Genomic DNA, 72,089 nt, shown 5'->3' with positions numbered 1-72,089 from the left:
AACGCAGCTGCCCGCGGGGACCTCGGGGAGGTGCGGATGCTTCTGGAAGCGGGCGTGGATCCCAACGGGATCAACTCTTTTGGCAGGACCCCGCTCCAGGTACGGAGCACCGGGGAGCGGGGGAGGGGAGAAGGGGGGTGGTGTTGGTTGGGGGCGAGGGCTCTCCTGGAGAGGGAGTAGAGTGGATTTGGGGTTTTGAATGATTTTTTATTGTTATAATGGGAGGCGGAATCCCCGCTTTCCCGAGCCCTCGCCCCTTCTGCGAATGCCAGATAGGTTCCGAGGGGCGCTGCTGACAGTAAACGAATTATATTTAAGGGTATTCGGAGGGAGGAATGGGACTATAAAAGCCCCTTCCGGATGGGTTCAGGGAGTTAACTGAGCTCGGATCCACCTTTTTTGTTTGTTTGTTTGTTTTAATGAGTCTCGTTTGTTTCGCCTTAATGGGTCTTTTCTCCCAAAAAAAATATAAGTGGGATCCCCTTAGTACATTCACTTGAAAAAATGGCAGAAAATAGGGCGTCACTGAGTGGAAGTTATTTCTTGAAACTAGGTCTATATATTACTAGTCCTCGATATTCTTAGTATTGTTTTAAATATTCACTAATCATCGATAGCGGTGGCACTGATCAATAGATATTTGAAGCACCAATCTGTGGTGGAGCTGCTTTCCAGGCATTTTGAGAGCTTCAAGTGTGTTTTATCAATCAACAATCCTTAAAGTGGAAGTTTTAAAATGCTCATTGAACGATTCGTGTGCTGGTACTTAGATTGGAGTGGTGTATTTGATTAAAAAAAAAAAAAAAAAAAAAAAAAGATAAAAAAGTTTCTCGAGTTCTCCTTTGAAGCCTTTTGTATAATGATTCACCAGCTCAGCTGCACGGCCATTTTAGTCCTTGCACTTTTACCCAGGTTAAAGGAAATATTTTTCCAAAGTGAGTTACTGAGAAAGGCACCAAGAAAGTTACTCGTTTTGTTTCTGCTGTAGGTTCAAATACCAGATGAAAAGGGTCCTCACACTGTTGTAAGTTGTGAGGTTTTCTGTTTTCCCCTCTCAGAGCGAGCCTCAATTCTGTTTCCCTCACCAGCACTCTGCACTATTCTAAGTTTTCTGGTTTGCTCCTCTCAAAGTGAGCCTCAATTCTGTTGCAGAGCACTCTGCACTAAGTTTTCTGGTTTGCTCCTCTCAGAGTGAGCCTCAATTCTGTTTCCCTCACCAGCACTCTGCACTGTTCTAAGTTTTCTGGTTTGCTCCTCTCAGAGTGAGCCTCGATTCTGTTTCCCTCACCAGCACTCTGCACTGTTCTAAGTTTTCTGGTTTGCTCCTCTCAGAGTGAGCCTCGATTCTGTTTCCCTCACCAGCACTCTGCAAAATGGCTGCCACGAGTGGATCTTTGCCTTTCTGAAACACTTACCTTCTGCAGGAATTTAGATGTTATTAATTTATACACCAAGAATTTTTACATTAAGGTTTTATATATTGTGAATTTATAGATTATAAAATTTATAAACTTTTTTTTTTGCACTTCTGTTATAAACAACCCCAAATATCTATGGATTGCAACTAAATTCCATCCAGAAAGAAAACAGTGAGGAAACCTGTTGTCTCGAGGTCTTTTCTAGTGTTGAGACTCAATTTATGGGATTAAAATTCCGTTAAATATGGACTTTTATAATCAGGAGAATGTGGAAAGCAGAATTTCAATGTAATTTTAATTTGTTTGCCTGTTGCTTTTGTTCGTTCCTTTTTGGTTGTGGGTGCTGATTTTTTTTTCCTTTATTTTTTGTAATTTGTTTTGTTTGTGTGATTTTTGTTTTGTTTTATTTTATTTTTTGTACTTTTTTGGTTGTTGTTGTTGTTGTGGGGTTTTTTTGTTCAGTTGAGCATAATCAGGTCTTTCCAGAAGTTTCTGCTTTTTGTTCCACTGCAGAGTGGCATCATAATGTGTATAAATGGTATAGAATGTGCAACAGAACATAGGGATATGAAGTACACTGTATCAGAAAAATTATATAGTAAATGAAACAGAACATACAGATATGTGGTATGCCACAACATATACAAATGGTGTAAAATAAGGAATGTAATATATATACATATGTACCATAACACAGCATATATAAATGTGAAACAGAAAATACAGATAAGCTGTAAGCTGTAGCACATATAAATGGCATAAAATATGACATAGAATACAGAGATATCTAGCATAGCATGGCATATAAAAATAGTATTAAACGTGGAGGAGAAAATACAGATATGCAGTACACCATGATGCATATAAATGTTATAAAATCCGGAGCAGAATTTACAGATATGTGGTAGGCTGTATAATATCTAAACGACATAAAAAGTGGAACAGAACATTAAGATATTTAGTATAGCATGGCATATATATGTAGTATAAAATGTAGAACAGAATATATATATATATATGTAATATAGCATAGCATATATAAATTGTATAAAATGTGGAGCAGAACATACAGCTATTTAGTACAGCGTGGCATATATACATATATATGGCAAAAATGTAGAATATATATATAATGTATATACAATGTATAATATATATATTACAGCATAGCATATATAAATGGTATAAAAGCAGAACTTACATATATGTAGTACAGCATGACATATATAAATAGGGTAAAATATGGAAGAGAACTTAGAGATATATATCACAGCATATATGAATGTGTAAAATGTGGATCAAAATATGTAGTCAAGTAATATAGTGTGTGTGTATGTATATATATGCACATATATATAAATGTTATAAAATGTGGAACATTTATACATTTATATATATAATCAAATTCTATAACATATATATTAATAGAAAAATATATATGTGCAAAATGTAAACATTTTACATATATATTTTTTCTATCCCACATTTTATAACATATATATACACACTATGATATATATATATATATACACATTTATATATTTATATACACACTATTTTATATATATATATATACATATACATATAAATTATTTAAAAAGTGGAACAGAACATACAGATATCTAGTATATCGTGGCATGTATACATGGCATAAAATGTGGAATGGAAAATGTAGATATGTAGTACACTGTACCAAGCAGAAATGATATAAAAAGTGGAATGGAACATACGGATATCTAATGTACCGTGGTATACATAAATGGTATAAAATATGGAACAGAATATATAGATATGTAGTATGCCATGGTGTATAAAAATGGTTTAAAATGTGGAACAGAGCTTGTAGATATGTATTACCCCACGGCATATATAAATAGTATAAAATATGGAAGGGAAATACGGATGTGTAGTGTACCACAGTGTATACACACACACACACACATATATATATATATAATGGGGGAGAGAAAATACAGATATACAGTTTGCCGTGGCATACAAAATGGTATAAAACGTGGTCAGAACATGTAGATATGTAGGATATTATGGTTTTGTAAATGATATAAATTTCGGAACAGAGCACACAGATACGTAGCACGCCACGTCGCGTGCAAATGGCACAGAATATGCAGCAGGACCTGCGGACACGCTGTAGCTAGTTTGGAAATCAAACCCACGACAGGTGATACTTTATCACAGAACAACACCGGTGGGAAGGGACGCATGAAGATCATCGAATGCAGTCTCCTGCTTTTATGCGAGTCACAGCTTCCAAGAGCTGACTCAGGAATATTCTGCTCCAGAGACACTCGCAGCCCCACAGTTTCCTCGTCCCCCAGCCCTGCAGCTTTCCGCTCCCATCCCCGCGTCCCTCCGCGCCCGCGATGTCCTGCGGAGCTGCGCGGCGCTGACGCTCTCTCTCCCCGCAGGTGATGATGCTGGGCAAGCCACGGGTGGCTGAGCTGCTGCTGCAGCGCGGAGCCGACCCCAACCGCCCTGACCCAAGCACCGGCTGCTTCCCTGTCCACGACGCGGCCCGCTCCGGCTTCCTGGAGACGGTGGTGGTCCTGCACCGCGCCGGGGCCCGCCTTGATCTGCCCGACGGCCGCGGCCGCCTTCCCCTCGATGTGGCGGAGGGGGGTCCGCACGGACCGGTGGGCTGCTATCTACGGCACCCGCCTTTCTTCCCCGCCGCCGCCGCCGCCACACCGGGAGCCGGGCCGCCCGCCGAGGGGGCTGAGCGATGACCGACTTCCCCTCCCCGCTGCAGCTATCGCACGCTGAGAGCCTCTCCCCTTGTCGCCCTGCGGGTGTGCGCCCCAATTCCATCATCGCCACTCTCGGCTCTCCCGGGAGCCCGGCTGCTGGGGAAGGTCTTCCTCTGTCCCTTTCAGCCTGGAACTTGTCCCGCACACTCCGCCTCCTGCTTCTGCCATTGCTGCTGAATTTTCTAAGGAAAAAAATAAAAGGCGGAAAGAGCCAGAAAAAAAATTCCTCTACCTGTCCTTCCTATTCCCAGCCTCGACAGGCGCGGGGAGGACGAGCTGCAAAGGGATTTTCAGGGGAAAAATAAACCAAAAATCAAATTTGTAGGTTTTCCTCCCACTCACCCCTTCATTTATTGTTTAATTGATGCGGTTTAGAGAAGTGAGAACTCTCCGTTTCCCTCGGGGGCTTGTTCGCCTCCTTACAATGCTCACCTTCATCTACATGGAATACTGTTTTTATTCACGACAGTACTGGTTTTATTCACGACAGTACTGGTTTTATTCACGACAGTACTGGTTTTATTCACGACAGTAGTGGTTTTATTCACTGCCCTGAAAGGCGTTGCCTTTTAGCGGCGCCTTGAAATCCTTCCACACGTTGTTCTGTGAAAGACTGAACAATTCGGCAACATACCCACCACCCCCGTCTGCAAATTTAATTCATCTTCGAATCTTCTCACTTTATCAACCCCTCTCAGCTGAGACAGTCTTAAAACACTTGGTTAATCGGTTTAGGAAGTACTAAAATATTTAATACCGGTTACGATTTAGGAGCCACGGGGAATACTCTGTATCAATGGATTGAGAGAAAGCTCAGTATGTCGCAAATCCAGCTGGCAGCTGTTTGGTTGCTGCACAAGTTGAACGACTTGGAGACACCACGTTGAGTCAGAACAATTTGGCAAAGGAGCCAGGTTTTAGAACAGCTTTTCCACACCTCTAAATCAGATGTTTAGAAAAAAAAAACCAAAACAAACAAGCCCAACAAAACCCAAACCTAAACCCAAACCAAATCGCTGGTCCCAACATTTTCACATCTCTTGTCTCTGTTTTGTTTTCACGATTTTCGTCCACTGCTCGATGTTCATACGCTTGTGTTTGGTGAAATTCCCGTTACTGTTCAACGGCAAAATAAGAAAAAGTTTGGCTTAAAAAGCAAACCCAAACCCCCAGCAAATCCGTGTGTTTAGCTATTAAACGGTTCTGTTCGCAAAACTGCTCCGTGTCAGACGCTGTTATTTAATCTCGATGTTGTTCCCTGCTTGCATTCTTTGATCTGTGCTTGAATACTTGCAGACACACACCACGCACGCAGGGGACTTTTTTATGCAGACGCACACTGGTGGTGAAAAACATCCATGAAACGCATTCATTCCTCACATTTTTTAAATGCTGAGAGCAGTGAGGGACTGGCCCGGATTACCCAGAGAGGTGCTAGAAAACCTCCACCCCTAGAAACATTCCAGGTCAGGTTGTTTGGGGTTCTGAGCGACCTGCTCTAGTTGCAGATGTCCCTCCTCAGTTCTAATTAGAACTGTAAGACCTTTAAAGGTCTCTCCTCACCCAAACCATTCGACGATTCTATGATTCTTAAAACAACACTTGGAGAGCAGCAGGAACGCTCAGCTGCATTTCCTACCTTTCCATGACTTTATGATCTCAAGATTTATTATATATTTTTTTCCCCTTGCCTGCAAGCACATGCTGCAGAACAGGGAGGAGACCTCGGGCTACTTTATTTTCTCTCGTTTCTCGCAAAAGATGTTGTGAGTTTGGTGTTGCTTTTTTTTCCTCGTTGCCCAGTGCTCAGGAGTACACTTGGCTCAGGGCACAGATCACCACCCCTGAAGAGCTTCAAAGACTTGCTAGAGGCGAAACGTCTTTGTTTTTCTGCCTCAGCTTGAACACGGGCAGGAGCCCAGCTCAGCCTTGTAGAGCATCTCTGCTCATCTTCTCCCGGCTTCCCAGCGAAGAATCTGCCCCCTCCCCTTCCCCGTAGGAAGGAGGAGCAGAGCTCCAGGAAATATCCTTACAAACAGCCCATCCACACCGGGATGCCCACAGGGTTTCCACATAGCCTCTCCACACCCAGGAAAGCCCTGCTGAAAGAACTTTGCAGATGCCCAAGCCCAAAATTTCCTCGAAAGGTCATCTGAAGAAAAGAGGATGAAGAGTTTTAGGAATAAGGGTTACACATGGAGCTATCAGAGCTGGTGTACATGGGGTAAGTGCCTGAACCTGGAGGAGAGCAGACTGAGAGAAGATTTATTCTGATCAATATCTTAAGGGTGGGGTCAAGAGGATGGGACCTGACTCTTTTCAGTGGTGCCCAGTGACAGGACAAGGGACAATGGGCACAACCAGGAACCCAGGAGGTTCCATCTGAACAGGAGAGAAAGTTTGCTGTGAGGGTGCTGAAGCCCCAGAGCAGGCTGCCCAGAGAGCTTGTGAGTCTCCTTCTCTGGAGAGATTCCAAACCTGCCTGGACATTGTGACCCTGGGCAACCTGTCGTGGGTGCCCCTGCTTGAGCAGGGACTGGATGATTTCCAGAGGTTGTGTCTAGACCCCAGCATGCTGGGATTCTGTGAACAGTTGTATTTGCTGGACCAAGCAACTCCATTTTAGTGCTGCCACCATGACTAGGGAGGGACAGGGAGAATGTGCACTGCTTATGAAAGCATAGTGAAAAGGTTTTCCCTTCACATATTCAGCCCAACTTCTGTGAAACAATATTCATAACATTTTTGTCTCTGCAAAGTCTTTTTTTTAAAATAGGTTCATCACATGACAGAGGCAACTTTATGCTGGTTTTATTTCTGTTGTAGATCCTCACTCTTTGGCCAAAGAGCCAGCAGCGCTGTGTGTTACAAAGTACCCTTCAATTGTGTGTGAATGTCATCATCTATAAAACTATTATAAATAACTTTGACTAGATATTTTCCATTCTAGTGTCCTTAGTCAGGCTTTTATATTTAATAGAATTGCTTTCAGGTGTAACTCATAGAATTATAGAATCATAGAATGGTTTGGGTTGGGAGGGACCTTAAAGATCATTTAATTCCAACCCCTCTGCCATGGGCTTCCACTAGCTCAGGTTGCTCAAGGCCCTGTCTAGCCTGGGCTTGAACACCTCCAGGGAGGAAGTAAACACAACCTTCCTGGGCAACCTCGTCCAGTGTCTCCCTACCCTCACTGTAAAGAATTTCCTCAGAATATCCCATTCAAATCTCTCTTCTTCCACCTCACAGCCATTCCCCCTCATCCTGTTACTACAAGCCCTAGTAAAAAGTCCCTCCCCAGCTTTCTTGTAGGTCCCTTCAGGTACTGGAAAGCTGCTCTAAGGTCTCCCATTCTCCAGGCTGAATAGCCATAACTCCGTCATCCTGTTTCCATAGGGGAGGTGCTCCACCTCTCTGGTCATTTGTGGCCTCCTCTGGACCCACTCCAACAGTTCCACGTTCTTCTCACACTGGGGGAACCAAAGCTGGATGCTGTACTCCAGGAGGGGTCTCACCAAAGCAGAGTAGAGGGGGAGAATCACTTTACTTAATGTTTTCTCTTATGCATTCTGGAAATTTTCTTGTTTAGAGCATGACTGTCAAGCTTTACAACAGGCATCATCCCCTCTAAATTCACCTACTTTTATTATGTCTGGGGGTCCATGGGCTTTACATGTCACATTCAGTCATTGAAAGCTTCATGGAAGTGAGAAACAGAGAGAGTTTTTGGAAAGAAAGTCATCACCTGACCTTTCCTGAATGAACAGTGTGGAAATACTTTGACCTCATTGCCAGCTTACCTAGAAAATAAGCCTCCAGCACTGTGAGCCCCAGCAGGAAAATGGAAAGACTCAGAACCCTCACAGAAGAAACTGAGAAGCTTGAATATGTTACAGGTAAGCTACAGGAGCTGGCACTGGAGAGAGAACTTCTGAGGACATTCATATCTTACTGTGAGCTGTGATGGGGCACTCACCAGTAGAGATGAGGTGTGACATAGCTAGTGGTTCTAGGTTATTATTTTTTTAACCAGGCCTCAATTAATCCTAATCTGTCACTCACTGAAGTAGTTCACCATTTCTTCCTCTTATTTATTTATTTATTTAATTAATTTTTACTTTCTCAAACTTAACAGAAAAAAAGAGGTCGTAATACTTTAAGATACTGTATGCACAGAAGTTAAAGCAGAACAGTCTTTTTCTCTGTGGAAAAAAAGAACAGGGGACACATTTCTCCATGCTTCTCTCCCTTTATTACCACGTGCTCATATGTATCTGCATGCTTCTGATAGAAACACTTGCTAAGAAAAAAGTTCTGTACTGGAGAAAGCCCAGGAAGGGGAAGTGAAAGGAGAAGAGGTCCTTAGGAACTGAAAACCAAGAACCTTGCGAGTAGAGGCTTCAGGTTGCCTGACAGAAAAGGACATGTGTTTGCCACTAGATCCAGCACTGCTTTTGGTAGTGAAGTAAACTCAGGAATGAGGGTAGGCTGTGAGAAGCCCCTGCTCTGGCCAGGGTCTGTGCAAGCAGGGAGAAGGTTAGGCAAAGGATGAAGGGAACAAGGCACTTACTCAGAGTTCAGTTCACACCATCAGCAGAGGTCATGGTGTTAGAAATACCCTGCTTTCTGCCATCAAACTTGGTGGTACCTCGTGCTGCCATTGACATAGTCACTCTTCTCAGGAAGCAGCCTCCTACATCTGATTTCAGAACAAGGACATTGCCACTTGAGGAGGTGAGAGCAGTAATCCAGAGCATAAGATTTTCATCTCCCAGGTGGGGAAAGTCCCTAGATAAGCATTTTTTTTCCTGTGTGGTGGTGGTTGTTGACAGCATGGACTGAGTAAAAACATAAGAAAACAGGCATGCTGAGAGCTGGGAGGGTGGGGCAGAGGCACAGGGTGTCCAAAACAGGGGAAAAAAGAGGCAGGTTCAGCACGGGGAAGAGGTGCCTGGAGAAAGGGGATACAAACACAGCAGAGCCTAACTAAGCCTGAAAGGATACACAATGGATGTTTACCTCTACCCAACCCCATGCCAACCTGGGTCAATCGTTTTGTTTGGCTTCTGAAACCAAGACCATGCCTGCAGACATCCAAGGCACATGACTGATGAGCAGTGGCTCCTCCAATTAGACAGTGGGCCCTGTTTGGTAGGAACTGTGGGAGAGAGGGCATTCTTTGGTTCTGAAGGTCAAGCATTTGACCATTGCTAGCTTTGAGGGACATAGTTTAGTGGTGACCTGGCAGTGGTAGGTCGACATGGTTGGCCTCTATGATCTTGGAGATCTTTTCCAACTTTAATTATTCTGATTCTGTTTCTAAGTCAACTCTTTATGTACATCTGTTTTCATCTTAGGCTCCAAGCAGCCTAAGGGCCAGAGAAGGAACTGAAAGTAAAGACAAGGTTCTTGGCTTGGAGAATTTGTATGAAATATGGTTGAGGTCCAAGGACAGAGCAGATTTCACTGTCTTCCTAACACATACTTTAAGGGGAAAGCAACTCCTACCACCAAACTCCTCCTACTAAAGGCATATCTTTGTTGGTTTATCTTCAGGCAGATGCAAAAAAGTGATTTTCAATGTTTGACTGTGGCATGGAAATAAATACATTTCAGAACCTTCTTACATGGTGGAGGTTGTAGAAGAGGTGTTCCCTGTAAAGCACTAATTAGTAAGCCACAGCCTGGATGATTTATGAATGTACTTCATTTGCACATGTGGTGGTTTTCAGTGTGTGTCCCTGCAGTTCCCTTCACCGGTAGCAAGGCAAACTGTTTCACCAAATATCAAGCTGAATAATTTCATGCTATAGAGTGTGCAGAAGAATCCCATTCCATGAGTGCCTGCCCTAAGATGGGACACTGGTGAGATATGGAAATAGGTTCCCCCTTCTATGATCAGGTGTACTGATGGGGCTGCTGTTCCCCAGCTTTCCTACCCTTCCTTGCAGCTTATTTTCATTCTGGCTCCAATGCACATTAAACTCCTCTTTCAGTTTCGTCAGTTCACAGAACTAGCGAAAAACCAAACATTCAGTTCCTTCCTCAAAATGGAAGAGCTTCCATCATGTTAACAAGCTAAAGCACATCATGAAAGGGTGCAATGTGGCATCAGCACAGTGGGGCAGCACGGACAAGTGGTGGGAGGAAAGGGCTTTTCCTTACAGCAACTGTGGAAAAGTAAGTCTGCCAGCTGCTCTGGAACTGCACTCCAAAATAAGTTTTCAGCAGTCTTGAACTAATTCCAGAAATGGCCCTATTTCTACAGGAAAAAAACTTGGTGCCAAAAACTTCCCCCAAGCTTTGGATTGTCTGTTTTCTGGTAATTCTTGTAAATGAACAATAAATTAACTCACTGTTCTTAGCATACAACTGACCCCCTGGATCTCTTGACCTTAGTTAAACTGTATAGGAGAAAACACAAGTTTGGCGTTTTCACTGAGAAAGAGAATAAAAACACTCTGTGTAAGTAAGAATGCCCACATTTGACTCTGTATCTGCATTTTATATGGATTTTCAGTTTTATTCTTATGAAACTAAGCAGTAAGAAATAACATCTTGGCTCTTGTGATCACCACTAAACACATAACCTGCTTCCAGAGACCCCAGGCAGGCACGAAGGACACAATGAATCTTCTGACTCAGTCTTATTCTCATAGCAGGGCAAGACCATGGAATCACAGAATGCTTTGGGCTGAAAGGGACCTTAAAGTTCATCCAGTTCCAACTCCCCTGCCATGGGCAGGGTCACTTCCTTACAGACCAGGTTGCTCAAGTCCCTGTCCAACCTGCCTTTGAATTCTCCCAGGATTGCAGCCTCCACAGCTTCTCTGGGCAATTGTTCCAATGCCTCATGGAGAAGAATTTTCTCCTAATGTCTAATCTAAATGGAGCTTCTTCCACTTTGAAGCCACCCCTCATCCTGTCACTCCATGCCTTTGTAAAAAGTCCTCTCCAGCTATCCTGTAGGCCCCCTACAAATACTGGAAATCTGATAGAAGCTCTCCCTGGAGCCTTCTCTTCTGCAGGCTGCCCAAGCCCAACTCTCTCAGCCTGGAGCCTCCCAGCAGAGCCCTTCCAGCCCTGCCAGCATTGCTGTGGCCTCCTCTGGCCCTGCTCCAGCAGGTCCCTGTCTGTGCTGTGCTGAGCACTCCAGAGCTGCCCCAGCACTGCAGGGGGGGTCTCAGCAGAGCAGAGCAGAGGGGCACAATCCCCTCCCTGCTTCTGCTGCCCACACTCCTGGGCTGGCCCTGGGCTGGCAGCACTCAGTGCTGACTTGTGGCCAGCTTATCACCAACCAGCAGCCCCATGTCCTTCTCCTTGGACTGCTCTCTATCCATTCTCCACCCAACGTGTATTTGTACTTGAGATAATATACCTTATTATCTCAGCAGCAATACCAGAAAAGGGAATGTTTTCAATTCATGTGGTATAAATCTCGGTGGAATCCAAAAGTTTCTCCACTTTTTTTTTTTTAATTAATATAATTGATTTTTTTCATGGCTGTGTAGGCTGGGATTCTCTAGAGATTGTTGCTGAATTACATAAAATGCAAAAGTAACTTCTGCAGGTAGTTTGGTGAACGAGCTCTCTGGACTAGTCTGTTTGCAGATGTTCTTCTTTTGGGTGCACACATCTCTCAGTATCTTACAGAAACACTGCACCATAGAATGGTTTGGTTTGGAAGGGACCTGAGAAATTGTCTATCTCCAAACCCACTGCCACAGGCAGGGACACCTTCCATTAGACCAGGTTGCTCAGGGCCTCATCCAGCCTGACCTTCAACACCTCCAGGGTGAGGGCATCTGTAACTTCCCTGGGCAACCTGTTCCAGTGTCTCACCACCCTCCCTTCCTAACAACCAGCCTAAATTAGCCCTCTTCCATCTTAAGTACATTGCCCCTTGTCCTATCACTACAAGTCCTTGTGAAACCCCTCCACCCCAGCTCTTTTTTGCCCCCCCTTCAGACCCTGGAAGTTTCCTATAAGACCTTGCTGGAATCTTCTCTTCTCCAGGCTGAGCTCTCAGCCTGTCCCCAGACCTCTGACCATCTTCATGTTCCTCCTCTGGACCTGTGCCAACAGTTCCATGTCTTGTGATCATCAGAATTGTTTCTGCTGGAAAAGGCTTCTAAGATCATCAAGTCAAACCATCCAACCTACTGTGGCAGTTTTAGGCTAATGCCTGGGAAATTTTCCACAGATTGAGCAGAAACTGGTAGAACGTAAATAAATGACCATTGGATGTAAAAGGGAAAATAATGGTAAGGTCTAAATAATCCATTGGTCTGATAACTAACATAAAGTTAGTTTACAAACTAACTTTCTCTCTTTCTTGGCTTCTTTGCTCTAGCAGGTACTAGCTGGTAGCTTTTGCTGACCTTGGCTGTGTTCTTCTTGGTGCTAAGTACTAAAAAGCTACTCTCTGCTCTTCTCTTTCTCTTTATCCTTGTACAGGTCAGGGGAGAGAGCCAAGAGGGGAAGCTGTTGGTAACCCTTGGTTTTGTCCAGCGGGGTTCTCGTGTAGTTTATAAATTGTAAAAACATGTAAATGTTGTCTATTTTGTACATATTCATTGCATTCCATATTTCCAGGTTGTAGTTGTGCTTGCAGATTCAGCTTCATTTGCTTCCCAACCGAGCTGGTCTGGCGATTTTATTTTGGGGTGTGTGTGTGTGTAGTTTCAACCCACCACACCTAAGATAAGCTGTAGGGAGTGGAAAAAAAAATCCCACTAAATACCTGTGAATTATTCCATGTGGGAATCTTCGCAGTGTCCTCAATTCATGCATCTGGGGGGACTTCCTCATGACCCCCCTGGAGGCTCAGACAGATCAGGTGTTCCCAAGCATGCTTGTCACACAATTATTACCTGAGCCAAACTCTCAGCAAAGATGTTGGAAACCTTGATAACTGCCTACCTAGGCAACGGCACACTTGTGCAAAAGACTGATTGAATGATAATTTCAATTCTATTGCACTGTCCTGCTCCAGCCAGTGCTGCAATGACAGTGGGGAGAGGAAGTAGCCGTTGAAACAGTTAAGCCAGAGTTTCCGGCTTTGAGGGACCATCCTGCCCAGCACCCAGCACCTCCTGAATTAATTTCTCTCCCTTTATTGATACTCAGCTGGTTTCAGTAAACAAAACCCTCTCTTACTGGTTGCAGTTCTGGGAAGCTCAACTGCTCTCAGATCTGTTTTGAGTAGTAATATGAAAACTAAATTCTGATGTCACCTGCCACCTGGGTTGATGCTGAGAGATGCTTCAGATGCTTTGAGCATGAAGCAGCACCAAGGATTAGCTCAGGGAAGGTGAGATATGAGTGGGTAATGTCATGCTAGCAAGTTAGATCAATGTGAGGCTGCACAGAATGGTTTAGAGGAAATAGAAAAGGGAGAAAAAGGGGAAATGTGATGGCCTGCCTCACCATCTACTCTGTGTCATGCCTGAACCTGCAATGCTGTGTTGGATTCAGTATGTTCCACTTGTTGGCACACACACAGGAGGATGCTTTGAACAGAATAAATGGAGATCTCCTCCAAGAGAAAAGGACTTTAAAGAGTCCTGGATGGTTAATGTAAGCAAAACACAATGTCCAAACAATCACTGAGAAGCTGGGTAGGAGACAACCACAACTCCACATCCAGAGAAAGCAAATGATTGTAAGTAAATGTGAGGTGCTGGCTTGGGTTTGAGTCTGAATGCTCCTGAGTTAAGATCTCTAAGTCTCTTCAGTCAAAGCAGAAGATCTGCTGGCTGTGATGTGAGCCAAGATGAAGCAGAACTCCTAACACATGCCATTGGAGGGACAATTGGACAAAAGCTCCTGTGAGTGGGTGTGTGTCTTCCTCTTGCATTTGTCATTTGCATGCTGAACTTACCCTGTGGTGACAAATCTCTTTCTGGTCTGCCTGGATCTGGACACTTCATGCAGCTTCAAGCTGTGACATTTCCTTTGAAGCCTAGTGGAAGGTTTCATCAGGAATCAGTTGGCTGCTGGTGATGTATTTACCAGTCCTTCTCTAACAGTGGAATGCCTCCTTTATACTTTGTGTATATGTGTGCAACTTACAGTCACACACTTCCATCCAGTATCTCCTCCACAAACATGGGTAAGAAAATCAGGCTTTCAGCATTTACTTCTAATATTGGTCACTGTGTTTTTCCATCCCCCCAAAGTCTTGCACAGGAACTTGAGAGACTGACCCATTTTTCAGCTGCTTCTGCTCCTCTTTAGGGGTGATCTCTTTTCTCCAAAAGCCTTGAAGGCATTCAGGCCACACAAATCAATGAGTTGTTAGTTTAGGACAGTTCCACTGAAGAATGAGAAGCAAACCAAGGTGTGGTTCTACAGAAACTTCAAGCTAGCATTTGTCATCACTGACTCTGATGTAATGAAACAGGAGCAGTGTCACCACAATGTGCCAGAAGAAGGCACTAAAAATCCATCACAGCAAATGCACAGCAAAATGGTTGTAGAACAATCCTAAAAATGGTCATGGAGAGTCAGTCAGATGGAAGAGAGGTAAATTCCATTAATGAAGTCCTCTGTGAGTTGCTGATTCACTCTTCTCAAACCAGAGACATTTTGAGACTAAGAATGGTCACTGCTCTCTGACAGAGAACTTGGATTTATTGATGCAGGACTTTAAATCTCTATCTGCTTGTTTTCTATCATACTTGCAGTACTTCCAGTATCTTTGAAGGTCATCTAGCCCTATCCCCTCAACAGAGTCAGGGACATCTTTAATTTGATCAGGTTGCTCAGAGCAGTGTCCAACCTGACTTAAAATGTTTCCAGGGATGTGGCATTTACCAACTTTTTGGGAAAACAGGGCCAGTGTTTCAGCACTCTCAGAGAAGAAAGTTTGCTCCTGTTACCTAGTCTAAATCAGAGAGTCATAGAATAGTTTGGGTTGGAAAGGACCTGAAAGATCATCCAGTTCCACCCCTCCCTGCCATGGGCAGGGATACCTCCCAGCAGCCCAGGTTGCTCAAGGCCTCATCAAACATGACCTTGAACACCTCCAGGGAGGGGCATCCACAACCTCCCTGGGCAACTGGGCAACCAATGTCTTCCCACTCTCACTGTGAAGAATTTCTTCCTCATCTCCAGCCTCAATCTCCCCTCGTCCAGCTCAAAGCCACTGCCCCTCAGCCTATCACTCCCAGCCCTTGTCAAACATCCTTCCCCTGCTCTCCTGTATCTCCCTTTAGGTACTGGAAGGCTGCTCTAAGGTCTCCTTGGATCCTTCTCCAGGCTGAACAACCTCAATTCTCAGCCTGTATCCATAGGGGAGGTGCCCCAGCCCTCTGATCATCTTTGTGGCCTCCTCTGGACCCACAGTTGAAAACTTGACCTGAGTTTTCCTTTCTATCACCCCATGAGGCCAGCAGAAAATTAATCACCCAGGAAATTGCAACTTGCTTTCTTTTATATGTACTATGTATTGTATTTGTATGTACTGTGTATAAGTATTACGGAGGAGTCCATCTGCACAATGAACATGGATGGAATCTCCTCTTTCAGTTTAAAACCATTGTCCCTTGCCCCTGTCACAACAGGACTTGTTGAAACGTCTCCATCATTTTCCTTAACCTTCCAAGGTGCAATAAAGTCTCCTGGGACTCTTCTCCTCTGCAAGCTGAACAATCTCAACTTACTTTACTTTCAAAGCAGTGGTTCTGCCCTCTGTGGCCTCCTCTGGACCTGCACCAGCAGGTTCATGTCTTTCATGTGTTGAGGATTCCAGAGCTGGACCCAGCACCCCAGGTGGAGCCTCAGCTGAGCACAGCAGATGGGCAGAATCTCCCCCCTGTCCCTCCTGCCCACACTGCTGGGGGTCAGCCCAGGACACGGTTGGCTCTGGGCTGGCAGTGCACACTGCCAGCTCATGCCCAGCTTTTTACCCTTTCTCAGCTGGCCAAAGGAGAAGTGAGATGGCAGCCTGCATGGTGTGAAAGCTGAAGGACGTGCTGCTGTTGGTAAAGGCTTGCGCAGGTGGAAATCCCTCTGTGCCTGGCAAACAGGGTGAGCCATGGCTTGCCTCTGCCCATTTGGGGTGCATCTTTGAGAGCCCTCCCAGCAGCAAGGTTCCCCTGGCTGATGTCCAACAGAAGAGAAAATCTGGAGCAGAGCAAAATTGGGAAGCTGGGCAGAGGGAGGGATTGGAGGTGGGCTGAAGGCATAGAGCCTGAGATAGGGCAGCTACCCTCCTGTCAGCTCTGCCCTTGGCCAGTGCTGCACTACTCCAGGGTGCATGGCTGCAGCAGGGCCTGCTGCAGGAGAAGCTCTGGGGCTGCAGGGGCCCTTGGCTGTGCCCCCAGCAGGCTAGTGCCTGCCAGGGTGGGGGGCAGAGAAAGGCATCAGGAGAAAGAGGAAAAAGTAGCACACACAGAGGTGTCACAGAAACAATTTATTTGCTTTATCTCCACAAAAGAGCTGCTGGAGCCCTCTAGTGCTGCCGGCAGGGTGGCCTCTTGCGGGGCTGGGGACAGTCCTGGGTGCCAGGGGATCTCCTCTTTGGGGGGCGTCTGGTCCCTGTGACTGAGCAGCCTCTGCCCTGGCCGGGGGTGGAGGGGTTGTGGCTGCAGTCCTGGGCAGAGGGACCTGCTCCTGGCACCTGCCCTGACTCCTCCTGGGGATGGTGCTGCTCTGCAGGGACAGGAGCAGCTGCGGCTGCTTCCTGCACCATGGAGCCTGCAGAGCTGCTGGAGGAGGCCAGCTGAGGGGCAGCAGTCCCTGTGTGGGAGGTGGTGGAGCTGTGGCTGGCTGCAAGGCTGATGTTCTCCTGGCTGGCAGCACAGGAGTTCAGAAGTGCCCAGGCCCCCTCCCTGCATCGATGGTGGATGAGACTGGTGAGGCCATGGACCACTGATGCTGAGTCTTCCTCCAGGCTAGGCCACATGTGACGGACCAAGGCCTCCCTGTTCAGCCCATATAGGCAGAGGCCTTGCAGCATGAACTTTTCTGCTGCCATTGCCACCCACCAGTGCCCCTCATAGATGGTCTGCAGGAGGCGGCGCAGCCAGGGCAGCACCGGGGAGAGCAGCTGCTGATTGTGGCGGAAAAGGACTGCCCAGACCTCGGGCAGGAGGCCACCCGTGGTAGCCATGGCCACCCCCTTGGCAGCCCCCTGCTCTCCCAAGTAGGGCGTGCCCTGTGGAGAGGTCGGAGGGGACACCGCAGGGCCATGGGGGCTGCCAATGCCCAGGTTGCCAGGAGCTGTGCCTGCCTGGCTGCTGGCACGGGGTGGCTGTGCCGGGGGGTTGATGACATGCTCCAGGTAGTCATCTTCTCCCTGCACAGAAAACCTGACTGTCACCATCTGCTCTCTGCAGATTGGGCAACTTGATGTCTTTTGTGCCCACCGCAGGATGCAGCCCAGGCAGAACCTGTGCTGGCACGGCTGTGCGATGCCAACACCCTTCAGAGCCCCACGGCAGATGGGGCAGGTGCCCTGTGTCTCCTCAGACATGTTGGCTTCTTGCAGCAGGCTGCAGAGAGCTGAGGACAAGCAAGGTGCTCCCCCTCCCTGGTGTCACACGCTGGAAAAGAGAGACCATGATCACTTTGGTGCCCTAGCGAAGCAGAAATGCTCAGGTCCCTCAAGAAGCACCCTCCCAGCTCCCCAGCACCCACCCCACAGCTGCCCCGGGGACATTTCCCCACCCAGCTCACCTCTGCTGCTGCAGGCACGTCCCCCAGTGCCTGGCTGCCTGAACCACGCAGGGCTGGGAAACGCAAGCTGTGGCTTTGGGACAGACACCCAGAGCTGCTGATGGCAGCCCCAAGCACCACCAAAAGCCTTGCCCTAAGCTCCAGACCTCACTGGTGAGCGTGACCAGAGTCCAGGCACGAGCCAGACTGGCCCAGGATCTGCTGATGCCTGGTGCTGCAGTGAGGGAGATGATGTCACAGTCCTGTGCTTGGTGATGTCAGCCTCCACCACCTGCTCATGTCTCTGCCAAACTTCTGCCTGCAGGTTCATGGCATCAGGAGAAATCAAAATAAGTATTTACTGTGAATCTGCCACATCTGTATTCTGCCATGTGAATGACAGGGAGAGTGCCATGGCAGTCTCCACGTCCATGATGAAGATACCAAACAGCACAGGTCCACCTGTGGAAGCCTGAGGGACACCACTGGTCACTGATCTCCACCTGGACATTGATGTGTCCAACACTACCTTCTAAAGGCAACCACTCAGCTGATTCCTCATCCACTGAACTTCCCATTCATCACATCCATCTTCCTCTAACCTGGAGGGCAGGATGTTACACACTCACAGAATGTGAAGGCCCCTAGGTTGGTCAGGCAAGTCTTGTCCCTGGCAAACCCACACTGGCTGCCCTCCATGTGCCTCACTGTAGCTTCTAGGAGGATCTGTTCCATGATCTTCCCAGGCACAAAGGTGAGGCTGGCAGGCTGGTAGTCACCTCTTGACCCTTTCTAAAAATGGGTGCAATGTTTCCCTTCTCCCAGTCACCAGGGACTTCACCTGTGTAAAATGAGACTTATATGAAGAGATCCAAGTTACCTAGGATTAGGAGTCAGGAGCTACCAGAACTAAGTATCTGCCCTTGTAAGAAGGGATCTGGGATGAGCACTTTTTTTTCTCTCTGTTGGCCTGTACAGAAGTGAGATGGCAGCCTGCATGAGGTGAAAGCTGAAGGATGTGCTGCTGTTCAAAAGGGCTTGGGTGGGTGAGATGATGTCACAGTCCAGTGCTTGCTGATGTCAGCCTCCACCACCTGGCTGTACCACAACTAGGCCTGCTGCCTGGAGGTTCATGGCATCAGGAGAAAAATAATTACATGTGTATGTGCTATGGATTTGCCATATCTGTACTCTGCCATGTTTGCCTTGGCTCTATCTATGTGATGCTATGCAGAAGACACTGTTTGATGACAGCACCCCTCCGGTGTGTGAACTGCACCACTCAGTGTCACCTGCAAACTCAAATAGTTGTCTTTTATCTTTGAAGACAATTCATAGCTCTCACCCCAGCAGAGACATTTACCACTTATTACTGGTTTCCTCTTAGTCACTGAGCTATTGACTGCAATTCTTTGGATATGGTCATCCAGCCAGCTTCTTTTATCCTTTCCTAGCATTATCATCTAGCCCTGCATATGAAGACAAAGAATTTGTAATAGATGTGTACAACAGATCCCACTAATTACAGACCTGCCTGTGCCATGCTCTCCTGTGACAACTGTAGTATAGAAGACAAGAAAAGTAATGTAAGAATTGTCTTCATATATTGCTACAGAATGGAGAAAAACAAAACACAAGGGGGATTGAAAATGGAAACCCAGAAAAAGCTTTCTCTTAGAGCACCTAAATATGAACTTTATGGTTTCACTAATACTGGCTGGGGGACAAAGGTGACAAAGTCATATTTAAGGCCAGACATCTGATTTAGCTAGGTATTACAGGTATGTTAGATCTACAGTCTTCCTCCTGTCGAGCTTCAAGCTCTGGCTCTTGCAATCTAAGCTATGGTGGTTTGGCCCTGGCTAGGGGCCAAACGTCCGCCAAAGCTGCTTTATCACTCCCCTTCTTAGATGGACAGGGGAGAGGGGAAAATACCACAAAAGCCAGTAATAAGATAGAAGCAATTTAATAATGATAAGCAAAACAGTAGCCAGCGTGGAAGCAAAAGCAGAGCTCTAGAGATGTTAGTCTCTACTGCCCATCAGCAGGACGGTGGCTGGTCATGGGAAGCAGGATTCTCTATGCTCAGTGCTTCCTCTGGAGGACAGATGCCATGGACAAATCCCCCCCATTTCTTTCTTTCACTTTGTTCTTATATCTGAGCATGTCATATGGCATGGAAATACCCCTTTGGCCAGTTTGGGTCAGCTGGCCCAGCTGCGTTCCCTTAGCATACTCTCAGGGCAGGGAAATGTTGGAAAAGCATAGCCTGGGTGCTTGGCTCAGCAGTGGCCAAAACACTGCTGTGTTATCAACACTCAGCTACAGCACTGCAAAGCACAGCACTAGAAGGATGCTTTCACAGTACCACAGTACATTAGAGGTTGGAAGGGAACTTCAGAGATCATCGAGTCCAAGCCCCCTGCCAAAGCAGGACCACCCAGGGTAGTCTGCACAGGAATGCATCCAGGTGGGTCCTGAGAAGGAGACCCCACAATCTCTCTGGGCAGCCTGCTCCAGTGCTCCACCACCCCTACTGTAAAGAAGTTTCTTCTCATGTTGAGGTGAAACCCTGCTTTGAGGGGAATTAACTCCAGCTCAGCCCAAACCCAATATGCAAGCTCTTTTAAAAGCCACTGTGAAATATGAAATCTGGCTAAGCTGTTTTCCCCCAGCCTCTGAAAAGCACCTTTATTGGTTTTGTGAGGGAGAATAATCCCAATTCTAAGAGTTTTCATGGCAGGAGACTGGGTGTCTAACAGAACAAGACTAGCAAGCTAGAAGGCTTATGTACCTGCCTTTTTAGTTTTTTTTTTTTTTTCCCCCCACTTTAGTTTGAATTAATTTTATTCTATTTAACCATCCGTACCTTTCACTTCTCTAATCCTATCCCTTGCCTGGCTTGGCTGGCATTCTGATCCACTCCCACCTCAGCAATCCTTGTTGCCTCAGAGACTTAGAACCTGAAGCTCCAACCAGCACAGTATTTTCTGGAAGTGGTCCTGCCAAAAGCCATTTTGTTACTACCAGCCTGCTCCATGAACAGCAAGTCACTGTCAGACAAGTGAAATCCATTCACTAATGACTAGAAGTAGGTTTTTAAAACCCCACAATTTCCACACTGTTTGAAGAAGCATAGGTCTCATTTGCTTTATTGGATAGACAAGCAGCAGCAGATTATTTTATTGGTTAAATTGTATAAAAAAATGCGAAATGCATACATTCAAAGCACTTGAGCACATTCACCACTTAAAACAGAAACTAAACCCAGAGGTGTTTGTTCAAACCCATGAAGCAGCAAAAGGCCAGCACAGTGTTCAGGACACTGGCAGCAAAGGACTTTTCTGTCCCATTCTGTATGTCAGAGAAGCACATCTTCAGCCACAAATTTGGTTTAGGCATGAATTAAGTATTTTTTATGAGAACATTCATTCGTGACACCACCGCTGCTGTGAAAGAACCACCACCATTATGAAACTGTGCCTGTTAGCACACCAACAAAAACCCACTGATTTTGGAGAAAAATAAGTGAAATAAAAAAAACATGCATAACGTACAAAAATAGTATAATTTTACTCTGAAACTCTGTTTAGCTTCTCTGGCATGTTTCTGGAGTGAGCTCTAAACGTCTGCCTTGTCAAAGGTGGGAAGCAGAAATAGCAAAGCAAATCACCTATCTGTGAACCTGCTTCCTAAGACCTTATCTGAAGGAAACGCAACGGAGTGTTATGTATTCTCCATCAATAACACAAAAATAACAACACAGCTAGCTACTGGCCTCTTTCTTCAGCCTCTGTCTGACCCAGCTTGGCAGTAAAGCTATTCCTAGTTTAAAACATACTCAACATCTAACTTTAGCCATCTGAGGCTCTATCAAGCATGATATAGACTATAAAAGCTGCCTTATGCATCATCACTGGTAACCATCTACTCCATTTTTAAAAATTTTTTCTAACAGTTTCATTCTAACAGTTTTTGAAGACATTCTGTCCTCTGGAAGTTCAAAAGTGATCCCCTCTTCACTGTGAGTACCAAAACTTCAGGGTCCGTGCAGGCTGTTACTGCTTTGGCAGGATGACCGAACACTGCGCTGTTGCCTGGAACAGAGTTGAAGCAGATGAATGATTCCTCTACCAACACAGAGCAGAATTACTTTTCACAACGTAAAGGCAGATGAACATTTAGGTTACAAAGAGGTGCAACTCCTTCTGCATGCATATTATCTCCCATTTCCTCCAACACCATGAAAGTTAAAAGCATTACAAGGGAGTGTCACAGGATCACAGGATGTTAGGGGCTGGAAGGGACCTCTGGAGATCTTTGAGACCACCCCCGCCACCAGAGCAGGACCACAGAATCCAGCACAGGTCACACAGGGAGGGAAAGTCTCCAGAGAAGGAGACTCCACAACCTCTCTGGGGAGCCTGTTCCAGTGCTCTGCGACCCTCACAGTGAAGAAGTTCCTCCTCATGTTAAGGTGGAACTTCCTGAGCTGTGGTGTCCCTCCATTGCCCCTTGTCCTATCACAGGGCACAAGTGAGCAGAGCCTGTTCCTCTCCCTTCTTTCCTGACACCCAGCCTTCAATATTTATAGACGTTGTGTTGATCTGCTGGAAGGTAGGAAGACACTTCAGAGACCTGGACAGGCTGGGTTGATGGGCTGAAGCCAATGGTATGAGATTCAACAGTGCCAAGGGCAGGCTCCCACACTTTGGCCACAATCACCCCAAGCAGTGCTACAGACTGGGGGATGAGTGGCTGGAGAGCAGCCTGGCAGAGAGGGACCTGGCAGTGCTGGGTGACAGCAGCTGAACTGGAGCCAGCAGTGTGCCCAGGGAGCATGGAAGGCCAGTGGCATCTTGGCTTGGATCAGGAAGAGTGTGGCCAGCAGGAGCAGGGATGGAATTCTGCCCTGTACTCAGCACTGGTGAGGCCTCACTTCCAGCACTGTGTGCAGCTCTGGGCCCCTCACTACAAGAAAGATCTTGAGGTGCTAGAGCAGGTCCAGAGGAGAGTGACCAGCCTGGGGAAGGGACTGGAGGGAAAGGCTGATGAGGAGAGGCTGAGGGAGCTGGTGGTGCTTAGCCAGGGGGGACCTTATCACACTCTACAACTACCTGAGGGGAAGCTGTAGTCAGGTGGGGGTCAGGCTCTTCTCCCAGGCAACTTGTGACAAGATGAGAGGGCATGACCTGAAGCTGTGCCAGGGAAGGTTTAGGATGGATGTTAGGAAGCACTTCCTCAGGGAAAGGGGAATCAGACATTGGAATGGACTGCCCAGGGAGGTGGTGGAGTTGCTGGCTCTGGAGGTGTTTGAGCAAAGATTGGATGTGGCACTTAGTGAATGGTCTGGTTGGTGTGGTGGTGGTAAGGTCATAGGCTGGACTTGACGATCTCACAGGTCTATTCCAGCCTCAATAATTCTGTGATTACTAGGCCAGTTCAAGGACTTGTCATTATGACTTTTTAAACCTATGTAACAAACTTATTGGTGTTGAGAGCAACACTCCTACCACAGAACACTAGATTCAAGACTTCAGGTTCATAGGCCATAGTTCAACTACACCTGACGTGAAGCCTTGGTGAATTTTCCTCCTCCACCTTATTCACCTGAAGCCAATTCACTCTCTTCGCATAAATGATGTCCACCAGTTCTATCAAGATAGGTTTTGAATACAGAAAATTATTCAAGAATATTTACAAGATGAGAGCTCTACATAATTCATGAATCTGTTTCAGTTTGTGGTAGATTAAAAAAAATAACTGAAAAAGCTTTATGCTCTTCAATTTGTTAGATACCAAACCACTGTCTCAAGTATGCCCACAATGAAGTGTGCTGGGCTGGCATCCAGGGTTCAGCACTGGGGTCTGTCCTCTTTAATATCTTTATCAGTGATCTGGATGAGGAGATTGAATGCACCCTCAGTAAGTTTGCAGATGACACCAAGCTGGGTGTCTGTGTTGATCTGCTAGAGGGTAAGGAGGCCTTGCAGCAGGACCTGGACAGGTTAGACCAAAGGGCCAAGGCTAATTGTATGAAGTTCAACAAGGCCAAGTGCCAGGTCCTGCACCTGGGTCACAACAACCCCATGGGGAGCTACAGACTTGGGGAGGTGTGGTTGGAAAGCTGCAGCTTGGAGAGGGCCCTGGGGCTGTTGGTTGACATTCAACTGACCATGAGCCAGCAGTGCCCAGGTGGCCAAGAAAGCCAATGGCATCCTGGCTTGGGCTAGAAACACTGTGGCCAGCAGGGACAGGGAGGTGATCATCCTCCTGTGCTCAGCACTGTCACACCTCAAGGGCTGTGTTCAGTTCTGGGGCCCCACTACAGGAAGGACATTGAGGGGCTGGAGTGTGTCCAGAGAAGGGCAATGATGCTGGAGAAGGGCCTGGAGCACATTGGCCTATGAGGAGCATCTGAGGGAAGTGGGGTTGTTCAGACTGGAGAAGAGGAGGCTGAGGGGAGACCTCATCACACTCTACAACTCCCTGAAGAGAGACTGGAATGAGGCAGCCTCTACTCCTGGGTAACAGGACCAGAGGAAATGGTTTCAAGCTGTGCCATGGGAGGTTCAGGCTGGATGTCAGGAAACATTTCTGCACAGAGAGGGTTCTCAAACACTGGAATGGTCTGCCCAGGGCAGTGCTGGAGTCACCATCCCTGGGGGTGTTTAAGCAGTGTGTGGACCTGGTGCTTAGGGACATGGTTTAGTGTTGGCCATTCAGTGCTGGGTCAAAGGCTGGACTGGATGAGCCTGGAGGTCTCTTCCAACTGGATGTTTTCTGTGATTCTGTGAAATGCATCTGTAAGTACCTTACCCACCTAAACTGTCCCACAGTATTCACCTAGCACAGCTCTCTTATCAAAGCACAAGGTTATTCATTGTATTCACAGGTCTGATAAGTATCATTGAACACTGGCTGCTACAGAAGTTCAAAACAGGCAGGAAACACCTGCAGGTTTCCTCATAGAATCAAGAAGTTTACCTGAGGAGCGTTCACAGCAGCTCTGACACTTTAGTAGAAGCTGATCTTACAGCCATGATCCAAGAAAAATCAGTTCTAACACATCATTTCTTTTACCATTCCACTAGAGACTCTCCTGATTCCTTGTGGGGTTGAACTTTAATGCAATAAATACACAGACCTCAATTCCCACTTATTATGAGTTAAAATTCTTCTCCAAAAGACAGTTTTTTCTCTTTCATCAAAATTTCTCCTAACAAAGATGAAAAAGAATATACTATGTGTTTCCTTTTGAAATTTTCTGCTGTCACTAGCTGGTTTACTTCATTCAGCAAAGAGCCCACACTCTACTTGATCAGAACAGTAGTTCAGGGACTGAGCTGTAGGAAGCACTGGAATTGGTGTTTTCAATAGCTGACAACAAGCTTAAAGAAGGGTTAGAATTCATTCAAGGGCAACCTTGCAAACCCAGGGCCAGCTCACTCCAGTCATCTCCTTCACTTTTCAAATCAAGACTATCATGGAAGGGAAAGCAACAGGACACTGCTTACTGAAGTACACCTGCCAGAACTGGAAGTAGATCCTCCAGCATCATTAGATACTTGGAAAATTTATTCACATGCTAGGGTGATCAAAGTAGCTGAGGAATATCTGGCACATTTCTTGGATTATTTGTTCAAACTCTTGAGTATTTTGTACAGTCAGGCACCTGTATCAAACAAAAAGGTGTTGATCTGTTGGAGGGTGATGGGGCTCTGCAGAGGGACCTTGACCAGCTGGACAGATGGGCAGAGTCCAACGGGATGGCATTTAACAAGTCCAAGTGCCGGGTGCTGCACTTTGGCCACAACAACCCCAAGCAGAGCTACAGGCTGGGGTCAGAGTGGCTGGAGAGCAGCCAGGTGGAAAGGGACCTGGGGCTGCTGGGTGACAGCAGCTGAACAGGAGCCAGCAGTGTGCCCAGGTGGCCAAGAAGGCCAATGGCATCCTGGCCTGCATCAGGAATAGTGTGGCCAGCAGGAGCAGGGAAGTCATTCTGCTCTGTGCTCAGCACTGGTGAGGCCACATCTGGAGTCCTGTGTCCAGTTCTGGGCTCCTCAGTTTAAGAAGGATATTGAGATACTTGAACTGTCCAGAGAAGGGCAACGAGGCTGGTGAGAGGCCTTGAGCACAAGTCCTATGAGGAGAGGCTGAGGGAGCTGGGGGTGTTCAGCCTGGAGAAGAGGAGGCTCAGGGCAGACCTCATTGCTGTCTACAACTACCTGAAGGGAGGTTGTAGCCAGGTGGGGGTTGGTCTCTTCTCCCAGGCAAGCAGCAGCAGAACAAGAGGACACAGTCTCAAGCTGTGCCAGGGGAGGTTTAGGCTTGAGGTGAGGAGAAAGTTCTTCATGAAGAGAGTTGTTAGATGTTGGAATGTGCTGCCCAGGGAGGTGGTGGAGTCACCATCCCTGGAGGTGTTCAAAAGGGGATTGGACGTGGCACTTGGTGACATGGTTTAGTGGTCATGAGGGCTTGGGTGACAGATTGGACTTTGATGACCCTTGAGGTCTTTTTCACCCTTACTGATTCTGTGTGATTCTGTGTGTGAAGAAGTGTGTCCCGGTCCTCTGAAAATGTTTTATATGGATTAGAGGGGAGGAGGAATGCTGATTCTGTTGTCTCCCTTATCCATCCATGACACAGCTTCCTAAAGACTGTGAAGGGGAAAGGGAAGTGTCAGTTACCTCTCACAAATATATAGTGGGGACATTAAAACAGCTGTTTCTGATAATGGAGTGAGGAAGAACCACAAACCTAATTCAAGACCTCCTAATAAAAAGTAGGTTTTCTAGTGAAGAAACAGCAAAAGACTCAGTTTAAGGATTGGGGTTGGACCTTCACAAATCTGACCTGGTCAAGTACACTTAAAAGGTGGAGTGAATTTTGCTTAATATGCCTCCCCTCTAGGACATTTACTGAACTAGAGAGGAGTTACTGAGAAGAGAACCACAATGGAAACAAAACTGAAAATTTGATCCCAATCAAAGACATGAAAGATTTTTACAGCACCTCCAGTTCTGCTGACAGCTGAACTTCAGGAATATGAAGACATGACTTGTGTTTGTGTTCATCTTATTTTTACCCATTTAAATTTCAGCCAACACAGTGATTTTCAGAAAAGAGAAACAAAAATCCTAAGAGAGGAGACAGTTACCAGAGACAAGGCAAGTTCAGGTGTTTTCTTCTTATTCATACTGCTGCTGCTCCCACTAATAGAGATCCTTGTGGCCTACTTCTGTCTGCCCTCTGTCTTTCAAATTCCAAATTCTCTTCCCGTCTCCCACACCATCTCAATGTCATCCTTAGCTGCTCTCACACTTCATGCTCTTGTACTATTGGAAGTGGCTATTTGTCACAAAAGGCTTATTGAGAAGCTGAACAGTTATCCAAACTGTAACTTCGTTCTTCCTCTCTACACTATAGCCACAAATGCAGGCCTGTGAAACAGGTGATGCAAAACACGTGCATAAACTCCTGTCTTAGAAATATTCTGCCTAAAAAATCCCTCATCAATGTATTTTGAATGCTGCTTGGCTCTTCATTGTTCTAAGATCTAAGCTAAAGCTGACTACAGCTACAAGTTTCTCATTTGAAGACTCACATAGATTTGTACCTTACCTGTGCTGTGAAGGGTAACAACTACCTATAGAGGCCCTTGTTTTTTTTACCTTTTTGTAATGCTTCTTGTAAAACTGAGGCTAGGTCTTTGCAGTAGAGCTTGTGAGAGTCTCAATGAATTTGTTTGCTCATCCTGAATGGATTTGGTTTGCTGAAGCATCTACTCTCAGAAGTTATGGTTTAAGCACTTGCTGGAGTGTGTCCAGAGAAGGCCAACAAAGCTGAGCTGGAGAACAGGTCTTATGAGGAACAGCTGGGGGAATTGGGGTTATTTAGTCTGGAGAAGAAGAGGCTGAGGGGACACCTCACTGCTCTCTAGGAACTACCTGAATGGAGGTTGTAGGAAGGTGGGGGTTGGTCTCTTCTCTCTAGGATCAGGTGATTGAATGAGAGGAAATGGCTTGAAATTGTGCCAGGGCAGGTTTAGGTTGGATATTAGGAACAATTTCTTTCCTGCGAGAGTAGACAGGCATTGGAAGAGGCTGCCCAGGGAGATGGCAGAGTCACCATCCCTGGAGCTGTTCAAGAAATGTGTGGTCATGGCACTCTGGGACATGATTTAATGGCTATAGCGGTGTTAGGTCCCTGATCTTTTCCCACCCAAACCAATCCCATGATTTTGGAACATTTGTATGTGTATACATGCATACACTGTCCCCAGTACTCACCAACCCCATGTCTGTACTTACTTTCAGGGTGTGCAGGGTGTCAGTCCATTCCATGGAACCTATCTGAGGTATAGCAGTAAGGAGTATGCTAGTAGCCTTATTTGCATTGCCTTTCAGTGTCTTTAAAACTTTGTCCACTGAAACCTAGAAATACAATAAAACTGATGTAGTGCCTCTCAGTGGTGATGGCTTAAACACCCAGATAAATTCCTGTAACTCACCCATCTCTAAGGGAAAAGGTGAAGCTTTCAAATGGCATATTTTTGGCCAGTAAAAAACTTCCTTACTCCTGATTGTGTTTTACACAAACAGGAGAACTAAAGCAGAGACATTGTTCTGCACAGAGCTGCAAAAGGAAAAATACCAGGCCAACTACAGGGAGATGAGCTCACACACAGAGCTCGTGATCTCCATACACACAGACTCCCTGATTCAGACAAGGGAAGACAAGTTTATGCTAGTTTATGAAAATGCTACTTAATGAAAATTAATGAGGCAGCAACAATTGATTCTCTTCTTACTTCCACATCCATCCAGAATAACTCAGTGATACTGATGTAAGCAAGAACAGATGTAGTTCAGCAAGTGATCTTTTCCCAAAACCTACAGGTTGTCATACAGATCCCTCAGGCCCAGAGGAAAAAAAGTTTCACTCACTGCTTCTTCATGTTCCTTCCAGCAGTCATAATCTGTTGCCATGGCAATACTGGCATAACTCATTCCAGCTTCTTTCGCAAGAACCACTTCAGGCACTGTGGTCATGTTGATAACATCAGCTCCCCAGCTGCGAAACATCAAGCTCTCTGCTCGAGAACTGAAGCGTGGGCCCTCGATTGTGACCATTGTCCCCTTGGAATGGCACTGGAGCCCAAGCTTCTTGGCAGTCTCAATAAGAACCTGCAAAATACGTCAAGACCAAGAAATGGAAATAATTCCCCCGGTGCACTGCTTTTGTGTCCCATCAAAAAGAACTTAGGTACAAATGAAATTAGCTTTACGTACAAAGCAGTCAAGTTTCATATGGCTACAGCCATCCAAAACCGAGGACAAGTTTCAGTTTCCTCATCCAGGAAGAGAAATCAGTAGTCCTACTAAGAGGAATGATCTTGAACTCATCTGATTTTGATAGTATTAGCTGGATCACTGTTTTCAAAGCAGACCAAGAAGACTGGAAACCAGAAAGTTTTCACATGATAGTTAGGCTGTGGTTACACTGAGAAGAGAATGGTGAAGAGCCTCCACTGAGGACCACACTGCCACATTATAGAATGGTGGGGAAGGGATCTCTGGAGATCTAGTCCAACCCCCTAGCTAAAGCAGGGTCACCTGCAGCAGACTGCCCAGCATCACTGGGCAGGTGGGTTTGGAATTTCTCCAGAGAAGAAAACTCCACAACCTCTCTGGACAGCCTAGGTGCGCCAGGGCTCCAGGACCCTCATACCAAATAATTTTTTTTATGTACAGGTGAAAAAACCCCTCCACATGGTGGAGTTAAGACCATGGTCACAACAACAATAGGAAAGCTGGCTTTTTTAAAGTAAAACTTTACAAGTACATGCTTCAAAGGCCACTCAGGGAATTGGGAGAGAAGTTATTACCACACTTTCCCATGCTAGTGACTGTACACTTTACATACACCACGTACATCCCACTAGTCTTTATGGTTCCAGTAAGTCCTTGTATATGGCAGAATCATCACCGCTTTCTCTCTTGGTCAATGGCCTAGGTAACAACAGTTGACAGAGTGGGAGTAAGAGTGAACCAGCATGAAAAAATTGGACTAGGACACTCAAAACTGTTCTGAGTAGGAACAGGGCTGCTGGAGAGGGACTATTCATAAGGGCTTGTGGTGACAGGACAAGGGGCAATGGTTTCAAATTAGAGTAGAATAGGTCTAGGTTAGACATTAGGAAGAAGTTCTTTACCATGATGGTGGAGAGACACTGAAAGAGGTTTTCCAGAGAGGTTGTGGACACCTCATCCCTAGAAGTGTTTAAGACTTTAAGACCAGGCTGGATGAGGCTTTGAGCAACCTGATTTAGTAGGAGGTCACAAGAGAAGCCTGCACTCCAGATGGTTGGTTGACCCACCATACACAGGTGCAATGAGCAGTGATAACTTGAGTTTGCTGACCTTGTAGGGTGCCTCCTCACTGCCATGTGCATCAGTGGATTGTGTGCAGCAGTACAAGTACACACAAAGCTGGATTACCCACATCTCCCATTGTAGATGCATGTAAACAGGTCACCCCTGTGTGGTGGTTTTAAGGCTATGCCCTTAATTTCTTCTCAGAGAGTTCGAGCAGAAAGGTAAAAGAGTGTAAATAAATCACAATTGGGTGTGAGAAAGCAAAATAATGATTATTCTAAACAATTCCGTTGGAGAGAGAGAAAAGTTTAAGAGTCAGTACTCAAAACAAAGTACAGGCAGTCTCTCAGTCTCTGTCTGGTGTTTCTCTGCTGGGCAGTCTGCATTTCTCTTCTGGCTTAGCTTCAAAGGTAACACGCTTACATACTGACCTTGAAAAGCTAAGTTTAACAACCTCTCTGCTTCTTGTCTTTCTTCCTTCTGCCAGGGGAGTCTGGGGAAGGCAGGGAAGGGGGGAAGGCGGGTGGGGCAGCTTTCCTGGCTTTGGCCAGGAGGGTTTTGTGCTGTTTCTGTTAATTGTACATATCTGTAAATACTGTATATTTATATATATTAATTGCATTCCATTGTAGACTGTAGTTTTGTCTGTAAATACAACCTCATTTGCTTCTGAACCGAGCTAGTCTGGAGTTGTTAATGTGGGAGGGGAATTTCAGCCCACCACACTACAACACCCTGCACTCCCGGCCCACAGTGGGTGTGCATCTAAACCCCTGTGTGCCGAGATGGGTGTTCGTGCATGAATATGCACTGTCTGAACGTGTGTCAGGGTAAGGCAGAGCTTCTGGGGATTAGCCACAGAAAGACACTTAGAAATCTGTAGGTGATTACTAGCATAGAATCACAGAATGGTTTGGGTTGGAAGGGACCTTGAAGATCATCTAGTTCCAACCCTTCTGCCATGGGCAGGGACATCTACTAGATCTCCTACACCTCCAACCTGCCCTTGAACACTTCTAGAGTTGGATGCTTCACAGTTTCTCTGGACATACGTTCCAGTGCCTCACCTCATAGAATCATAGAATCAACCAGGTTGGAAGAGACCTCCAAGATCATCCAGTCCAACCTATCACCCAGCCCTATCCAATCAACTAGACCATGGCACCAAGTGCCTCATCCAGTCCTCTCTTGAACATCTCCAGGGTTAGCAACTCCACCACCTCCCTGGGCAGCACATCCCAATGGGCAATCTCTCTCTCTGTGAAGAACTTACTCCTCACACCCAGCCTGTACCTCCCCTGGCACAGCTTGAGACTGTGTCCTCTTGTTCTGCTGCTGGTTGCCTGGCAGAAGAGACCAACCCCCACCTGGCTACAACCTCCCTTCAGGTAGCTGTAGACAGCAATGAGGTGTGCCCTGAGCCTCCTCTTCTCCAGGCTGAACACCCCCAGCTCCCTCAGCCTCTCCTCACAGGGTTTGTGCTCCAGGCCCCTCCTCAGCTTCATTGTCCTTCTCTGGACACATTCCAGTACCTCAACATCTCTCTTGAATTGAGGAGCCCAGAACTGGACACAGAACTCAAGATGTGGCCTGACCAGGGCTGTGTACAGGGGAAGAATAACCTCCCTTGTCCTGCTGGCTACACTATTCCTGATCCAGGCCAGGATGCCATTGGCTCTCTTGGCCACCTGGGCACACTGCTGGCTCATGTTCAGCTACTATCAACCAGCACCTCCAGGTCCCTCTCTGCCTGGCTGCTCTCCAGCCACTCTGTCCCCAGCCTGTAGCACTGCCTGGGGTTGTTGTGGCCAAAGTATAGAACCCTGCACTGAGCCTTGTTCAATCTCATCCCATTGGCCTCTGCTCACCCATCCAGCCTGTCCAGGTCCCTCTGCAGAGCCCTTCTACCCTCCAACAGATCAACACCTGCTCCTAACTTGGTGTCATCTGCAAACTTACTGATGATGCACTCAATCATCAGTAACATCACTCAATCAATTGTCCAGATCATCAATAAAGATATTGAACAGGATGGGGCCCAGCAGTGATCCCTGGCGGACACCACTAGTGACTGGCTGCCAGCTGGATGTGGCACCATTCACCACCACTGTCTGGGCCTGGCCCTCCAGCCAGTTCTTGACCATTTCAGAGTGAATCTGTCCAAACCACGAGCTGCCAGCTTTGCCAGGAGCTTCCTGTGGCAGACAGTGTCAAAGGCTTTGCCTGAAGCCCAGACAGACTACATCCACAGCCTGCCCCACATCCACCAGGTGGTAACCTGATCATAAAAGCAGATCAGGTTGGTCAGGCAGGACCTGCCCCTCCTGAATCCATGCTGGCTGGGCCTGATCCCTTGACCACCCTGTAGGTTCTTTGTGATTGCACTCAAGATGACCTGTTCCATAACCTTGCCTGGCACTGAGGTCAGGCTGACAGGTCTGGAATTTCCTGGTTCCTCCTTCATGCCCTTTTTGTGGATGGGCATCACATTGGCCAGCCTCCAGTCATCAGGGACCTCTCCAGTGAGCCAGGACTGCTGATAAATGATGACAGAGAAGAATTTGTTCCTAATGTCTAATCTAAGTCCATCTTCTCCAGTTTTAAGCCATTACCCCTTGTCCTATTGCTACATGCCTTTGTAGAAAGTCCCTCTCCAGCTATACTGTAGAAATACTGGAATGCACGTGCTAGAAAGTCAGCCTGGAGACTTCTCTTCCCCAGACCCAACAACCCAAACTCTCTCAGACTGTCTTCACAGTAGAGGTGTTTCACCTCTCTGATCCTCTTCATGGCCATCTTCTGGACTTACACTAACAGTTGTATGTCCTTCCTGTCTTGGGAGCTCCAGAACTGGACACAGTACTCTAAGTGTAGTAACATGCTGTAAATTAAGCTAATATTAATCACACTTGATCACACAGTTGGACTTGATGACCTTAAAGGTCTTTTCCAACCTACATGATTATATGATTCTAATATTGGAGTTTACTGCTGATACTAATTCTGAATGTGATTCACTGATTGCCAGTTAATTACACATTGTCAATAAATCAGTAGGCAACTTCAGCTGTGATTTGACTTAAACCACAGCTGGGAAATGGATTTCCAGAACTCTTTACAATGACCCAGGTTTGCTCCTATAAGTTGTTGCAGTGAGCCCCAGTTTCTGAAAGCAGCAATAACCAAGGCACCCTACATTACTTAACAATTTGCAAGTGGATAAAAAAGATAATCCAGATAAGAAAGAGATAATCCAGAGTCTCACTAAATTTACAGTGTATAGACCAAATAAAACAGAGTATTCTCTTCTGTTTGCACAAGTGTGATTTAATACAAAGGTTTCAGATGTTTTCCATGAAAAAAATTCTTGAACAGTCTGCAACATTAATATTTTTTGCTTTATTGTTGTATTCATCAACGAAATTCCCCTGAATTAGGATAAACTGGGCAGAGATAGTTCCAGGAAAAAAAAAAAAAAAGAAGTTTAAGTCAGTTTTATCTGTTATTTTCAAATGAAGTGAAAGTATCCCTTTTCAGCCTCACTAAGAGCTCAAACCCACATGTTCTTTAAAACAGCTGTTAAGCTGATTAGAATGCATAGGCTAACCAGATAATGATGACATGTGAGACTGGGAAGTACCTAAATGTTTTTTCTGTGTTTGAAAAGGAGCATTTCTCTGTTGGGCTTTTCAAAAACATGCAATACCCACAGAACATTGTCCCTAGCTACTTAACAACCAAATGAAAACTACCTTTGATGTACGTTTCCTGAAACCTCAGGAAATGGCTTATGCAGATCTACTTTCTTGAACAATAAGAGACACAGTGAGAAGGATTGCCCAGCACCTCAGCAGTAACGCTAGTGTTGATTCAGTTCAGGAAGCAAGCAGTTAGCTTTAAATAAACTCATTGCATCTGCTGTGACATGACATCATGCTCATGAATCACTGAGCAACTATATGCCAACTTACCTTTGGTAAGAGCGATGTGGCTGGGTTCTTGTTGCACTAAAGATGTAAAGTGCTTTCCATAATTTGGTGCTCAGTGGAAGAAAGGCAAAAGCATGGACATGGACAATATGTAATGGTGTGTTTCCTCATGAGATTCAACATTTCTTTACTTCATTGTAAAACATCTTGATTTCCTTGTTCTACTAACAATCACAGAACCACAGAATGGTAGCAGTTGGGACTCTACAGATCATCCAGTTCAAGCACCCCTGCTAAAGCAGGGGCACCCACAGCAGCTTGCCCAAGCTCACAATGTCCTGGTGGGTTTGCAATCTCTCCAGAGAAGGAAACTCCACAACCCCTCTGGGCAGCCTGCTCCAAAGCTCCAGCACCCTCACAGCAAAGAATTTTTTCCTCCTGTTCAAATGGAACCTCCTGGATTTCACTTTGTGTCCAGTGAGTTGTGTCCTGTCACTGTCCCCCACTGGAAAGGGTCTGGTGCCATCCTCTTTCCCTTTACCCTTTAGCTCTTGCTGAGCATTGAGAAGATCCTCTCTCAGTCTGCTCTTCTCCAGGAAAAACAGCCCCAGGTCTCTCAGCCTTTCCTCCGCAGCCCACTCAGCATCTTCACAGCCTCCACTTAACTGTCTTCCAGTAGTTTCCTGTCTCTCTTGAACTGGGGAGCCCAGAACTGGCCAGAATGCTCCAAGCGTGGCCTCGCTAGGGTGGAGTTGAGGCACAGGAGAACCTTCCTTGACCTGCTGGTCACACTCCTCTTAATGCATCCCAGGAGACCACTGGCCTTCTTGGCCATAAGAGCACACTGGTGGCTCCCAGGTTCTTCTCCATGGAGCTCCTTTCCAGCAGGTCAGACCCTAACCTGTCACGGTGAAGGGGGTTGTCCCTCCCCAGGTGCATGACCTAATGGCCTTGTTGAAGTTCATGAGGTTCCTCTCAGGCCAGCCCTCCAGCCTGTCCAGGTCTGGCTGAATGCAGCAAAGCCTGAAGGGGTGTCAGCCACTCTTGTATCATCAGCAAACTTCATTTGATGAAGTTTTGAAAAAGCCTGCATCCAGTCCTGACTCTGGGGAACACAGCTGGCTACAGGCCTCCAACTAGGCTGCTGCAGACCTGCTGGTGGGCACCTCAGAACCATACTGGGTCTGGAAAAATAACAAAAATATCTTAAAAGAGCACTGAAGTGAATTGGTGGCAAGTAGCTCTGCAGTACCAATACTGATGCATGCTCTGGGTACAGATTTGGACATCTGCTTCACAATGCAGTGTAGTGACCAACTGCACAGACAGCAAATCTCTTAGATGGACATGGCATGCTTTGATCAGAAGCTATAAGGAGGTTAATTCTCCGTGGTCACAGGAATGCTGTAAGCACCAGTATAATATATACAGTTCAATCTTCACCTTCCCCAGGTGAACAGTGGCATATTGAATCATAGCCCTGTGCCAGGAACTTAGAAAGGTGACAGAGAAGTGTTTTACACCACTTTTTCTATGTGTTTTTGAAGCCTGAAAAGCTTGAAGTGACAAAACTAAGAAGAATAAAAGGCTACTGTAATATGGCTTGCTTCTACATTTAGCATCATTTAAGTCTTAAGTCTCTCCATCCACTGCTATAATGCACAAAAAAGCATAAATCCAATAATGTAATTTCTATGAATGCTAAAGTCCTGTTTATTTGGTCCTTTGTATTAAGTACGCAGAGAGCCTCTACCACAGGTGTAGTTTTATTCAGAAAAAGGAACTAATACCTAATTCTACCTTCCTGCTTTGTCCATGTCGTTGTTTTCTTGGTTTGTGACCTAATAAATACAGACATTTTGCCCTGTCACTAAGACCCCAGGGAAATATAAGTTGCTAACTGACATCTTCTCTACCTCTACCCTTAGGGAGACACAAGGTCTTTTACTCCCCATGACTTCCAAATGTTACATTTTTCCTTAATACTGTAACATATCTGAGAAACAGGAATAAAGAGATGCAGATTTCTTCTGTATTCTAAGAATGCATAATGAGACTACTATGGAGCTGAAGGCTCCAACCCTGGAAGTGTTCAAGGCCAGGTTGAATGGGGCCTTCAGCAACCTGTTCTAGCAGGAGGTGTCCCTGCCCATGGCAAGGGGATTGGAACTAGATGATCTCTAAGGTTCCTTCCAACCCAAAGCATTCTATGATTCTATGACACTATGAGTAAGAGCCATAAAAAAACATTTCTAACCACAATCACAACATTCACTAACCTCTCTGGTTTTGGTGCAGAATGGCTCTGCCATTGGAATATGACATACTCCTGGAAGAGTGGAATGCTGCCCATCATATAAAGTACAATGTCTTTTTGTTGTCCTAAAAAAGAGAAAACATGCTCAGAGAGATGAACAGGGAGAAAACAGAAGAAAAAAACCACCCCAAAATTTACACAAATCCAAACCCACAGCATTCCTGGGAGGGAACAAAAATATCAATATGATATTAATGACCACCTGTAATTCTGTTTTGCCTTTGTACAAACCTTTAAGAACTGAGTTCAAGTGTATAAAACTGTGTTAAAACTCCAGTAGTACATTGTCAATTAATATGAGAAAACCTGTTGTTAACAACATGCTGAAATGCTGATTTGTTCCAAAGTCACACAAACAGCCACATTATATTGTGATTCTACCCAAAAGAAATCAGCTAAATTTAAGTCAGGCAAGTAATCTCTGAAAAACAAAAAAAAAGAGCACAGTAAACTTTCAGGGAGGGAAGGAATCAAGTCTGAATTGCCACAAAGCTAGCCAAAATTGAGTTTGTTCCTATCATTGCATTCCTACGTGGAAAGTGTGGAAGTTTAGAGAAAGAGCTTCCTGAACAAAAACCACATGTGTGAATTCAACCAGAAAAAAACACTAGAACAGGACATCTTCATATTCTCAGAAAGATGACACACATGCATTGGCTGCTTGCAAGCACAAGAGTTCTTTTTTTTTTTTTTCTTTCTCCTTTCTTGGTTGAATATGCTGCAGAAGCCACCCATCCCATCCCACACACCATCCTGACAGTTACTCACTACTGCTTTACCTTCAAATGCATCTCCCTTGTGAAGAGAGACAGAGCCCTGGGGCTGTTTAGTCTTGAGAAGACTTGAGAGGGGATCTGATCAATCTCTATCAATACCTGAGGGGTGGGTGTCAAGTGGAGGGGGCCAGGCTCTTTTGATGGTACACAGTGACAAGACAAGGAACAACAGGTTCAAGCTTGAATATAGAAGGTTTCACCTTAACATGAGGAGAAACTTCTTTACAGTGAGGGTGACAGAGCCCTGGAACAGGCTGCCCAGGGGAGTTGTGGAGTCTCCTTCTGTGGAGACTTTCCAAACCCACCTGGATGCATTCCTGTGCATACCCTGGGTGATTCTGCTTTGACGGGGGGTTGGACTCAATCTCTGGAGGTCCCTTCCAACATCTAATGTACTGTGATACATTGCCTGCAGCTGATGCAGCCAACTGCATAGCAAAAGCCCTCTGGAATTAAATTCTTTGAGATGTTCCTTTCTTCCCCCACACTGTGTTACATATTGCCATTTACAGAACAAAGGCTAAGCACCAACCAAGTTCAGCCCACAAATAAAATACATTTCCACCAGCAATGCTGCTCTCACAACAGTTTCCCATGCAATTCACAGAATGGGATGGGTTGGAAGGGACCTGAAAGACCTTCCAGTTTCAACCCTTCTACCATGGGCAGGGACAACTTCCACTAGCCCTGGCTGCTCAAGGGCTCATCCAGCCTGGCCTTGAATACCTGCAGGGAGAGAGCATCTACAACCTCCCTGGGCAATCTGTTCCAGTGGCTCCCCACCTGCAAATATTTACAGAAAGGCTTTAAATACATGTTACAATAGTTTTTAGAAAAACAAACACACATGAAAACACCAACAAGCCTTAAGGATATTATAAAATAGGAAAAGAGATCAGCACATCAATAACATATGCAAAATAGGATACAGCTTTTAAAATCAATTGGAATCCTAGTATTAATTTTTCCGTTATGGGATAGTTAAGTACTGCAAATAGAATATGTCTGATTTTTCTCTTTACCACACCCCTCCCCTCCACCAATAAATTATTTAGAACTGGAGGAAATGGGAAAAGTTATTGTCTACTTCCTGCATTGTAGTATTTCAGATGTTGTTAGTCTGGCCCTTTCAGTCAGAAAAGCCCTGAGGAAGGATCACACATACATAAATATTAATCCCTTTCAGACACCCTATGTCCTTTGCAGGGAATAGTCACTTCACTACATGGTCCAATAAAGAAATCCTACTATGTTTAGCTTCCCACAGGGGTAGGTCCAGAGGAGGCCACAACGATGATCAGAGGGCTGGAGCACCTCTCCTGTGAAGACAGGCTGAGAGAGGTGGAACCTGTAGAAGAGAAGGCTCCAGGGACCCTTAGAGCAGCATTTCAGTATCTGAAGGGAACCTACAGGAAGGCTAGGGGGGGACTGTTTAGAAGGGCCTGTGGTGATAGGAAGAGGGGCAATAGTTTCAAACTGAAGCAGGTTGGACATAAGAAGGAAGTTCTTTACAATGAGTAGTCAAATACTGGAATGGGTTGTCCAGAGATGTGGTAGAGGCCTCATCCCTGAAGGCATTCAAGGTCATACTGGATGGGGCCCTGCCCTGAGCAGCCTGATCTAGTTGGAGGTGTCCCTGCTCACTGCAGGACAAAATGACCTTTGAGAATCTCTTCCAACCCAATGCATTCTGTGATTCCAAGTGTATGGGAATAAGTGACAACTGTAAGGCATACGACTGCTTTAAGAAAAGGACCACAAGTGTTTGCACTGGAGTGCAACAATTTATCTTCTGCATGGAAAGCTGCGACTCTGCAAAGGCCACAGTTACTTGATACAGGGCCAGCTGACGTGTCCATAAGTTGCTAGGCAGATTTGAACCAACCTCCAGTTCTTGCTATCTATGAAGACAGCCTTTCAGCCTCTCCTCTCTGCAGTCCTGCTACTCAAGTCTGCTTGCCTGATTGTGAGGTACAGGGCAGCAGCACATGATTTTCAGTGCTGCAGTACAGTTTCTCTGTATCCCTCGCAGACAGAATGAAGGTTACAGAATCACAGACACTTTTCTTGCCTTACTCCCACAAAGAGCCAAAGAGCAAACAACAGTACCTGCTTAAGGCCCCTCTCATTATACGAGTTTCAATACCATCCCCAGGTACTGTGATTGACTCCTCATGAAGCCAGCAAGAAACAAGAAAGAAGGGACTCAACAGCCACTCTTCAAAGACAATCCCCTCCTTAGATCTCACAGTGGACAATTGTGGACAACTTTGCAGCTCTCCATCAGGACAGGCTGCTTAACAACAGAGCACTGCTGAATGTCATACAACTGCCCTATTGTTTACATTAAAACAGAAGTGACCAAGTGCCTGCCTAGAAACCAGCCATGCTGCTTGTAGTAGACATGCACAATCCAGATGCATAAACTGCATCAAGGGAAAGCACAGAGATGCTCCCAGTGGGGCAGATCAGAAGCAGCACATGAAAACATTGGACTGGTAACAAGCCAGCAGCTAAGAACCAGGGCTGTATAGCTCCTGCTCACCATCTAACCTCTGTAGAGCTCTATGGATAACCCCCACCAGACCCTCATGCTGCCTCTGTGCCAAACAGTGGATGATGCTACAGGATAAAAGAGAATTCTTTCCTGGGAAATGGGCATGTATATATTTATGCATAAAGTACTGATTAGAGCTGCAAAAAAAAATCCTTTACCTTTCTTGAAAGGTATCCTGTCTTCTGTAGTGATTAACCCATGCCAGGCACTACAAAGGGTAAAGATCTATGTGGGAAGGATTTACTCAAGCCGATCAGTGCCTTGTAGCTGCCTCTAGTTCTCCACAGGGTATGAAGCAGGAATAGTTGGATGGGACTGGGAGAGGAGCTAGAACTGCGCAGAAAGCTGTAGGAGCTGTAGGCAGCAACTGCAATTTGCTCCCCCAGGGCATGCACACTGCGGCATTAATAACAGGATCTCAGCACACAGACTTCAGTCTAGCTTAGGACACAGATCTGATATATAGTGGTGGACACTGAATAACATTTCCAAACTTTTGAGAGCTTGGTTTTGCAGATCATTAGCACTCCTAGTGTGTGTGATTTTGCTTCCTTCACACTTACCTATCAGTGTGTATATTTGAACAACAAAAGATATATTTTGTTAAATAAGTACTGAAATATTTACAGGGTATCTTCCCTCCTTCCAAATCCAGAAGTAACTCTTGCAGGCTACAATTGTTCTCTTCCTCCAAACAAGTGGCTAAACAAAGTATCTGGAAGAAGTATTTTTATGTCTTTAACTCCTGTTAGTTTATTACAGTGCTGTTACTTAACTGGCAAGCTCAGACTAATCAGGGGTGTTTTAATACTTTCTCTTCAGATTGCTGCTGCTGTCTGCCACAAAAAGAAGAGTGAGAAGTTAACTACTTAACTTGGATGACTCAGCTCTGTCAGGAAGAAGCAGAAAATAGCTTCATCAAACAAATTCTGTAACAGCTGCCAAGTTTATTGCGAAAATTCTTTGTCACACAGAGCAGTAGAGTTATTACAGTATTGTTAAACTCTCTAAAGTGTCTCTGTGGAGAATTTTCTTCCAGTGTCCTTGAAGAGGCAAGGCATGCTGAGATTGCTTTTTATGCAGACACCAGTGTGAATTTTTATTTTGTTCTTTAATTACTAATAGCTTGTTGATAATTCAACACCATTGGAAGTAGTCAGCATTCCAGGTGTGGCCTCACTGGTGCTGAGTAAAGGGGGGAATGATCTCCTCCCTCAGCCTGCTGGCAACATCCCTGCTAATCCTGCTGTCCAAGATACTATCTGCCTTCTTGGCTGCACTGTACATAATCTCTGTCCTTTCACTCACATTTATATTAGACAAATATACTGCTTTGTTCTATAACCTTTTCCTTTTTTTTCTTTCTTCTTGAAAGTTACATGTTCTTAAACCCCCAACTTCATCCAGCCTGATTATCTGTGCTCACAGGAACACTTAGAATCATAGAAACACAGATTTGTTAGGGTTGGAAGGGATCACAAGGATCATCTAGTTCCAAACCCTCACCATGGGCAGGGAAACCTCACACTAGATCAGGTTGCTCAGAGCCACAGCCAGCCTGCCACTTCTCCTGTCATGTGGCTGTCATGGGTGCTGGCAAAATGTGAACTAGAGCATGACTATTGCTTTGGGAGCATCATGTTCCAGAGCAGGAGACACCACAGTTTTCAACACAACATCCAGCCTGCTTAGGTGCTTCTGGGCAGCAAAACCATGCCTACCTTGAGTGCAACCACTGAAATAATACATGGTACTCATACTTATAAATACTTACATTATTTATGCTTATCAATACTTAAAGGGTGGGTGTCAAGAGGAGGAGGTCAGTCTGTTTTTAGTGGTGCCCAGTGACATGACAAGAGATAACAGGCACATAGGAAGTTCCATCTAAACATGGGGAGGAACTTCTTTGTTGTGAGGGCAGTCGAGCACTGGAACAGGCTGCCCAGAGAGTCTCATTCTCTGCAGTGATCCAAAACCCACCTGGATGCCACCCTGTGCAACCTGCTCTAGAGGAACCTGCTATGGCAGTGGGGTTCGACTAGATCTCCAGAGGTCCTTTCCAACCTCATCATGCTGTGACTCTGTGATTTCCTTTCCAGCTCACAAGTTATGATGCAGACTGGCAAGTGCTGGGGAATTTAAAGCTGTGGGAAGAGATTAGGTCGCTTCAAAATTAATTGCTGATTTTCAGAATGACCTTTTGGGTGAAGGATGGTCTCAGATTTTGTATCTGGGTTAATTTCCTGGCTCTGTTAATGTCTTTCTGCGTGACCTCTCCAAGAGTTAGTTTCTCCATACTTCCACCTCTCATCCGTTGCAGATAATAACTCTGCAATCATTCCAGCTGTTTCTTGTTTAGAGCTGCAGGCTCTCTGGGACAGAAGTTACTTCTTGCCACATATGCAATTCACAGCTTGGCAGAGTTTGCCTCCCTTCTCCTACCAAGGAGCCTGCTAGATGATGCCAAAATAACTGGTGCTTTACTCAGAATCATCCAAACCCTGTACTCTTCCATCTTTCCATGAAGACCACTATCAATACCAAAATTACTCATTTCCAAGTGCTACTGGCATAATAAGGATGATTACAATTTAATCTGTATAAACAAAGCGATCAACCTTAATACCTTTACACTTGACAAGATTAAAAAAAAAGAAAAAAGAAAGACTATTGTCAGCAACACAGCTGCTCTCCACTCATAAATCAATTCTAGTATAACAGGAAGCCCTTTATATGGGACTTGCTCCTGCCAGGATACTTAGTCATTTAGATACACTGTACTTACTGTCTCTTACAAGAAAAAGCATTTCAGTTACACACACACACAAAAGCCAGTAAATCATAACCTGAAGAGGACAAACTTAGGCATACATGTTCAGCTGGCAATGAAATATTGCCAGCAGCCCCACAAAAGTTCAAGAGAGACAGAGATCTGCTGGAGAGAGTCCAACGAAGAGCCACGAGGATGATTAGGGAACTTGAGCATCTCCCCTCTGAAGAGAGACCTGGGACTGCTTAGTCTGGAGAAGACTGATCAATGCTTATCAATATCTGAGGGGTGGGTGTCAAGTGGAGGGGGCCAGGCTCCTTTTGGTGGTGCACAGTACAATGGATACGAACTTGAACACAGAAGGTTTCACCTCAATAGGAAGAGAAACTTCTCTACAGTGAGGGTGACAGAGGGTGGAACAGGCTGCCCAGAGAGGTTGTGAAGTCTCCTTTTCTGGAGACTTTCCAAACCCTCCTGGATGCATTCCTGCACCCAGACTACCCTGGGTGATCCTGCTTTGGCAGGGGGTTTGGACTGGATGATCTGTGGAGGTCCCTTCCAACCTCTAACATTCTGTGATTCTGTCATTCTGTGATCTAGTTGGAGGAGTTCCTGCTCACTGCAGTGGGGATGGACAAGATAACCTCTGAGGATCCCTTCCAACCTGATGCATTCTGTGATTCTGTGAAATGCATCCAGAGGTCTGTTTCAGCTAACATGATTTTGGTGTGCCCTGTTTTCAAATGTTGGGATCAAAAAGCTTTGCTGACAACAAAATATGAAAAAGGAGGAAACATGCACCTGCAAAACAACCCTTACTTCCCAGAAGCACTCCCAAGTCAGAGGTCTCTGGACCACTTTTCTATGAAAAGCTCAGAGAAATTCCATAAACCATGCCAAACACTTAAAACTGGGTGCAATACCCAACTAAGACTTCCAGATACAGTTCATTTATAAAGCACTAATAAAAAAAAATCTACCTCTTAAAAGTTGCAACTATATTTTCTAAATATTTGGTGCAGTTGGTGACGTTTAAATGTGTGTTCTCCCCATTACATTTGCTTGAATTTCTCTAAACATCAGAAAATAAAGGAAGAGAGAGGACTGACTGGGATAGATACAGCCTTGGGAAAAACCTTCTTATGATTCTTAGGAAATTAAAAAAAAATGCATTAGCATCCTTCTCCCATTTGCAAGTACTCGTTCACAAGGACAGCTGGCAGAATAAGGAGGATTATGATTTAATCTGTATAAACAAAGTGTTCAGCCTCAATACTTAGCTTGAATTTTTCCAGGTATCAGACAATTGAGGAGAACTAACTGGATCAGACAGACTATGAAAAAAATGTACTTCCTTATGACTCTCAGGAAATAAAAAATGATGTTAGCATCTCTCTTAGTTTTGAAACAATTTCCTCTCTTTTCTCACTCTTACTTTTGATCTCTCTTCTGTACAGCCTCATTATTACTGCATTTTCCTACCTGCCTCTTCCTATGCTTTCTTGTACCTCTCCACTTCATTTCAGGATCCTCTTAAACCTTAGACCAGCCTGTGCTCTTATCCATGTTCCTCTGCCACATGTGAGGACGGGAGATCTCTTCTCTTGAGAAGACTCTATACAAGAAGCTATACTTTAGTTTATTTGAGGCCATTCTTCAAAGCCTGGTACTTCTCTTATGTCTGTTAAAAGTCAACGTAATCTCATTCCCATTTCCTACCACTTTCTGTATCAATCACTCTGCCATAAGAACTGAAGCTATCACCACATTCCACAAAAACTTAATTTAACGTTACCATATTATTATACAGTTTAACCCCATCTGTCCCCTTTCTTTTCTCCCCCCAAATTACGGACACAACAAAAAAAGTGTTACTCACCTGTCAATGAACTGATCAATTATGACAAGATCACCAGGCTGTATTTCCTCTCGTAAGGAACCACAGGCAGTAGTCACTAACACATGCGAACAATTTTCTTCTTTTAATGCCCAGATATTGGCACGGTAATTGACATTTGATGGCATAATTGTGTGATGCCTTCCATGTCTGCAAAGACATGTTTCAAGAGAGTCAACAAAACAAAAACCCAACAAAAAAACCCCCAAACCACCAAACTGAAATCACCTTCCTTCTCCCAGATAAGGAGAATTCCAAGAAATGTATTTTCTCTAACAACACTGGAAGTGAAACTGGTCATTTCAGCTACCTCTGGTACAGCCTGTTTTCCTAAGTGTACTGATTTAAGAAGTAGTGGTGTAGTCTTCTTTTTAAATGCAATTCTTTTTTTTAAGTTCAAGACCGCATGAGAATCTTGAAAATACGATCCAAATATACTTTACCAGCTTTGAGATTATAAAAAGTTGTTTTTCTCTGAGTTTCGTAAGTCAGTTCCACAGACTGTGACAACCCAGGTAGAGCAGATTAAACCTTCCATACACTACAACAAATTTGTAAGATTTATATACACCCTCTACAAATTTTCAGCTCAGAAGTGCTGTTTGTATTTTCCCACCCAGAAAACAGTGACACATCACAGGAAATTAAGACAAGAATGAACACAGTGCTTTAATCTCTGCCCTTCCCAAAGTGAACAGTAGAATCACCACATTTTTTCTCTTTGCTCTTAAAATGATCTGACAGCTTTCATAAATTAGAAGAATGACTTCACACTGCTGTAGTGTTATTTTTTTTTTTCACCAAGGCAGGAAATATTTAGTCTTTCTTATAAGTACAAGCTTTTGTGTTCTCTCTGTCATCACTATGGAGGTACATCACACACATAATGATCAAACACATTATTTGCAACCATGTAAGAGGAAAGGAGGAACTCAGTTTCCCGATTTCACAGAGACCAAAAGGTCTAAAGAACTTGATCAGCTGGAAACTGAGAGTTGCATACATGACCAAACACTGCCTGGCAGGATTCCCATGCTGTCATTAGCACTTCTGATAAGCTGTAGATTTAGTGTTTAATGTTGCAGCTGCTGCAATAATCCTCTTCTGTATTTTACAGGACCTGTTTACAAAAATCTGTCATTCAAAGCAACTCTGTAATTTTTCCCAAAACACACAGTGGAGTTGCAGGTACCTTGACCCCAAAAATAAAACTTGTTGAGTGTTGCATGTGAATGGTCATAAATCTTAGTAAGGATGCAAACCACAGTCAAAATCGGTCACCAATGTGAAGTCCAAGGCCTACTTTGATACAGCACAGCTATGAGATCTTGACTTAGCATTTCATTTGAGAAAATGAGAGAAATGTTGTCCAGCTGTAATAAAATACATGAGCAAAGTCCACGCAAGATAGGAAAAGTAAACCCACACACAGATGGGTAGTCACAGACATGGTTAACAGTCAGTAGCTTAATGGAAAAATACTGACATGAAAAGAACTGGGGACTTGAGTGCACCACCAGGTCATAATTGTCCTGGCCAGGATCACCACGGGCCTCCACCCAAACACCTGGTGTCCGTGAGCCTAGGTGCTCCCATCTCCAAGCTCAGGCCCCAACGAAGGTTGGCTTGAGCTATGTCACAGGTGTTCCTGTCCCCAGCCCTCTCTTGGATGGCCTTCAGACCTGTGCTGCAGTTTGTCTCCACACCTGTTTTCTGGATGGACTTTGGACATATGCTGCAGCTGTGTGTCCAATCCTGTCTCTGGCCCCACCTCCTGTCTGGGCTCCCTGGAGGGATACTGGGCTTGATTCATCACCCTGACTTGTGCAGGGCTGCTGATGGCTCTGTCCATGCTGTCCAGCTGCTGAGAACCATGTTAGCATTCTTACATTTAATCTAGTATCACAGTCATCACAGCTATACATGGTCACATTAGTGTCTGCTTCCAGAGTCTCTTCTGAGTATGGTAAGAGGCCTGAATAAAAACAGCTACAGGAGATGCAGCCTCCTAAGCAATAAACCTAACAGACAGAGGACTCAAAAACCAAATAAAATGCTTTGGAAGAGTCAGCAGTGGTTGCACAGATACAGTTCATCTGGAAACGGGCATTTCTGAGTTTCACAAAGGAAATTTCCAGAGATAGGAGCAGACAGATTTACTGAGGGTATCAGGCACCACATACCTACCATCAGAGCAGGCAGCTTTGCAGTTTGCTGTTCTTACTAAGGCAGCAGACCCCACTGGATTTCCCTTTCTTGACCTAGATAGTGTTTTTTATACTCTCAGTCCTTGCAACATCACATTTGTGCAGGAAACAAAAAACCAAGCTTCTGATGGACTTGGCTAACAACAACACAGAGCAAGATGAAGTCAGAATAAAAATTCAGTTCACCTAATATATATATAGATAGATAAAAAACAAACCAAAAAACCACAAAACCCACAAAAAACCAAACAGCTTTGAAGAAGACTTCATTTACCTTGCCAACAGCACACAGTCCACATTTTTTATCTTCCCCAGTATCAAAGCATCTGACGGCTGTAAAAGAAGCAAATGAGTTACAGTCTGACAATCACATTATAAACCTTCACTGCTACTTAAAAATCAGCAAGATAGTTATGAAATTGTATAGTGGTTGCCACTGTAGCCTCACATTTTCCTGAGATCTGTAATTTCGTACGGCAAGTTAGTCAAACAGTCTGGAACAGGAAGATCAAACACGAGAAAGATGGTCACAATTTCCTTGTGTCCATACTAATACTGATGCTGCAACTCCTTACCTCAGGGTTTCAAACAGCAATCCTTTCAAATACTTTGAAATTATATTCATGTTGCCTTTAAACTGACGAGCACAGACTCAAAGAATGGTTTAAGCTGGAAAAGATGTTTAAGATCAAGTCCAACCACTCTCTGCCAGGCCTGGTGCTGAACTATGTCCCTCAGCACCGTATCTACATGCCTTTCAAACCCCTCCAGGGATAATGATTCAACCACTTTCCCAAGCAGCCTGTTTCAGTATTTGACAACCCTTTCAGTGAAGATATTTTTCCTAATGTCAGATCTAAACCTCCCCTAGCATAGCTTGAGGCTGCTTCGTCTTGTTTTGTCACTCATATGTGGGAGAAGAGACCAAGAGACCAACCCACACCTCACTCCAATTTCCTTTCAAGGAGAGAGAGTGAGAAGGTCTCCCTCCAGCCTCCTTTTCTCCAGACTGAACAAACCCAGTTCTGTCAGCTGCTCTTCACAGGACTTGTTCTCTGGACTCCTTACTGTCCTCTGGACCTGCTGCAGCACCTCAGTGTCCTTCTTGTGGAGAGAGGCTCAAAAATGAACACGATATTCAAGGCATGGTCCTACTCTTTCCTGTAAAGTTTGGTTGCTTTTGCTGAACAGGTGACATCCCCTCCTAAAAGCCCCCTCCTCACAGAAATCACAATTAGTCTGTCCCTTTCCATAACAAATTTTCTTCTCTGTCCCCTTTATACTATGGCCTCCTAGCTCACACTATGGCTGTGAGGAAGAGTTCTAGGTTCCTCCAACCCATCTTGCACATCCCTTCAGCTTCCTGACACTCTGCTGCTAGGAGTCTTGCTTTTGGGAAATTTATTCTGATAGGAGAGAAAAATCCTGGCAGACTGGAGGCAGAGGGCAATGTTGTACTGGGTCAGCCCAGGGAGCAGAAAACACAGGCCAGGCTCCAGGTCCTCAACCACAGCTTCCACAAATGAACTGCTCTGCAGGCCTATGCTTTGCTCCTGGGCTGTATGTATGAGGGATCTGAAATACACAATGCTTACAGCTTCCCTTTTTTTTGGTGTAAAAAGTGTGAGTCCTCTGTTTAATTAGATACTACACTGCATCTGTGCTGAGCAGCAGTGCTGCTTCTCCTGCTCAATTCAGAACATTCTAATGCTAGCTGCAAGGTTTCAACCAGCACTTAGTTTTACAGCTCTTAATTGTATTACACACTTGAAAATTTGCAGAGATCTAGAATGAAGCAGTGAGTCCCACACAGCTGCATTTTAGAGATACTAATTTCTAATAAAAATGCCACTTTCTATTCCCTATTTCACAGTTCTTTTCCATAATTTAAAAATTTTAATTAATAAACATAATTTTAATTCTTCTTCAACGCACCATAACTTACTCAATCATCTAGGTTTAAATTCTGTCATACAGATTTACTATTTTTTCAAAAATAACTTTCTAGAAAACGTATTTTTTTAGATCTGCAGTGTATTTGACATATTTTTCAAGTCTCCATTTAATATTAAGCCACTGACATTTAAACACTTCCTCTATTTATTTTACAGATGGTTTTCTGAACTGGACATGGCCTTAAGAGTGAAATTTCACAGGGCAAAAGCATCCCCACCTAGTTCCCAAGGCATTTTCATGTTGTAATGTTCCATAAAAATGAGGGCTCACAATAATTAGCATTTGGGATTTTGGGTTTTGGGTTTTGTTTAATTTAGAGAGCATACATTTGCTGTGTGAAGTAATAAACATTGAATCACTGAGGCTGGAAAAGGCCTCCAACGCACAACTTAGCTCACAGCAGGATACAAAAATACTCTTAAAGACTAAAGAGGACTTCAGCCAAAATTCCTTGCCTTGTATCAAAATGAAGGTCAGTAAGCTGAGGACCAGATTCTCTTGCTTTATAAGCGACAGACTCATCTTTATTTCAAGCCAGACTCAAGTTTATAACAATTTCCAAAAGATGTAGGGTAGAAAGGTGCAATTTCATTGCTATTTGATGTTCATCCCCACCACAGAACACCACTGAATTCTGGCCCACACTGCTGACACAGCAAGAACTTTGAAATCCATCAGGCTTCAAATAGGGTTTTCTCTCCTTTCTGCTGCCACAATAGTCAAATCAAAAGGATCCAGGGTGTCCATGGAACAGGATGAGAGTTGTCTTCTCTACATGTATTTCCTCAGAACATATTCAGGGCATCTTCCAGGTGACTGCCTGAACACCTTTATTGCACAGGATTGGTAGAAACACGACAGTAAAAAAAGAAAGATTTTGAGCAAAGAAAGTGCTGTTAAATAACGAACTGACAGTTAAAGAGAAGAATGCAGATACTGTATCATGGCTCATTAAAAGAGAGGAAATAAAGATAAGTCAGCATCTGTACAGCTACACGGAAGTGAAGGAGGCAGAAATTTCAAGCTATGTGTTAACCACCTAACAGAGCTAGTGTATTCTTCTGTTCTGCTCCTTCTCCCCCAAGTTAATTCCAGTGCTGCACCTCTCTGCTGTTATCTCAGCTGCAGTCTGAAGCCTTGAAATGCTGATAAAACAATAAAAATTTCCAACTGAGAAATATCTATTTAAACTTCTAAAAAGCCCAATAAAAAGTTCTCAAACATTAATAATTCATGCTTGTATTTAACTCCTTCCGTCTTCCACAAAATCCTAGTCAGATCTGTATTATTCAGCATTGCATAACAAAAAAGGAAGCAAAGAATCCTGGACATTTAAACTTAAATTATGACAGTAACATCCATTTGAAGCAAATCCCTTTTGTCTGCAACGTAAATATCCATACAGCATTGTTAATGTGAGGCTTGCAGAATTAATTTTTCCCTTGGTCTCACCTAAGAAACAAGCTGGAACAGAACACAGAATGAACAAACAAAAATCTGGGATGGAAAAGTTGATAGGTTCCCCAAGCCTTTATTTAACTCGTGACCTAGTTTAGAAATCAAATGACTGAGGTCCTTTTGGGGAGGCAGAAGAGGGGCTCAAGTGTTATGTCACTGTTCTATTTTTCTCTTTTTCCTCATTTTCATGCAGCCTTGTTTATGAGGTGGACCAGATATACCTTTGGCCAGAAAAGAAGAGAGAGGCACCTAAAATGATTTCCTAGAGCAGGAAGATATTTTTGTTATTTGAGAAAGGGTGATTCAATCATCCAGAAAAGTAAACCAATTTACCTTAAACTATATTCTGAGCCAAGTTTTATTAATAGCTTCAAGATTCAGTGATGCAGATAAGTGCTGTTGCAAGCAGTTTTCTTACTCAGTATTTTCTGTATCTGGAGATAGAACGCCAAAAGGTTTTGGGGTATTTTCCATACAATACCAAGTTTTTGATGCAATGAAAATGGTGGAAGTGGACAAGGGAGAAAAGCAAGATGGAATATTAACAGCTCTAGGCATATTTATTGTTTAAAAACCTAACGTGCTATATTTTCATGGAAGGATCAATGAAAATACAGAAAAATGCAAAAATTCTTATGCTAATTTTCTTTAAAGTTTTCCATATTTCAGTGGAAAATATATCCCCACATTCCCTAATGAAGTTGGTTTTGTTATTAAATGATTCAAGAATGTCAAAGCAGAAGACAATTCAAGATCTTTACATAAAGCAAATGTAATACATTACTCTGCTTCTAAAAGTGAAAAAACAGCATTAAAGAACCTTCTACTTTTACTGTTTTCAAGTGTCATATGTGCCAAGGAATATCACCACCAGAAATGTTTCCAGTCAGAAGTCTTTTGGCTATGTCTTCACCAAGAAATTTAAGAACTAAATCCCCAAATTTAAGGAAAGCAGGCTTGTACACTTTGCATTTTTTACAGATAGAATGAAATGGACATGAATTTTTTGCACAATGCCTTGCATTTTCCTTTTGGCCTTCAGACCTTCACTTTCATTCTAACCTGTTGAATGAAGCAGACTTGACATTTGCATCTCTGGCTCTCTCAGCAAAGAACAGACCACAAATTGCTAAACAGTCTGCTTAGATGAAGCCCTTTACTTCTTAAAATTTCATATTCTCTCTCCATTGATGTCACAGCTCTATGAAAAAAAGCATCTTTACGGCAGAAAAAAAATCCGAATTTGGTTTTATGTCAGTAAGCATCACGAATAAGACACACCTTTAGAAAAAAATATAAGCACAAACCACAAACTTCTAAACTTCTCCAAGCACACTTTTAAGTTCTCATTTGCCCCTCTGCATTCAGCTACAGCTGCTTCTCTCATCTCTGCTGTTCTAAAACGAGAAAGGCAAGCTGTGTAACACCTCCTTCCTGAATGCTAAATAGTCTCAGCAGCTAAATACACAAATATTGATCCACCTAATAATGCCAACTAAAATGGTGATGTTTCTTTCTGCTTCACCTGAAATCCATTGACTTGACCCACTCAGCGCACTGTATACCACTGTTAACCGGTGGTGTGTGAGCCCTGCATGTCTTACATCAAGGCTGATCCAACAGTTGCTCCATGAGGATGAAAACTGCATTCAAACCCTGAGGCTAATGGGATCCATGCAGGAATGAATCTACATGGACCAACTATGAGGCCCAGTGGCTTGAATTCTAATTTAGGAGTCTAGATGTACAGGCAGCAGATGAGAGACAGGCCAACAAAGCTAAAGACAAAAGTTAGCTGTTTGGCTGTGCTGCCTTTCACAGATATAGAACCTCCAAGAAGCTGCAGTTTTCTGTCCAGGTCAGCTTAACAGTCCCAGCTGAGCTCAGCACAGAATCTAGAATCCACACTTGGGATTCCTATCATGACATCTTACCAACCGCAATAGGCAACCGAAACTCATTCTTCTGTATTCATGTTGCATTCTGTGAAGGACACAGGGAGAAAAACGCAGCAGCTAAGCTGCTCCCTAAATGAAATCCAAAAAGTCTTCTGAACTGACCAGAGGTGCAGGACTGAGGAAACTTTTTCCACTCCTTTGCGCAGAAGCCATCCCACTCTCTTCAGCAATACTAAACCCTGCTGCAGACCACCCACTGCCTGCAGAATTTGGACCACCCAAATCCTGTTGCATCACAGCACCATGGTGTGCTGACGCTGGAGCCTTCAGGATAAATTGGACAGATCCCTGTGAGGGAGGAAAGTCTTTCTCCCTTCCAGGATACAAAGGTTTCAGTTACTATCTGATGCAAGCATAGTGCTATTTTTGCTTTGTGAGCAGTCTGCAGGCAGGGCCCTGCTGTGACCACTCATGACTCTCAAAATTCTACTTCAGAACAACACTGACCACTCTTCAGAGTATAGAAAACGGAGGAGGCAAGTTGCCTTCACTCTCTTGCTGTTTTTTAAGAGACTTTGAAGGATGGGGGAAATACTAAATTTATTTTCCTGCTTATGTTTTCTCCTCCTTCAGTATCTATCTCCTTCCCCTTCTTGAATGGTCTGCATACAAAATCCCCTTGCTTTTTACACTCTTACTTCCCCTTTAAACCATTTAGATTGGGGGATTTCTGACAAGCTTCTACCCATAAAAAAGTCTTGCCACCTGGCAGCTGTTTTATTGTATACCTCCTAGTGTACGTTGAAAGACTTCGTAAGATGTAATTCCGATGGCTATTGTATAGCACTCAGAATCCTCTGGTCTTGTGACATTATGAACTATCTGAGATCTAGTTCTTCTATGAACTTCCTGTGTCATCTAGAACCTCTCTCCCCTTTGATTTCCTGTCTATAAAACTCTCTCTCAACCTTTGTCTTCCTTGTTCCTACTCCAAACCCTTTGGAGCAGGAATTGTCCTTCACAGCACACTCAGCATTGGGTATGGAGCACCACTTCTAGCCTCCACTCCCCTTTTGCTAAGGAAAAGGGCTGAAGCAATGTGAAGGAGAGTTGGTCAAGAATGCTTGTGCCACAAAATCAGTTTCAGAGCTTCATTTTCAAATCATTTTCAAATTACATGGTTATAAACATGACTGTAAGGAGAACATTGGTATGTAAAGCATATTTCAGTGGTTACAGAGAAGACAGTGGTCCATATAACTCAACGACAGTTCCCCACTATTCAGAAAGGTTCCTGGAGTGATCTGATATATACTACAGGTCACATAACTGCACAAATTCGAAGATTTGTCCCTCCTGACTGCAAATTCAGGACTGAATTTATAAACTACAAATGAGAAGAGTAATAGACTCTTTGGTACATCACCTTTGTAAGACCTTGTTTCTACAGGCTAAGAATCACACAAGAGGTTGCACCTCCCTCAAGCATTCGTTTCACAGCAGTATGAAAATTCTTTAAAGCATGCAAACATCTTTACAGCACAAAGTCTCAGTAATGAAAAAAAAAATAATAATTAAAGTTATACAGACCTTGCCATAAGGAGTATCGACATATTTTTCTGTTCTTCCTTCTAAGATGTCTGGATCATCCAGGCCAGTTCCACCAATAATCCCAATCTTGCACAGAAAAGCACATGTCAGTCCATTTAATAGTGTGCCTCAAAACCTAAGTAGGTAGCTACAAAATGTATTTTCTGCTTCATATGGGATTAGGCTACAGATCAACAAAACACAGCATGCCCAGAAATGAAATGTCAAACAACTGATTTTAAACAACAGTATTTAACTTGTTAGTTTTTTATGCCTTTTAAAAGATTCTCCTTTTAAAAGAAAATCAAATTAAAAAAGCCAAGGAAAAATTTCCCAAGTTTTTATGAAATTGACTGACATTTTCAAGGTATAAGGGAAAGGGAAAGGAGATGCCAAAGGGCCATTTAATTTTAATTTCACCCCCCCCCCTTAAGAAATCAGGCTAAGAGTCCAACGTTGTGTTTTGATACAACTTGTAGTGAAAAAGCCTGAGGTGACTCACAATTGCCACTGATCTGTGACACTTCAGTAATAACTGATTTCGTGTTCTTGCTCATCTGCTCCAGTTGTTTCATAAAAAGAGGGAAAGAAAGAAAAAAGAAATGAGGTAATTTGAAACACAGAATCGTTTAGGATGGAAAAGACCAAAAAAAGATCATCAAGCCCAACCATTAACCTAACACTACCAAGTCATCATTAAATGGTGTACTTCAGCAACAGTTTTTTGTTAGTCTTTTAAACCCCTCCTTCAGGGATGATGATTCCACCACTTCCCTGGGCAGTCTGTTCTGGGACCTGACAATCTTTTCAGAGAAGAAATTTTTCCCTAATGTACAACCTAAACCTCCTCTGGCACAACTTGAGGCCATTTCCTCTCAAACTATATTCTCACTGAACCTAAACTCACCTATGATTTCATACCCTGGCTAAATAAAAATGCATCTGAATTTTCTTGTTTCTAGTACATCATTGGAAAGTATCTTGTTTTTTGTCTTCCTATGGATAATTCCATCCTCAATTAAGTCAGGTTTTCTCTTGAGTTCAGAATGCTTAGCACTTTGGGTAGAATGGGTACTGTCAGGCACAATCTCAAGCACAGCAAATGACATGGATATGGTTTAAGGATGAACCTTGTAGAGCAGGGCTATCCATTGGACTTGGCAATCCCGAGGGTCTTTTCCAACTGGAATGCTTCTGTGATTCTGTATTTTGAAGGGAGTTTTTTCTGTATCATTCACAGAACAGGCACGGGTGAGCCAATTTATACCACATTCTGGAAGTGAGGTGGGGCTTCAGTCCTCACCATTCATAAAGAGTATCTCTCTAGCTGAAAGATTTGAATGAGGTGGGGCCTTTTCTTCCAGGTAACAATTGTCAGGATGAGAAGAAACAGTCCCAGGTCATGTCAGGGGAGGTTTAGGTTGGACATTAGGAAAGACACTGGAAGAGTGGTCAAGCCCTGTAAGGGGCTGCCTAGTAAAGTCTTCAAAAGCATGTAGATGTGGTGATGAGGGACACAGGTGAGCAGTGGACTTGGCAGTGTTAGGTTACCAGAGGGACTTGATGATCTTGATGGTCTTTTCCAACCTTAAATATTCCATGATTATATGATTACAGATATATGGGTGTTTATATAGAGAGATATTAGCCTTAGACAGATGAGGAGCGTGACTCGTGGAAAAAACCTTGGACAGCAGCAGTTCCTACATGGGGCATAATCTCTGCATGATAAATGAGAATCCACCAGGGAGTGATGGAATGTGATAACAGGATTTTAGCCAAGCATGTATTCATACTAGCAGGTAAGTCACTTCAGATGTTCCTACATGTCAAAGCTCAGCTGGTGTTAGCATGTGTAGAGAGAAGGAAGTTGATTTAGAAGTAGGACAGTAGAGAAACAGGAAAAGGTGACTTTGGTTTCCCAGCACAGATGTTGCCTTCCTGCACACTCACTTATATACCATAAATCAGAGATGGTAGCACTGTGAAGTGGTCTGGAAATCTTCATTCTTAGAGAATTTGGCCCCCAAATGCTCGTGAAAGTAAACCAAACCTTGCTGCATAGCAAACTTGTGTAATATCTTCTCCATTTTTCACACAGATAATCCCATAAACTCTCAATTTCAAAAGCTCACTGCTTATGGAGTCCATCCTGGAGAGATTCCAAACCCATCTGGACATTGTGATCCTGGGAAGCCTGCTGTGAATGACCCTGCTTTAGCACAGGGGTTGACTAGATGATCTCTGGAGGTCCCTTCCAACCCCATCATTCTGCTATACCTTCAAAAATAATGCCACTCTTTATCACACAGAGAACATGCTACTCCAATGGGACCAGGGGTTACAGAGTTTGCCTCACTTAAGCTGAAGAATTCCTATCATGGCTGAGTTGCTTACCATGGAAAAAAAAATAGCCATTGCCATTACTTATCACTGCATGGTTCCAACATTTTTATTATTTCTGAAGAAGGAGAACTTCTCAAGTGAAACCTCCAGACCTCAAAATACAACAATCCCCTTCCTCACACACACATAATTGTCTTTCGCTTTCTCTTTCACCTTCACAGACACCTCATTTGTTCAACCACTAAATTAGTTGGCTCATTAAGCATTTTGTTTCAAGAAACAGAGGTTTGGTGGTCTCCCTTACACACCAAATGCTCCTCTGAGAAAGCCTTCCACACCAGATGGTGTAAATGCTGAAGTATTTTTAAGAGGTCTCCTACTTCCTTTTGCTACCTCCCTGTGGAGACCGAGGAGTAGTGCAATAGATAATGAGATTTAAAATCCACTAACTCCCAACACTGAGGATACCTCACCATTACGAAAGACCTAGATCATTGTTTGCAGTAGTTCTGATGGCTCTGTTCCCATGTTACTCATGTTTCTTATTCATCACAATCAGACAGATTGCTTACGAAAACTAAATAGTTTAGGCTGAGTAATTTTTTTTTTGAGAATCATGTAAGAAGTGTGCCACAGGAACAATAACAAAACTAAAAAGCAACAAAAGGTAATTTTCACCATTGCTCCTGTGTGTATTTCATAAATGGAATTCCATAAAGGTCCTCAAGAGAGAGGGTCCTTCTGGAGAACAGGTCATCTGAGGAGCAGCTGAGGGAACTAGTGCTGTTTAGCCTAGAGAAAAGGAGGCTGAGGAGAGACCTCCTTACTCTCTACAGCTCCCTGAAAAGAGGCTGGAGCCAGGTGGGGGCTGGCGATTGGATGAAAGCGTCCTCAAGGTGAACCAAGGGAGGTTAAGGTTGGATATGAGAAGAAACTTCTCCACACTGCAACAACTTCCCCATGGAGGTGGTTAAATCACCAACCTTGGGGGTGCTTAAAAGACAGATGTGGTGCTGAGGGACATGGTTTTAGCACCAGCCTTGACAGAGTTAGATAATGGTTGGACTCAATGATCTTAAAGGTCTTTTCAACCAAAACAGTTCTATGATTTAATGAACATATAGATCCAGCACTGTAACAAATCATTCCTGCCCCAGAAAGAGGCACACTTGACCTGTGGCAGCATAGGCCTGGCAAGGTTGCTTTCAGATTAGCTCTTGGGCTCCAGCTCCTGCTTGTGCTGAACAGTTCAGTTCCAGAGCAAGCTTTTACACCAATGGCTGTGCCATCTGAAATGGCTGCAGTGCAACCAGCTGGCAAAACATCCACAGTCTGAGTGACGGGAACTAACAGCTCACAAGAGCTACACTGCCTTGAATTCGTTTTTGCCATCTTCTTCCCTGAAAAACTCCTCAGCAGCAGTCTGGTCACTTTTAAGCCATCTTAAGCAACAATGGCTGGACTCAGTGTAACTTACAGGAGAGCTACTACAGCAGAAGGAAAGTTAGGCCCGCAGAGATTCATTGAAGCAGCTGTTTCTCCCATCATGTAATGTCAACTCCAACCCTAAAATTAACTTTTATGTCTCTCCAAGAGAATAATCTCCACGAATATCAGCTGCATCTGTGGGCTGGAGACCCAAAAATCTGATTCTGTATTAAATGCTGTTTTACAGACCTTCCAGTACTTTATCAAAGGAACACAGTTGCTCTAGGCTCAGTGGCAAGGCACCCCGCCAAAGCAGCTGAGGTTTACTTCCACCTAGCAGCCCAGCACTGAAAGCAAAGCATGGCAGAGACTTGATTCAGGGAGAGAAGTCACACCTTTCCTCAAAATGCAGACAGTCAAAGCCAGGAGTGACTTCAAGAATGGAAAGATGCAAGGCTTCATTCCAGATTTTGCGTCTTACAAAGCGACATGAAGAATGCAACCTGTGCAAATTAATGGAGGCTGTACCTAAGGTTACCTGGAGTTACCTAAAGTAAAATGGCATTGCAGCAGAAAGAAACAAACTATAGCATAGTAAATGACTTCATCTCACCTGGAGTGAAATCTAAAATAAACCAGCATTGCAGCGAAGTGAAACATGAAGTATTTTACTATGCTACGGGTCGTCTCAAAAACAAGGATGAAGACCAACAAAAGTGAAACCTAACAAAAAGTTACCACATCAGTAACTACAAAATCAAAATAATCTCTCTGTTGGAGTCCAAATAATGATCATGCTTCAGTGTGTGCCCTTTCTCACTTGCTGTTTGGTGAAATTCCTTGAATAGGTTCAAGTGCACAACACAGAAGCATCAATGCAGCAAGGGTACAAGGGTCTCAAACACTACTAAACATTAAATGCTGCCATGGCCAGCTATGAGTCTTTGTGACAACTAAACAACTAGTGAATGTATCTATATTACCTTCTTTTTTTCTGGGGAATGATAAGAAGAGGATAGCACTAAAAAGGCTGTCTTAAAACGAGATTAACAGCAAGGGGCATACCACTTGCAACTAAAAGAACCTGCTGCCTCTGTAAAATAAGCCAAAACATCTGGGAAAGTTACTTCCCCTCAGAAAACTAACTCATATTTTGGTCAAAACACAAACCTCAGATTTCCAGCCTGACTCACATGTTCAGCTCTGATGCAGGCTGTCGCTTTCTGGAGCCATTTTTTTTTTTTTTCTTTTTAAACAGATGGGAGGGACAAGTCTTAACGCACAACTTTCATACCAGCTACATTCTGCTGCCGCTTCGGGATCTGTGTAACCCGCAACGGTTACAAACCTGCCTGGCTGCCTCTCATTGACAAACCCCACAGTCGGCAGCCGGGTCGCAAACCCTAAGGCCTCTGGTTTTCGGTTTAAAAAAAAAACATAAACCCACAGGAAAAAAACAAACAAACAAACAAAAAATAACAACAAAAAAAACCACAAAAAACAAAACAAAACAAAACAAAACAAAAACCACAACACCAAACCACCCAAGCCAGCAAAAACCCCAAACCACAAGGTCCGGGCCGGCAGCGGGAGCCCCTGCGGGGCCGGCGGAGGCCGCCCGCCCCCAGGTACGGCTGAGAGGCGGCAGCCAGCGCCATGCGGCCGGCCCGGCGAGGAAACGAGGACCAGGGCTTGAGGAGGGAAAGTCAGCGCTGCGCTGCACGCCATGGCGGCCCCTCTCCTGCTTGGCACCACTAAAGGCCACCGTGCTCTTGGACCCGCTCCCGGCCGGCGGGCGGAGCGGAGGGGAAGCGGGAAGAGAGCATAGAGCGTGGCACGACACAGCGAGCGCCACGCAGCGCCAAGAGGGCGGCGGCGTTGCCCGCGCCCTCCGCTCCCGCTTCGCACAGCCGCAGCCCAGCCCGGGAGCAGGGAGGAAGGCGACAGGCGGGGAGGGGTTGAGCACAGCGATGGCCGCCACCACGTTCCCAGCCCATGGCGGCGCGGGCCCGCGCTTACCTTCACGGCCCCGGCGGCGGCGGCCATGTTGGAAGGAAGGGCAGGGTGGTGCCACTGGCAGGCTATCAGCAGGCCGGGCGGACGCGCCGTGTGTGGCCCGGGATCTCCCCGCCCCCGCCGGCCTGCAAACTCCGGGGCTGGCGGTAGCTCCGCCGCCGTGGTCCTCGCTAGGTGGCAGCGCCCGCCTGGGCTGTGGAGAGGCTACGCCGCTGACGCTCCCGGCCCTAGCTGGCGCGGCATGCCCCTGCCTGCGGCCCGAGTGGGCGGGAAAGGGCGGGAGTGCCTCAGGGGTCTGCTCCCCGGGCCGGAGGGATCGGTTGTTTGGGTGTGAGCCCTGTGCTAGTGCTGCTTAATGGCGGTCATAGGGCTGGAATTCTTTAGGAAACTGGTAGGAACGTAGCATGCCGAGCAGTTTCTTGGAGTAAAATCTGATTTATCGTGGTTTTGGGTCACAGTGTGCGACATAGCTTGGGGATTTTTTCCAATTCTTTTTTACCTCCCAGGATATCTTATCTGCAGAAGTGGATATTACCCTCCCGTTATTTCTGAGCACTTCAGTTAATATGCTGTGCCTATGTGTCTCATCAGAGCATCTGTAGTGTCCTTTTGGAACCACCACCGTCTGGTCCGTAAGCCCTGATATCTTATTGTACCCTTGAAATGTATCCCCAGCAAAGGTTTTAATACTTCTTGAAGTACTTTTATAAAGTGAACAAGAATGTTGGGATGTTTAAATACCTCTTGAAATCACAGCCAGGGTACCCTTCCTGCTTTGATTTTAATACTTCAGGTGGTCCTGCTTCCATGTGGTTTTCCAGGTGCCTTCACTGACTCCGTGTAAACGGAGTGATGCTGCAGCTGATGGTATGGAAATACTTTCTCTAAGTTACATTGCGAGTTCCAGAAAATGGTATTCCACAAATGCGGTGCAATACGAGATAGTTTATCTACTTAAAGGTGTGTTTGCTAAAAATGCTAAACATCTGCACAGTGTCTCTGAAAACTAACTTTATATGGTCCATTTTGCAGCCAGATCACCTACCACAATCCTGGGGACACTGTGGTTTATTTGACTTACCCCCACAGACCTCCCCAATTCCTTAGTTTATCAATAGAAAGTGGAAATTAACCACACCACAAAATTGCTGGAGCACCTGGTAAGACAGTGACATGAAGCAAAAAGTCCTGATCAAGCCTGGATTGCCAAGTTTTCCATACCAAAATTTGATCTCTAACTTAATTCCTAGCTTTAATTTATTTTTTCTAAATTAAGTGAAAGAGGTTTGTTTTCAATTAGAACTCAGTTCATTAAGGGGTTTAATATGATTTAAATTAAAAATGGTGTTTTCAATATGCAAATATTTTTCTGAGAACTAACTGGAGCTTGTTCTGGAAAAAACACAGGAGTTTTGGTTTTTTTCTGCAGTACACATATATTTTAAAAAATACATATATTTAGTCCTTCAAGCTAACTATAGGTTTAAGTGATATGATAATGTAAATGCTACATCATTATATATTAGTAATTAGAATTTCCTACTTGTGGTATTTTTCTTGTTGCCACAAGTTCATACATTTAAGAAGAATGTTAGTTTTATCATAATGTAATCTTTTGAGAAACATAAATAGTTTTGATGTATTTATGTGTACTCTGTAAGGCAGTTTATTGTACACCAGAATAAAAATATCCCTGATAACTTAAGGCAGTAGCAGTTGGTGCTGAATTTGTGTCTCAGCTGGAATTTGCTCTCTGTGCAGCTTTAAACGCTTTGTCCTCATGTCTTCAGTTTATATTAGAGATCTTCATACACAGCTGGGATGTTTGTCATAGAGGCTTAAGATTTCTTACTGCAGTTGAGAATGTGAGAATAATGACAAATGGACTTTGGGAAAGTCTTGGTTTACTAGAGGGAGAAAGAAGGACATGGGTGAAGTTGAAAGTTAACATCTGCAGTGTAGCCACGATACCAATATTAAGACTGAAATTTACCTTATTTTTCTCATTCTAGGCTGGATTTTCTATCAAAGGTATGTGTTCTACTTTCAGTGCACAGAATCTTCTCGTGAACAGCTTCTGGCAGTTCCTTCTGCTTAATTCTACTTAGGTATTCCTTCCTTGAATTGGTTTTAAAAAGCTGTGTCAGTTGTGTTGCAGTATTCCTCTTTTACCACAGGTATGTGCAGTCCTTTTGCTTTTCTGGTTCTGTTTTTGGTTTCTTTTTGAATACGAGCGCTCACTATTTGTTTAATAGTGTGAAAATAATCAAAATTTGAACTCTCAGGGACCATACATTGAAAGAAGGCTTTCCATTTTAGACTTGTGCTGGTTGTTTCTGCACAAGCTCTCCCCATGGGAGTTTGAGAATGCTGTCCAGATTGGTACCAGCTTTCCAACATTGTGCTTATGTAATCTCTATCCTCTGTGTATTTTGTGGGGGAATTACACTATATAGAGCTTTCTATGTACCCAGGGTAAACCTGAATACAGAACAGCAAGCAGAAAAGCCTACTTGTGAATTGTTAATGACACAAATACCTCAGGAAGTGCTGATCTAAAAGCTCAAAAGAAGTTTAATTAGATGAGATTTCTGAAGATACCTAGTCTGAGCCACAGATTTGGCATGTTCGAGACAATGGCTTAGAATCAGAAAAAGGAGTGAAAAACTGTATTCTTGCAGGCAAATTGTGTACCTTTTCAAATTTAATACCATGTTCACTTCAATATAGCAGTTAGCAAGTAAGGAAACCCCTTACCAATGTAAATTCTGCACTTCCTAAGTGAGTTCCCTGTATATTAACAGGTAATGAATTCCCATTACTTACACCAGCCATACATACACTTAAGCCTTCAAAATTGTTTAACTGTTCAATAACAAGTAAGAAACAATGCTTTATTGAGTGAACATTTTAAAACACTTTCATTTCTGTAGGCAGCACACTTTTGTTAACTCAGTTGTGAAAAGCTCAGAGTCCTGTTACAGGATTACTAGAGAAGTTGCAATTTCAGTTCAAAATTCCATTTATAACACTAAAGAAAACTTGTGTATTTTCTCCCTTGCATTTCATATTCTAAATGATGGAATGTAAATCTGTTTATTTGGCTAAAAAAAAAAGAGTCATTTAGTGGAGTTTTGTTTTTTCAGAAATGAATGCACAACTTTGAGTCTCTCTGTTTTGATTTCTTGCTATCTCAGGTGACAGCACTGGGCCCAGTTATCTTTAATATCTTTATCAGTGACCTGGACAGGGGGATTGAGTGCAGCCTCAGTAAGTTTGGAGATGACACTAAACTGGGTGGGAGTTTTGATCTGCTTCAGGGTAGGAAGGCTCTGCAGAGGGATCTGGACAGGCTGGCTTGATGGACCAAGGTCACTTCTATGATGTTTGTATACATTTAATTTTATTGTTATTACATTCACTAAAACTGATTTTAAAAGGTTTTTTACTCAGCCCATCAGTCTTTCTCCCGTATTCCCTTTCTCTTCCTTCTGGGAAGGGAGAGGGGTTCATGGAGAGCCTCTGTCACACATTTAGTGGTCAACCCAGCCCTGACCCCTGACACTCTGCCAATTGCAGGTAAAAGGAGGAGAAATTTTCAGGTCACAGGTAATTTCCTGGTGTACTATTTTGGAAAGCTTCCATGTGAAGAAGCACACAGTGTATGAGATAAGGTATACAGCATCCACTGAAACATAGTCCAGTCCAGTACCTTGGAATTGGATGTTCCTGATGCAAGTTACTTCAGAAAATAAAAACCATACTGCAAATGAAGCAGCCATATTTTTCTTTACAATTGTAATGTGTGGCCTCAAAGTGTTCAGTGATGCCACAGAGGAAAGGGAACCCTTGATCATGTTGTAAGTGGTTACAGAAGATGAACATGATGGATGAGGGGACGCTTCACTGGCTATCTGGTTGGGCCCAAGGAGTGGTGGAGAATGAACTTAAATCCAGCTGGTGGCTCGTCACAAGTGGTGTTCCCAAGGACTCAGTACTGGAACCGGTTCTATTTAATACCTTTATCAGTGATTTGGACAAGGGAGTTGAGCGTGTGCTCAGAAAGTTTGCAGATGACACCGAGTCAGGTGGCAGTGTTGATCTGATTGAGAGTAGGAAGGTGCTGCAGGGAGATCTGGAGAGGCTAGATCAATAGGCCAGGATCAGTTGTATGAAGTTTAACAAAGCCAAGTGCTGGGTCCTGCACTTGAGTCCCAACAACCTCATGCAACACTCCAGCCTTGGGGCAGAGTGGCTGGAAAGTTGCCCAGCAGAAAAGGACTTGGGGGTGCTGGTTGACAGCTGGCTGAAGATGAGCCAGCAGTGTACCCAGGTGGCCAAGAAGGCCAACAGCATCCTAGCCTGGATCTGCAAAGTGTGGCCAGCAGGAGCAGGGCAGTGATTGTGTCCCTGTACCTGGCACTGGTGAGGCTGCACCTTGAGAATTGATTTCAGTTTCAGGGCCCTTACTCCAGAAAGGACACTGAGGTGCTGGAGTTGGTCCAGAGAAGGACAATGAATCTGTTAAAGGTTATGGAGAACAGGTCTAGTGAGGAGCAGCTGTGAGATCTGGAGTCTAGACAAAAGGAGGCTGAGGGGAGACCTTCTGGCTGTCCACAACTCTCTCTTCTCCCTAGCATCAGGTGATAGAAATTGTGCCAGGGGAGATTTAGGCTGGATATTAGGGAAAAAGATCATTTACTGCAAGAGTGGTGAGACATTGGAACAGACTGCCCAGGGATGTGGTGGAGTCGCCATCTTTGGAGGTGTTCAAGAATTGTGTGGCCATGGCACGTTGGGACATGGTTTATTGGCCATGGTGGGCTTAGATTGACAGTTACACTTGAGGACCTTAGAGGTCTTTTCCAGCCCAAACAATTCCATGATTCTATGATTTCAATCAATAGTCACACTGATCTAGTAGATTAGAAGTGTGTTCTCTCTAATCCTGCCCCCATACTAGTTAATTAGCTTTTGTGAACAAAGTATGAGTGCACCTCTATCCCCTGTGCATAGGAGTGCTTATAAAATATAGTCTAGGTAGCTATAGCATGAGCTGCTTCTCCACGTGGCTCTGCTAGAACTTGCTCATCTAGCACATGCCTCTGTTTCCAGCATACACACCAGGTTAGCTCTGCATCCATCCCACAAACACTAAAAGGGGAAGAATGAAAAAAGGCTGTCATAAATTTTCCATTGGTTTAAGTTGAGGTGTTTTATGTGAGTGCCAGCTGGACTTTGCATCTTGACTTCAAGAGCCTTCCTTGGCTCTGCTCAAGCATCACTTTAGTTTGATGACTAAAAGCTAGGTCCTGGTGATTCTAAGCTGCACCCCGGGGGACTGGCCCGGGAGGCATGGTGACTCAGGTGTCTGACGCAGATCGCCTCCTTGCTTCCTCCCAGCCACGGGCGTGCAGCTACTCACCGCTGGCCTCACACATCCCTCAGTTATTACACACCCATCCCACACAGCCTGGCTGTGGATGGTGAGTAGCAGGAGTGAGGCCAGATATTCACCTCTTTGCAAGCCTCTGCCTGCTCCCTTTAAGTGGGTTTGCAGTCTCATTTCTCTACGGTTAGACCCCTGGTCTAGCAGCTCCTTTGTGGAGATGAATAGGTAGGTGGCATTTAACGTTTCTCTCTGAAGTTTGTTGGTGCTTCTAGCCAGCACCTGGATACACTATGCCAAATAAAACCCGCAGCACTTTCATCTGAGTCCACACCAAACAGAGCTTATGCCCTCCAGCAATGTGATTTGACTCTAGCAGCAGAAATAAGGGCAGTGAAACACTGAAACAGGTTGCCCAGGGAAGTGGTGGAGGCCCCATTGCTGGAAAATATTTAAGGTCAAGCTTGATGGGACTCTGAGCAGCCTGATCTAGGTAGAGATGTCTCTGCTTACTGCAGGGGGTGTGGACTAGATGACCTTTATCCAGCCCACCACATTCTGTGATTCTTTAATTCTAATAGCTCTCTTTTCCTTGTATAAGCAGCTCATGTAGCCTGTGTGGCAACACTGGCTAAGCCTTGATGTATATGTCATCTTCTAGCTCATCATTCAACTTTAAATAGCAATTAAAAATTAGGTCTCTGCATGTTACCTGAAAAAGAGGAGTTTTATGTGTCTTCTTTATATTGATGTCTTTCAAAATAACAAAGGAGGCTTGAGTTAAGAAGGTGACAATTTAAAAAAATACTTTTAATTCAGTAACTATTTGAAATATAGTTAGGGTGAAGATAAAGAGGTATTTTAAAGCTTGTATCTAATATGTTAGCAGATCTCATGATAGGATGAGTAACACAATGTAGTGAGAAGGATAAAATAAATCCCCTAAATCAAAGGACGTGTTACTTTCCTGAGTAGTAAAGGGACAAAGCTTTGAACAAAAAGTTCATGTCTGCTGGTGTGCATTATGTGTATGGCATCCATCTTATTGTAGCTGAGATACATGCAATATTAATATTAATAATAATTTCTCCTAACAACACACAGATGAGATGGCAAAAATACTTAGAGATGATAGACTAGAGGCTTGATAAACAAGGCAGTCATAAATTTGAGGTACTGAAGACTTAAGCTGGTGCTCACATCTCTCTGTAGGAGATCAGTTACAGGGAGAGCTGTACACCTTGTAATAAGATCAGAGTGTCCAAGTAGCCAAGAGAGACATCACTCAGAGCTTGCAGAGTTAAGTTCTGCATTGTCGCTGATGCAGGTTGTCTTTTGGCCAAGCTGAGCAGGAGGGCAGTGCAACCACAGTTCTGCCATGGTCACATCTGCAAAGGGAAGGGAGAGAATTTCCCAAAAAGCCTTTTTCAGGAGAATTCACTGTGTCTCAAGCAAACACAGAGGTGCATCCTGCGATATCACAGCCCAAGAGACTCTGTCTCACCCAGCCTCAAGCACAAGGAAAACAACTTTTTGATTGTGACAGGGAATCTCCCTCAGATGCTCAGATGTTTCTAGAAGCTGAAATGTTGTTTGTGAAGAAAAGTTTACCCAATTTCCACTGTTTGCTTAGCAAATAAGGTAAAAAACACAGTTCTTAAGATCACCATCCTTTGCTGCTGTTTCTCAGCTGCTGGAATAGGTGGAACATGAGTAAGAAGAGTACCATTGTGCAAGGTGTCTCTCTTCTTAAATGATGCCTTGCTGTAGCCACCAGTGTACATTTGCAAGGAAGATCTTTAATGGACCCAATCAAAGGTGCTGTTGATTGTGAGGGCAGTGCTCTGCAGCTGCGCAGTGTGCATTCTCTACTCTGCTTCAAAGAAATTACTGTGTACAAAGATCCAAACAGGCAGAGAGAAGATGAGACAGAAACAAAAGCAGCTGAAGCCACTTGAGCAGTGAAAATACAGGAAGAGAATTGTGGAGGATGTCATACAGGATTGGCTTACAGAAAAAGGCCATAGTCAGATTAACTTACTGATGAGAGAGAAATAAGGCAAAGGTAACGCCAAGGACAGACTGTCCTTGAAAAGACAGAAGCTAAGAAGAATGGAGATAAACAGGATGTCGAAACGGAACAGGAAGTTAGCTTTTAGCCACAGGAATGCAGAAGTATGCCAGGAATGCAGATAGTCAGTAACCAATAATGAGCTTTAAATTCTGCAATATGTATGAGCTAATTAACTATTGTATTTAACCTCAACACTAAGTGCCAATAAATGAGACTTGCTGATGAACCATCTGGTGTCCGCATCTCCCTTCTCCGACAAATGGTGACCCCGACGTCCGAATCCTCTGCGTCTCGCTAAAAGAAAACGGGGGAGGACGCGCCACGGTCGGTGAAGTTGGGTTGGGACCCGACGCAACCGGGCCGGTGCCAAACGAAGGAGGGAAGGCACCCTCAGGAGCTACAGCGGTGGTCCTGGGCCATACGTGCTGCCGGAGCCGGAGAGTTGCAACAGCGCTGACGACAAAAATGGACAGGCAAGCAGCATATGATTTATTTATGACCCACCTAGAAAGGAGGGGGGTGAAGGAGATAGATGTAAGAAAGGACCTCACGGGATTGTTAGCATGGGGTCATGCAAAAGGTTGTTTTGGGAATCCACATACAATTCATGAAATCACAGAATGGAGAAAGTTAGGAGATGAGTTATGGAGTGCGGTCCTGGAGGATGATAAGACGGCAAAAAAGTTAGGGAAAATCTGGAGAGTAGTGCATAATGAGTTGTTAAAACAAGAATCAGAGAGAAGGGCAGCTAAAGAGGCAGCAGAGGCGTATAAAAAGAATGCACAGTATGGATCAGAGGATGAGCCCCGTGCACCGAGTGTGACGCGGGTGGTAATACCCCTTGCTGGAGGTACGGGTGCCACAACCAGCTCTGCCGAGCCCACTGCACCTTCCTTAGAAGAGGTATCAGAATCTCCTGTATCTTCTGAACCCATTAGCGCTAACACAGCCCACAAGGCCACTGAGATTGGTGCTTCTCAACCACTGCAGGAGCCAGAACCTGTCCCTGGGGCACTTAGTGACCTGTGGGAGGAGATGGCAAAGCAGAGGCGGGAAGCATGGAATGCCTTGGCAAAGAATGGGTTGGAGAATGGAGATGAGGTGCAGGTGGAGGCGGCGAAAGAATGGGCATTTCCCGTATTTTATGACCAGCAAGTAGATCAGAATGGACAAGTACAGCAAGTGGGTACTTATACACCATTAGATTGGAAACTACTAGCACAGTTGAGACAGACAGTGAGTCAGTTCGGATTTAAGAGTGAACCTGTTAAGCAGATGTTAGATTATTTGTTTGATACACAGCTGCTTGTGCCTAATGATCTACGGAGTATAGCAAAATTAATGTTTACACAACATCAACAGCTGTTATTCAATGCTCATTGGCAGGCACGGGTGCAAGAATCTATAAGTGTGCAAAGGGGGCCGGGAGATCCGCTTCAGGGAATTACGCTGGATGAATTAATGGGAATAGGGCTTTATCGCAGGACAGAAGCTCAAATGATAATGGGTCCAGAGAAAGTAAGGGAAGCTATGCGACTAGTAAGGTTGGCTATGGATCAGGTGAAAGATAGTACGGGAGTACCTATGTACATGGGAATTAAACAAGGAAGGGATGAGTCATTTGGAAGCTTTATAGACAAAGCCGCTGCAGCAATAGAGAAAGCCGGAGTACCGGACTACATGAAGGGTGCTCTGCTAAAACAGTGTGCCTTACAGAACAGCAATGAGGTCACAAAAAGGGTATTAGCAACTTTAGGAGCGAATTGGTCTATAGAGGAGGCACTAGAGAGAATGGCATTGCAACCCTCGGGGCAACAGGCCTTTCTAGTCAATGCTATTAAAGAGTTAGGAGTAGGTTTGCAGAAACAGGCAGAATTGACACAAAATCAAGTACTTGCTGCTCTTGCGCCACTCCGAGCTTCTACGGTGGCTCCAGCAACCTCCACCGATCGGCGTCAAGCTTCTTTGAGATGTTATCGTTGCGGAGGAGGAGGTCACATTAGGAGAGAATGTCAAGCAACAGGTGTCTGGTGTCAAAACTGTAGAAGCGATAGTCACAACTCCTCTGCATGCCGCCGCCGGTCGGGAAACGCCCAGCGCAGCGCGAAAGGCAGCCGCGCCCGGACACAAGTAGCTGCCGTAACATCAGTGCCACCTCCTGTCTTCAACCTGCAACAGCAGGGAGCTTGGGACTCGACCTGGCAGCAGCAGTAAGAGTCACATTGGCAACAACACGACCTACAAAAATTCCTACAGGACTTTATGGACCTATACAAATAAAGGGACAGTGCTATGGAGGGTTGTTGCTCGGCAGATCGTCCACCTCAATCATGGGACTTTTTGTGCTGCCTGGTGTGATTGATGCGGACTTTAAGGGAGAAATACAGATTATGGCACATACTCCTTTTCCACCTTTAACAATTGAAGCAGGACAACGGATTGCTCAGCTTATACCACTCCCACAGCTGAGCAGTGGTTTGCAGCCACTGCGAAATGACCCTCGGGGTGATCAGGGTTTTGGATCATCTGGTATCGCAATGCTCACAATGGACTTACATACCAGACCCACAAAGAAAATTAAGATTTCTTATGCGGGAAAAACAATTGAACTAAAGGGCTTGCTGGACACCGGAGCGGATGCCAGCATTGTGTCTCCAGACAAGTGGCCACAAGACTGGCCTATTAGAGCCACCACTGACACAGTGACGGGAGTGGGTGGACTTACTTTAGCACAAAAGACACCACCAGTGACAGTGGCAATCGATGGTCAACAGCTGGTTACTGTCTTGTCTGTAGTGACTTTGCCCCCTTCAGTTCAATGCCTGATAGGAAGAGATGTATTAGCACAACTTGGGGTGGTGTTATCAAATGAGCACCCTTTGGGGTAATCGCCATTGCTTGGACTTTCCCAATTCCACTTACATGGATCACTGATGTTCCTGTAATGGTTAAGCAATGGCCTTTAAAAAGGGAAAGTCTTCTTGCAGCCCATCAGCTAGTGGAAGAACAATTGCAACAAGGACATTTACAATTATCCACTAGTCCATGGAATACACCAATCTTTGTTATTAGGAAAAAATCAGGAAAATATCGTCTTCTACATGATCTTAGGGCTGTGAATGAGCAAATGGAAGCTATGGGAGCACTTCAACCTGGACTCCCTAATCCATCCATGTTACCACAAGATTGGCCACTTTTGATTATAGACCTAAAGGATTGTTTTTTCACTATTGCCTTGCACTCACAGGATACCAAGCGCTTTGCTTTTACACTGCCGGCCATTAATAGAGGAGAACCGGATAAGCGATTTGAATGGACAGTATTGCCACAAGGGATGCGTAATTCACCCACATTGTGTCAACTATATGTGGATGCAGCCCTTCAACCCTTACGGGTAAAGTGGCCTGAAACAATTATCTACCACTATATGGATGACATTTTATTTGCTCAAGCAGAACAGTTTACTGAACAACAGTTGCGGCAGATTCAATCCACCCTGGCACAGTCGTCTCTTGTGATTGCACAAGAGAAGATTCAGCGCTCGTCTCCATGGAAATATTTAGGTTGGTCCATTACTAATCAGAGTATACGCCCACAGAAACTGCAGCTGGCAACAAAACTTACCAATCTCAATGAAGCTCAGCGTTTTTTGGGGGACTTACAATGGTTGAAGCCTGTCATTGGAATTCCTAACTCATTGTTAGATCCCCTTCGGCCATTGCTTAAGGGAACTGATCCGACTACTCCCGTTACAATTACACCGGAACAGGAGGCTGTTTTACAAGACATTTTACGATGCGTGGCTTCAGGATTTGTCTCCCGGCGGGACGTTGCCTCACCCATTGACCTTACGATTTGGTCCACGCCTGCACATCTTTTTGGGGCTCTCACTCAAATTGAAAAGAAAACGGGGGAGCTTAGGGTGCTGGAATGGTTATCACCGCCTTTGCAGGCTAGGAAGACAATCAGTACAAAAATTGAACAATTAGCTATGCTGATAAAAAAAGGGCGTGCCAGAGTAGTGGAAGTAGTAGGAATGGAGCCTATTACAATTTATTTACCAATATTAGCCGAAAATCTGGATTGGTTTTTGCTTAATTCTGAAGAATTGCAGATGGCGCTCCTGGGAGCAGGAGCACTCATTCGAACGGGCCCTTTAATGCCTCATCAACTACAATGGTTGAAAAATTGGGACTGGATTGCTAAACCCTTACGGTCTGAACAGCCATTGGCGGGGGGTGTTACAGTTTTTACAGATGCAGGAAAGAAATCCAGAAAAGCAGCAATTACCTGGAAGATAGGTAGCCACTGGAAACATCACATTTTGGAAGCCACTCCTGCTGATGGCTTACAAACAATGGTTAGCAGGATGATTGAGAAGACATGGCAAACTAACCTGTTGGCCCAAAAAGAAAACGGGGGAAGTGTGGAGGATGTCATACAGGATTGGCTTACAGAAAAAGGCCATAGTCAGATTAACTTACTGATGAGAGAGAAATAAGGCAAAGGTAACGCCAAGGACAGACTGTCCTTGAAAAGACAGAAGCTAAGAAGAATGGAGATAAACAGGATGTCGAAACGGAACAGGAAGTTAGCTTTTAGCCACAGGAATGCAGAAGTATGCCAGGAATGCAGATAGTCAGTAACCAATAATGAGCTTTAAATTCTGCAATATGTATGAGCTAATTAACTATTGTATTTAACCTCAACACTAAGTGCCAATAAATGAGACTTGCTGATGAACCATCTGGTGTCCGCATCTCCCTTCACCGACAGAGAATTCGGGACTCCTAATCCCATACTTCTTCCACTGAGCCAGACTAAATTACAGCCACGGAGCTTCCTCAAATGTTGACAGTTGTAGTGAAACACATCGTAGCTTTTGAGCTTGTAGTGACAGGACAAGGGGCAATGGCTTTGAGCTGGAAGAGGGGAGATTGAGACTGGAGATTAGGAAGAAATTCTTTCCAGTGAAGGTGGTGAGACACTGGAACAGGTTACCCAGGGAGGTTGTGGATGCCCCCTCCTTGCAAGTGTCCAAGACCAGGTTGGACAAGGCTTTGTAGGAACCTGGTCTAGTGGAAGGTGTCCTTGCCCATGGCAGAGGAGGTTGGAACTAGATGATGTCTAAGGTTCCTTCCAACCCAACCCATTCTATGATTCTGGGATTGTATGAAATACTGCGGAACCCTGTAGGGTTGTTCTCAGTGGGCTTGGGGTTTGTGTAAAATTAAGAACTGTACAGCATGA

At 44.6% G+C, this 72,089-nt stretch overlaps 2 protein-coding genes across 2 annotated transcripts in view; one reads left to right on the top strand and one right to left on the bottom strand.

Moving 5' to 3' along the window:
• LOC128979435 (cyclin-dependent kinase 4 inhibitor B-like) overlaps positions 1 to 4,165 on the top strand; it is a 4,210-nt gene extending 45 nt beyond the window's left edge. The window contains exons 1-2 of the mRNA XM_054397648.1: positions 1 to 99; positions 3,848 to 4,165. The exon at positions 1 to 99 is cut by the window's left edge and continues 45 nt beyond it. Of these exons, the coding sequence (XP_054253623.1) occupies positions 1 to 99; positions 3,848 to 4,165 (417 nt within the window). The remainder of the gene's footprint in view (positions 100 to 3,847) is intronic.
• A 17,701-nt stretch (positions 4,166 to 21,866) lies between these two features.
• On the bottom strand, positions 21,867 to 59,412 carry MTAP (methylthioadenosine phosphorylase). The gene is made up of 8 exons (XM_054397882.1): positions 59,380 to 59,412; positions 53,587 to 53,673; positions 46,959 to 47,017; positions 44,460 to 44,627; positions 36,437 to 36,539; positions 28,798 to 29,037; positions 28,162 to 28,284; positions 21,867 to 21,945 (listed from the first exon to the last, which is right to left on the bottom strand). The coding sequence occupies exons 1-8, from the start codon at positions 59,404 to 59,406 to the stop codon at positions 21,907 to 21,909; spliced, it is 846 nt and encodes a 281-aa protein (XP_054253857.1). The 5' UTR covers positions 59,407 to 59,412; the 3' UTR covers positions 21,867 to 21,906.
• Positions 59,413 to 72,089: the final 12,677 nt, after the last annotated feature.

The sequence above is a fragment of the Indicator indicator genome, chromosome Z (assembly GCF_027791375.1).
Source record: "Indicator indicator isolate 239-I01 chromosome Z, UM_Iind_1.1, whole genome shotgun sequence".
NCBI lineage: Eukaryota > Metazoa > Chordata > Aves > Piciformes > Indicatoridae > Indicator > Indicator indicator.
This window is presented reverse-complemented; position numbering and strand designations above follow the sequence as displayed.

Bases quoted from the DNA above. Each gene is read 5' to 3' on its own strand.
- MTAP (XM_054397882.1), bottom strand. From the start codon at position 59,406: ATGGCCGCCGCCGCCGGGGCCGTGAAG. The intron at 53,674-59,379 runs GTAAGCGCGGGC...TTTCTGTGCAAG, and splicing joins CCGCCGCCGGGGCCGTGAAG to ATTGGGATTATTGGTGGAAC. The intron at 47,018-53,586 runs GTCTGTATAACT...CTTCTTTTACAG, and splicing joins TCGATACTCCTTATGGCAAG to CCGTCAGATGCTTTGATACT.